We start from the raw sequence: 72089 nt of genomic DNA, 5'->3' as shown, positions 1-72089 counted from the left end.
CTAGTCCTCTCTTCTGAGACTCCCAGCCCCAGCCCCAGGCAGCCCTATGAACCACATAACTGACGCTCTCCATTCCTACCCTCTGATCCTGTAAGTCACTGCAGGCCCAGGGGGTCAGGGGAAAGAGACGGAGGCATTGTTTTTAGGAGGGAAGCCCTATTGTGAGCGCTCTCCTCATTGGACCGCCTCTTCTTCACACCCATCCTTTCTCCAGTTATCCCACTCCAAAAAACAGACTCCAACGCCCACAAGAGCTCTGGCTGACCATTCTCCGAGCCTACTACTGTCCATTACCACTTGAAAAATCCCTTCATTTCACAGTCTGGGCTTGGCCTGCTGGCTGTTGAGTTCTAACATGGTGATTCTAAAATGCAACCTTAACTTGCCAACCACTACGGGTGCCAAAGCCATGTGTAAAAACAAAGTCAGCCCTGGCCAGTATGGCTCAGTTGTATGGGCGTCATTCCATGCACTGAAAGGTTGCCAGTTCAACACCCAGGGCACATTCTCAGTTTGTGGGCTCAATCCCTGATTTGGGGCATTCAAGAGGCAGCCGATAAATATTTAATTCTAACATCAACGTTTCTCTCTCTCTCTCTCTCTCTCTCTCTCTCTCTCTCTCTCTCCCTCCCCCCCCTCCTCTCTCTCAAAAAATCAGTTTAAAAAAAATTTTAAAAAGAACAAAAGCAAGAAAAAACATTGCCGGGGTAATGGTTTGAAAGAAAGGCCTGGAAGCCAGGACATCCTCAGCATTCACAGAAGAAGTGGGAGCCATTCCACAACAGTCTAATATGCAACCTCCTGCAACACACAGGGGAAACCAGCCAGCAGCAACAAACTCCAGCATTCAGACAGCAACATTTCACCCTTGATCTTCACCCCAGCCTCTTGGTGACGCTGAGTGGTTTAATAATAAATCCCCTAGTGTGCAAAAGAAACAGAAATAGCTTCGCCAGGCGCCGCAGACCAGCGCAGCAGTTTATGAAATCGTGGGACTCTAATGCTCCCAGTCTCCCAAGTTTCCATTAAACAGATGCCAAATGGCCCTACGGTGGCAGGAAAGGCACCCTTGCCTTGCCTCTCCCCGTCTCTCCCCGGATAGGCTGGCGGGGAAAGGAGGGTGTGTCACTCAGTGACCATGTAATGGAAAAGAGGTTGCCCTGGGGTCCCAGCCCCGTGACCTCTGCTTGTCAACGCCAACCTCTGAGCCCCTTTATAATCTTTTTCGAGACTTAAATGTGTGGGTACACAAAGCTCCCTTAATGGAAGGAAGGTCGCTCTGGCTTGTGTAAAAAGCTGTGTAAACTTCATCTCTGCATTTACTTAGCTCTAAGCCTTGTTTAATTTCCTGCCCGGGGATATTCGGAGAATATGACTACCCTCTAGGGCCTCTGAAATCTTTCAGAAAAAAAAGAACAGTGCCCTCCCCGCTTTGGAACCAAAAGACCCCCCACAGAAAGGCAAGATACCTCCTCCAACTTGACCAAAAGGGGAGGCAGTTTAACCAAGTGCCCTCTGCTGAGTTTCCCATTATTAAGAGGAGGGACAAGCGCGGCTACAGAACCCGAGGCTCTCTTGCACCATGGCCTGGCTGTGTGACCTTGGCAAGTGCCACCACTTCTCAAGGTTCCAGCTTCCTCGTGGGGAAAATGAGGCAGATAACAGTGCCCATCTCACAGGTTGCTGTGAGGAAAAGATCGCGCAGAGGCCCAAGCTAACGCTCAGCCTGTGGGAAGAGGTCCACGAATGGCAGCTGCTGGAACAGCTCTGCCATTGGAGGCAGCCATGGCAGCGGCTGAGTGCATGGGCTCTGGAGCCTGGCTGTCTAGGTTCAAGTCCCAGCTCCACCCATGCACAGGCTGCAAGACCTCGCATGTGTTACTTCTGCAAAATTCAATATGATGATGAAAAGCAGCAGCTTTGGGGGAAATGAGCAGTGCAGGTGACTCCAGGTTCACAGATTTCCCCTCCTAAACCCCAACACGAGCAATGGAGTTGCAGGAACCCCTCTCACCATCCACACCAAATCCTTCACAGGCTCCCCCTGCTCCATACCCATTTCCTGAATGCTCACAGCAAGTTTCCAGAACAAGACCAGAAATCACCTACCACAAACCCCCATTTTATAGCCCGAGATTCCACTGAGGACCTCCCTACTGAGCTGCCCAGGCTTCCTGCCACCACCTAGTGTCATACGTGACCTCATAGGTGGCCTGCAGAGGAAGTGGAGACAGAGGAAGTGTTACTCCCCATGCAGATACAAGGAGGAAATTCGAGGCCAGACTCCAACCAAGCCCTGCCGTTAAGCCTTACCAGGATCCAGGGAGTTACTGACAGCCCAGCTTCCACCTGGATAAACTCCCCTCCATCCAACCCCCAGGCTGACCCTCCCAGTGGCTGACAGTGTTGGTCAGGAGGCCTGTTTTGGTTTCACATCATATTGCCTGGGGTCCTCCTGGCTAAGCAAAATGCTGTCCAAAATAGGTCAGGCCTTCAGAGAAAGGCACACGTCCGAGTGGCCCACTTCCATGACTGCTGCGTCGCCGCTCCGTGGCGGCTGTCCTGTCCTCTTGGAGTCAGCGCTCCCATCTGGAAAAGGGAGGGTTGACCTAAGCAGCAGCCAGGCACAGGGACTCAGGGTCTGATGCCCCTGGAACATACTGGCTCCCCACAACCAAGGAGTGCAGAGGGGCAGTGCTGAGTCCTGCCAGGTCCTGCAGCCCACGCCATCCACACACACAGCCCCCTCCCAGTCTAGGGAGGCCCTCAGACGCCCGTCCATGGGATTAAGAGGAAAACACTGCAGAGAGCCTCTGGAGCACATCTGCACCTCACTCAGCCAGCAGTCAGACACTCTGCAGGGGTAGGACTTGGAACACAATTTCAATGTCAGACAAAGAGCTCACAGAGGTGTTTGTCCTGGGCTGAGCTGAGATTTGTGGGAATGAGCTGTGGTCAAAACTGGCCTTGCACAGCTTAGTTGTTCACGTCACCCAGGTGGCTAAGTGTAAGGTGCAGAGAGGGAGAGGGGGATAGCTAACTCTTCTTCAGCCAGTGCTCACCAAGCACTCCCCATGCACTGCACCTCCTGACAGGGGAAGGAAGATAGCTGTGAATTTGGCTGACCTTGTAGGGCTCTGACAAGTGACCAGGCAACAAACTGGGACTAGGCTGGGGTGAGGTGCCTAGGGTGCCACGTGGAAGGAGGCACACTCACTCTTGACTGCACCTGCAGGACCTTTTCCAGTTTAATGCCCTGGGCTTCTCACCTGCCTCTCCTTAATTCTGCCCCTGTGAGACAGTGACAGTCCAGGGTGGTCTTTCTTTCTTTCTTCCTTTCTTTCTTGAATTAGAGAGAAAGAGGAAAGGAGGGAGGAACCATGAGAGGGAAGGAAGAAAAGGAGGAATGAAGGGAGGGAGGGAAGGAAAGAGGGAGGAAGGAAAAAACACTGATCTGTTTTTCCGTTTATTTATGCTTTCACTGGTTGATTCTTTTAAAAATATATATATTTTATTTATTTTTTACAGAGCGGAAGGGAGAAGGATAGAGAGTTAGAAACATCAATGAGAGAGAAATATTGATCAGCTGCCTCCTGCACACCCCAACCAAGGTACATGCCCTTCACTGGAATCGAACCTGGGACCCTTCAGTCTGCAGGCTGACGTTCTATCCACTGAGCCAAACAAGGTAGGGCTCACTGATTGATTCTTGTATGTGCCCTGACCAGGAATCAAACCCACAAAACTTGGCGAGAAGCTATGCTATAACCAACTGAGCTACCCAGCCAGGGCCTGTTGGTGTTTCTTGAGAAGTGCAGGGGTGGTGGTGGCCAGGGCACTGGTTCCCATTCTAGTCTGGGAGGATTGGAAGGTTTCTCAGAGGAAGTGAGGAATTTAGCTTCCTGGAAAAAGAGACTGCCCTCCTTGCTTCCTCCCTCAGTCCTGCTGACTGCTCACCTCTGTCCTGGCCACCAAGCCTAAGCCAGGGCTGCTGAGAGCAGGTGGGCCATTGCCAGCATCACGCCTTCTCTTGTCCCTTTTTCGGAACTGGCCAGCCCAGGGAGCTGAGTGAATGAAATCCTGGTGTGAGGAGCACATGTACCCTCAAGACACAGCAGAGAGTTGCCTGGGCCCACCAAAGCTGTCCCATCTTGCCTGGGAGTGTCCCTGGCTTCCGCTGGAGGCTGTGTGCCCTGCCCGAGAGAACCAGCAGCCAGAGGGGCTCTGCAAACCAGGCTTGGCTGGCAGGGAGAATGGCAAGGAGGATAAGGAAAGCAGGTGCCCATGCCTGGCTGAACCTTGTCTCCCATTCAGCTTGCTGTCCACAACTGTCTGCTTTGTGTGCCTCTGTTGATAGATCTGTACCCGTTTCTTTGTCTGTCAGTCTTTCAGTGACCCGGTGTGTCCCTCAGTGAGTGATGTGAGGTTGGGCAGGAGCAGTCACAGCCCTGTCCCATCTCACCCTCATTGGTTCTCAGCGTCTCCCAGGGGACAGCCTCTGTCAGCCCCGCCTCCACCCAACCTGAGCTTGCTCAGAGCCGCCTCAGCGCTCAGTCCGCTCAAGACCAGAGCGCAGCAGCACACGCAAGTGGGACAGGTTCACCGCACACCCGGCGTCCGGACAGGGACCGGAGGCTGCAAGGGCGGGAGGCGGCAGCGCCGGACAGCTCCCAGCTTCGCCCTCGGTGCATCCCGACGGCACCCAGCAGGGACCCGCGCTGCAGCCGCTGCAGCCCACAGGTGCCCCGGAGTGCGAGCGCGGAGCTCACCGGAGCTGGGGGTTCGAGCCCTGAGGGTGATTTGGCACCGCGAGTGGTGACGGCGAGACACAGGGAAAGCCCAAGGGGCGCGGGCACGGAGCCGTCCAGCTGACACCCCGGGGGTCCTCCACCTCACCGGGAGGAAAGCTGAGCTCGGAGGCACCGGAGTGGCCGCGGCCCGGGCGCCCCGACTCCCGGTCAGTCGCGCGCAGCGGGGCGGGGCGGGGGGCAGGACGCGCCATGGAGGCGCGGGGCAGCGCCAGTCCTCGCGAGGCGCAGTGAGCGAGCTGGCCAGGGACCCGCGGGCCATGTACGGGGACGTGTTTAACGCCACCGGCGGCCTCGAGGCGGAGGTGGGTGGCGCGCTGGCTTTGGCGGCCACGGTCAAGGCGGAGGGCGCTCTGCCGCTGGAGCTGGCCACCGCGCGCGGCGTGCGGGACGGCGCGGCCGCGAAGCCCGACCTGCCCACCTACCTGCTCCTCTTCTTCCTGCTGCTGCTCTCCGTGGCGCTTGTCGTCCTCTTCATCGGCTGCCAGCTGCGCCACTCGGCCTTCCCCGCGCTGCCCCACGACCGCTCGCTGCGCGACGCCCGCGCGCCCTGGAAGACTCGGCCGGTGTAAGGGCTCAGCAAGCCGGGCCGGCGGCCTCCAGGTTCGCGTCTCGCTACCAGCAGTCGGTGTGAGCCGAGCAGGGCGGGCCTGACCTCAGGGGTTCGATGGACCTGACCTTTGCGGGTCGCCAGACCCAAGACCCTTCCCGACCTCGAGCGGCAACCCGGGCGTAAAGGAAGTCGGGCTGCCTAGGTTGCCGCCCTAGTAGCCCTGGGGTACCGAGGTTCTGACCCCCTGGCAGAGCCTTTCTTCCCAGGGACAGCGGGTCCAGCTGGGACATTCCTGAGAGAAGGCTTACCGCCGGCTGACTTCCTCACTTTGCGCACGGAAGGGGCAGGCACAGAGCGCAGGCCACTAGGACCTGAGCGTGAACTCAGCCTGACTTTGTGAAATGATGGCTCTCGGGGACCGCGTGCCCCAGGATCCGCGGAGTTTCCCTGGGTCCCGCCTAGGGGTCGGAGGACCCAGCTTTTCCTGCGGGCACGGATGGAGGGGAAGCCGGTGTAGAGACACAGGGTCCCGCCGGCAGCAATCTGTAGTGGGAATCCACGTCCCACATCTCCAGGGGCCGCATTTCTACAATAAAACCTCACCGAATTAGACCCAGTGCTGAGAACGCTCTGGTCTGTCTTTGCGCCACTTTGGAAAGCGGGATGGGGGCTGGGCACTCTTATGAGAATCCTGAGAGCCAAGCGCTGCCGCCTCCTGCCTTGCTGTGGTGTGGCCCAGGTCAGTTTCAATGCAGCTTTCCCTCTGGGTCGGTCAGTTACTTGCTCTGGGAAGTGTTTTTAGAACAGGACTCAAAGAGGAATTGCTGCCTCTTCTGCTGGGGAAAAAAACAATTGCCCTGAAAGGGGGCTCCTTGGCAACTTTTCCTTCCCTGTCCTCTCCTTTCCTCCCTGGGCCTGAACCCTTCTAAGAGCTATTTCTGGATCAGAATCAGGTGGTGAAGTAAGGGCCTAAGGGTCAGGTGATGGGGACAGCGAGGCAGGATTTCTTCCCAAATGAGGCAGGAGGCCAGCTCTAGGGAGCACAGCAGAAAGCAACGGATGAGTAAACCCCGCCAGGAGACAATCTCAAAGAGCCTGAGAGGGAAAAGTTGTGATAACCTTGACTTTTCAAAGTGAGCCTAATTCTAGGGAGTTTATGGGCATTTGAAATCGTTTCAGGAGTCTCCTGGCTCTGGGGCACTAGAGCTGAATGTTTGACTGAAAAATGATTTGGTAGATTATCTAATCCAGTGTCCTAAACCATCTGGGGTCACTTGTGTGTTGAGAACCTGAAGAATGCTGAGGACACTTGACTCTGGCAGAATGCACACAGGCACACAATTCTACACACCTTTGTACAACCCTTTGGAAAGGGTTGCCAGAAACCTATCTAAGGACCCAGGCTAAGTCTGGGAAATGTGTGCTAGGGCTGGAGTCTCAGGCCAGAGCTCCTTCCCACTTCCCACTTGTGTCTAAGAGTCCTTCCTGTCAACAGATATGAGCAGAAGACGTTTCACCTTGGGCTTAATTATTTGTTTTGGAGAGCTAACACCAGCCAAGTCCTAATGGTGCTAATTCTGTGATAACTCACAGAACATTTTAGTTTGGTCTTTGGAAATGACACCAGATCTCTCCAGGCTATACAGCAAGGTTAACTCAGCGAATCTGTGTGAACCTTGGTTGCAGAAACAACTAAATGGAATAAATGTAAGGAGTTATGAGGAACCCTGGCTGGCATAATGAAGTCACACAATGCTGCTATGGGGGATTGATCTGGGGGCTGGGTGGGGGGTTAGATTAATGTAGAGGCAGAGTGTTTCTCTTCCACATCTACCCATGGACAGACCTGAAGGCAGTGTACGGAGTGGCCAGAAGCACACGTTCTGGAGTCCCACTGTCCGGCTTTAAACTCCAGCTCCATTGCTCACTGGCAGTGTGACCCTGCACAACTTAATCTATTTCGCCAGTGTGGCTCAGTTGGTTGGGCATCTTCCCATGCAAGGAGAGGTTGGTGATTGATTCCCGGTCAGGGCACATGCCTGGGCTGTGGGCTCGATCCCCACTAGGGGGGGTGCAGGAGGCAGTTAATCAATGTTTCTGTCTTTTCCCTTCCTTGCTCTCTAAAAATTAATAAATCAATAAACGATTCTTTAAGAGAGAGAGAGAGAGAGAGAGAGAGAGAGAATCTGGCCCACAAACAAAATGTGGTCTTTCTGGGGATTACAAACAAAAGTGCCCACAAGCAAATGCAAGGGTTGATTCTTGCAGGGGAGAATATGAGTGAATGATTAGCTTAGAAGTCACCTGGAGTCCCTGGGCCAGAATCAGCTAAAGTCAGAGTGATCCAGGAGGCTGTTGGGATCCCTTCATAAAATACAAGGCACACAGAGGTTAAAGCTAAAAAGTGCCAACATGGAGACAACTTAGAAAGCATCCCTCTGAGGTCTCTAAAGGGTTAAAATGGCCTCAGCCACTGAAACCAAAGGCTTCAGTACTTCAAATGAACAGACCTTTCTGGAAGAAACTCCTAGGTAACTGGGCCTGCAGAGATGGAATATAGAAACCAAGGGGGGTCAGTGAGAGGAACTAGTCTAAGGTTCTACTTTTTGTCAGCACTGTGACCCTGGACAATTTCACTCGCTTTTCTAGGCAAGTATTAGACCAGTTGAGCAGTAATGGTTCCTTTCTCACGTTGGACCTAGTCCCAGATTTTCCCTGGAAAGCCGGGATGTGGCTGCATTCATCTGCCCTCTACTGATATGCAGGTAAGTGGACTACAATATGGTAATTGGACATTTAGATGGACATCAGGTTTATACACACTTCCTCCTGCTCTCTGCTCTTCTGCAGTCCCATGATGCCTTGGAACCACCTTTGGAGAACTGGGCATGGCAGGCTAAAAATAGGACCCATGACATAGGTGTTTGGACTGGGAGCAGACAAGAAGGATGAGAATATATTTTTGATGGGAGGTGAGGGGGTGGGGATGGAAATTAGGAAAGTGGTTGCAGATGCTAGGTAACAAGGAGAAGTAGCATATTGTAGTGACCGAGAGTCTCCGTCCTAGAGCGAGGTAACCTGACCTTGGTCATCCACTCTATGCCTTGATGATGTTTCTGGATGTCTGAGAGCCTCAGTTTGCTCATCTTCAAAATGGAGATAATAGCATCTGCCTCATAGGATTTCCAACATTGCATGAGACATTTTAGGTAGTGTTTAGCTCATGTTTGATATGTACTAAATCAGCAGTTCTCAACCTGTGGGTTGCGACCCCTTTGGGGGTCGAACGACCCTTTCACAGGGGTCGCCTAAGACCATCAGAAAACACATATATAATTACATATTGTTTTTGTGATTAATCACTATGCTTTAATTATGTTCAATTTGTAATAATGAAAATACATCCTGCATATCAGATATTTACATTATGATTCATAACAGTAGCAAAATTACAGTTATGAAGTAGCAACGAAAATAATTTTATGGTTGGGGGTCACCACAACATGAGGAACTGTATTAAAGGGTCGCGGCATTAGGAAGGTTGAGAACCACTCTACTAAATACTCTGAATGTGAGCTCTCATTCTTACTAAACAGGGTAATCATTCCAGAAATGTTTGCAGTAACACAAACGCTAAATGCTTTCCCTCAGTGACTTGCAGTTCTTTCTAAAAGGCATGTACTATCTCAGAACAGTAAAGAGGTCTGCCATTTCCCAGTGTGTATGCCGAGCTGGAAGGCAGCTGTCCTAGGTCCTTTCTCACTGTGCTTTCCACTGAACTAACTCATCCACTCACATGGCTTCAGGTGCTTTTCAAATAACTCTCTCCAGACCTTACCCCTGAGCCCATTCAACACCTCCATTTGGATATCTCATAAGGAACCTAAAACTCAACACGTCTAAAACTCACCTTTCCATATAAATTGGGTTTTCCGCCAGTCTTCTCCATCTCAACAAATGGCATCCCATTGCCCAAAGTAAAAAATACATGATGGTCATTCTTGACCCCAAACTGTTCTTCCCACATGCAATACATCACCTCCTAGACACCATTCTACTCCATCTACTCCCCTCCATCTCCAGCAGCACCAACCGAATTCAAAGCCCAGCATCCACTTTTGCCTCTCGCCAATCAACATACACATCTGATCCAGTTATTTGCTCCAGCCCCTGTTTACATTCCAATGGCTTCTCCTGGATCTGAGGAATTAAAACAAAACTCTAATCTTGACCTACAAGACCCAGATCATCTGACACCCAACAACCTCTCCAGCCTCATCTCCTCACACTCTTGTAGTCCAGGCTCTAGTGACTATGGCCTTTCAATCCCTCAGGACTTTCTGCCTAAGCTGTTTGGTCCTACATTTGGCCAATGCCTTCTTATCCTTCCGGTCTCAACTTAAATATCTCTTCCTCATAAAGAACTTGCCTGCCTGGCCAGCGTGGCTCAGTGGTTGATTGTCGACCAAGAGGTCATGGGTTTGATTCCCGGTCAGGGCACATGCCCGGGTTGTGGGCTCAATCCCCAGTGGGGCTTGCAGGAGGCAGCCTATCAGTGATTCTCTCTCACCATTGATGTTTCTCTCTATCCCTTTCCTTTCTCCCCTGAAATTAAAATATATTTTTTTTAAAAAAGGACTTGCCTGAGTGCAGATCAGTTTTATTCATTTATAGCCCCCAATCAGCTCCCTTATCACAACTATTAAATAGCTATACACGTCATAGCCTAATTAATGTCTCTCTTTCCCTACTCACACGGAAGCTGAGGTCTGGGACAGCATCCATCGTGTTTACTACTGCTTTCCCAATGCCTGTCGTGATAAACACAAAAGAGGCAATGAAGTATTTGTTGAATGAAACATAGTAGAAAAACAGAGCTAGAGGTTAAGATAAATTTGTCCATGGGTTCTTCCTCTGAACTCTTTCCCTTTATTTTCTGCCTTAAACTTATATAAGATGAAATATTGAGTTGAACTTTTCTTATTGATTCATAGTCCCCAGTGGCCAGTTTCCTGGAGGTGGTAATCCGAAAAGTTGTTAGCAGCTGATATTTCTTGTCTCCGTCTATGTAACACTCCATTATTATTGTATCTCCCACAGAGACTAAAAGAACATACAATTTAAATGTTTGTTCCTTTAGCTGTTTCCGCTTGAATTACCCCTTTTCCTGCAGGGATCCCGAGATCTTTACTGTACCATTCATACGCCTTCTGAATTGCCTTGACAAAGAATCAGCTAAATCACTACTTCACATACCGACTTCCTCTTCTTGGATTTAGATCAAAGATTTCCTTCTCAGCAAGCTTCCCTGGCTTTTTGATCTAAAACTTCATCTTCCTCCCACCCCAACCCCCTGAATATTTCAAATCTCCCTTTCCTGCTTTTCCACCTTAGAACTTACCACTACCTATGCTATATTTCACTTAGCTTGTTTTATGTCTCTGTAACCAGAATGAAGCTCCTTGAGGGAAAGAATTTTTGTTTTATTCCTTTTATCCTCAGCCTGACATCTTATACGCCCTCAAATATTAGTTGAATGAATGAGCAACCAACCAAATACTGCTCAGGACCAGAAAAGATACAGACAGAAAAACAGAAGCAGAGTCTATTTTCAGTTTCCTCCTCCATTCTGCTTTTTCTCCACCCTCCAAAACTGGAGAGCCCTAACTAGATGGGGATTGAACACACTAAACTGTTAGTTTCACTTTCCATGAGGACAGGAGGTGACTCCCTGCTGCCCAGCGTAAAGCCTGACTTGTAGAGAACACTGTAAGTGTTTGGAGAGAGGAAGTGAATGAGCCAGTATTACTTAGGTTACATTCTAAACTGTTGTAACAAAGAACACTCCCCATCTCCAAGTTTCTTGTGCACATATAACCTTCCAGGAGTAGCACAGCTATCACCCTATCCCCTGGCTTCTACGCCCACTTCAAGGTGGTTATTCTAGTTCCTGCCATCATACCTGCATTCTGGCCATTGGGAAGGGAAAAGGAACAAGAACATTACTCTTTGGTGCCTTATGCCAAAACAGTGCTACACTTCTGCTCAAATCCTATTGGTCAGAAATTAGTTACAAGGCCACATCCAGCTAAAAGAGAGGCTGGGAAATGTGGAAATGTGGTAGGCAGCTGGACAGAGGTGTTCTGTAATTAACAAAGGGGAGAATGGGTGTTGGTACACTTCCAGTAACTCATTAAACAGACAATAAAAAGAAAGCACCATTCTTTTCAGATGCTTATCTTTGCAGTCTTACTGCTAATACTAACTACTTTGTGCTTACAACCATCATCACCTTCACTGCTGTATAAACACATTCTGTAAAATTCACAGAATTTTATGTCAAGAAAGGCAACCAAGGAATGTTTATTATTAATTAATCTTAACTAATGGTGGTATAGCCCAAATCCTCCTGTGCTTCCCTCCCCGCCACAATCACACGTAGTCTTCAGCAAAATTAATCTTTTACCCTGTAGTACAAATATAGGTCATTATGTTGTCTCTATGGGATCTAAACCAGGGCGCTAAAATCAAACTACTGGGCTCTTAACACTGCCATCCCTTAAGTTATAAAATAAAAACTACACTTTTTTGGTTATTTTCTCATCAAATACATCAAAGAAAGTATATCCTTTCTCTAGGAAAATATTGTTACTTTGTTAGGTTCTCTAACCAATAATTCCAGGAACCTGATAACTTTGGAACAAAGATCCAAAAGTTCAGAGAATATGAGTGTTCTAGTTTCTCCTTTCTTCTCTTATGAGGCATGAAATAGAGATCTAATAAAGTGCTGAGCTAGAATCCATTCAACTAAAAATTCTCATTAGACAATTTAAAAGGTGAATTCTAGTACTCTCATTCATCCAACAAATATTGGAGTGCTTACAAAATATGAAGAACTGTTCTGGCAGTGGGAACATAGGTCTGGTCTCATAGAGCTGAAATTCCCATGAGATATGACAATCTATAAAAAGAGTAAAGAAATATTATATATGTAACATGTTAGATGGTGGTACATGTTATGAGGAATGAAAAACTTTCCTTTTCTTCTCAATGCCCAGGGTCTTTTATTCCCTTTCTGAATGCCTTCCTAGATTAATCCCAATTGGCTTTTATTTTTTTTTTTTGTCACTTCAGTCATCTCAGTAAAAGATCTGGATAGATAGGTTTGATGTTATACATTTTGGAAAGGTCTGCAATTGAACAAAATAAGAAATAGCGAAGATAGCAAATGCTCTCTGATATGGAATTCAAGAAACACTTTAGACCCAAACAAATTTCTCTGAGAACCCTTTCAAAACAGGAGCTATATCTCCAGCCATAATTGGTTAAGCTTTTGTCAAAGAAAGGAAAGGGCCGATGTAGAGTGATTACCAGAACAGGTTAGAAGGGTACACACATAAAAGTGTAGTCGTTAGCTAGTTTGTGGTTTTCCGTACTGTTAAAATTCTCCACATTTATCTCATGTAAAAGTATTTTAAATGAAATAACAGGTGAGGTTTTTATTGGGTGGGGGATAGGTAGGAGAGTAAGGCAAGTTAGAAGGAAGCTTTCAAATTCATCCCCAACTTCAAGACTGCCTCAGGAAATGCCTCTCAGGAAGTACGCATATATCCACTTGATAGAATATGGGTAATGAAAGAATGTTTACCACCAATCCAAATGCCCCTTCCATCTCCCACCCAACATACTCTAAGATGGAAATGGTTAAGCAAGCTGCCAACAATTGCTTTTTATATTTTCCCTATAGCTTCATTCCCCTTGCCTCTAAAATACAACCACAAAAAGTGATTTAGATAAAAATACAGATTCTCCCTCACACAAGTCAGTTTATTAAAAATAGGCTTACAAACTCAGCAACAACCAAAACCACAGTAATATTTAAATATTCTTTGAATCATGTATGCTACAGAACTCTTAAAAAGTACTTTCTTATAAGTTTGCTAGCCTGCTGATACTTGTAAATACTTATACAATATAAACTGCATCAAAACTGCTGTAATATGGAAAAGCTTTGGCCATCAAGTCTCAGGTCTAAAACTGGAGCAATTGATCCCCTCATCACCGAACTGTTTGGATAAAGCAATTTGAAAACTAATTACCTTAAATCTGAGAGAAGCCCAACACCTCTCATTGTTCACTAAAACCTTTTGCGAGAACAAGTGTTTTGGGTTTTTTTTAAATATCCTTCTAAAACAGCAAGTGAAGTCACTACTAAATACTTTACTAAATAAATGCCTTATACTTGAAATAAAAAGGCATAAGAAGGAACTTATTTGAATAATTGGATTACTTTGATAAAATTTTTTTTCTCTAAAGAGAATAATAAGAGCTGTTATGTTTACTATTTGGTGTTAAAATATTTAGTTTGGGTTTTTCTACTTTTCTATGGGCACACATGAACTTTCACCATCCCTTCCTAAGCAGGATGTTTACATTTCTAGTATATGCAACAGACGTGGAAAGGCGTGCACTTGATGGGGATAAAACTAATCTGTGATTTAAAATTTTTTAAGATGGAAAAAATAAAGAAAAACAAAGCTAATTCACAAAGCGGATAATCAAGGGTTGATCTACCAAAGTCAAGCAACATCAGAAACAATTCCTCTAAATCAAAGAAGAGATGTAAGAGATAATAAAAATATGAGTTCTTATATGCCAGGCACTGTTCTTAGTACTTTATTTGTATCATTCTATTTAATCTTCCCCAAATCCTATGAAGTAGGTAGACTTTTACTTTGTAGATCAGGAAACTGAGGCACAGAAAGGTTAAGCACAAGCTAAGGGCACAGAGCTAAGAAAGCTCTGAGGGCCAGGATTCTTATGTAGGCAGGCAGCCTCCAGAGCCAGCTCTGCTACGAGCTATTCTATCTCTGGATCATGGGTCAAGACCTTCCATTTATAGATGGATCTAAAGAAGGGAAATTAGTGGTTAAACTAAAAAAACCCAGACTTTAGATCCAAATCCTTTTTCAAAACAGAACAAAACTAGCAAAGAATAACACATCAACACTCTTAGAAACAGAATGGGAAAATATTAATCATTCTGAGCAAAACCTCATGCTGAGTGGCAAGGCATGATATTTCCATTTTCTATCATTAGTGTACAAAACACCTCGTCACAGCAACTAATACTCTCTCTTTTTTATAACTCCAAAGAAGCAAGTTAAGTCAAAACAGAGCACACACACAAAAACAGAGAAACACACACACACACATTAAGCAGGTTTTGAGGTTTATTAAAATAATGTATTAGCAAACAATATGCAAAAATGAAGTTCTTACGAGTTATGGCTTTGAAAAGCATAATATAGTAAAACCTAATACATTTTTATAAGTATAAAAAAGATAACAGAATGGAAGCATGTTGCTAGAATTTCACTTTCTACAACATAAACAGAAGCAGAACAAGTACAAATAAGAAGCAGACCTATAGTGCAGCCATTGGTTTGGTCTTTATTATCTGCATATAGAAATATCTATTTGAGAGAACATGGACAGGTACATATAAACATCCAGTTTTCATTATAATCTTATCCAATTTTAAAATAAGTAATTTTCAAAATGTCACTTAACCAATCAGGTTAAAAAAAAAACCCACTTCTATTACCTTCAAGAGTCCCTACAGTTAAAAGACTTTATGAATGAATCAGAGCAACATCATCTGCGATGGGAAATCCGATTCTAAAAGATTTTTCTTTTACAAAGAACCTAGGCTTGTCTGACCCCACTGGAACTTGGTTATAGCTAACACCGACTGGTACCTAATAATGGGGATAAAACTCTATCTTACACAAAATTCTCAACTTTTTAAAAACAGCATCTTCAAGTAAAACCTTACAGGACAATAGAATGGTGATTTTAAGAATGTTAAGAACAGATTTAGATAAGAACCATGCAAGCCTTTTTCACTCTGCCATGAATGACAGGAAAATCCTGCTCTGACTAGACCTTTTCAACAAAACAACTCATCACTGGTTTTACAGCAGTTGCTACCAGCAAATATCATAGCATAAGCTCTTAGTTTAAAAATATATGTTTATGTAAAATCTGTCATTGGTTTTTGTTAACCATCCAATTTTTGGGTAATACTTCAATTATAAGATAGTTGTATGTTAGAAGTTAAGTTTCTATTATTAATAATCCAGTATAACAACGGCTTGATAAACACTGTTACCTCTTGTAGTCAGGGCACACTGAACCTGAACTGCAATCCAGTGGATTCCAGAGAACTGTCCAAGTTTCTGTGCAGCAGGTAAAATTGTTGCTGCAGAAGTGATGCCTTCAATTCTCACCTTCCATACACGGATGATCTCTGAGAAGAAAACCTCCCCAGAATCCCACCTGCTTCCATGAGGAAAATGCTGTTCAGGGGAAAACAGGTATCAAACCTGAGATTACCCCCCGCGAAAAGCTACCCTAGTTAATAGCTGAGGAAACCATCCATAAACCAATACTTACGAAAACTCGCTCCCATAAAAATCACCACTTCTAAAACCACCAGGCTATCTGCTACCTTAAAAGGTCCGTGTTTATCTAGCTGATGAGTATGAGGAGGAAACGTTTATATTCCTACGAGAGACTAAGTGAGGCTTTAAATAAGAAGACAAAGAAGGGCTCTCACGCTATTAAAAGTCAACAGGTCCAAAATTTAAGTCATCATTGGAAGCTGAATTCAATAATTACCTAAAGGTTCTTCCTTCTTCAGAAAGTATAAAAGGTACTAATATATTTTAAGTGGGAAAGCGATAATAATCCAAGGTAATATTAAGCAAGTAACTAGAAAAAGTATGAAGAAATGGATCTGAACTGGTATATTAGATGCTCTCTGTAACAGAAGCACAGAGCTGAAACTGGTACTATAAAACTTTAGAGTCCCTCTGCTATTGGTAGGATTTGATTTTTTGTAAAAACTTTCTCCCTCAGCAGAACACTATTACAGGAGGATCATTTCCAGCAGGTCCCTTCAAATACAGTACGTTTTTTAATGTGAGCCCCAATTCTTGTCTTGATAATACATGTCAGATCTGAATACTTGACCATTTTACATCCTAAAAGGATGTCTTACTCTCAAATGTATGAAAGGTACATGGCTACATCCTCTTTCTGTACTATTAGATGTAGCTTTTGAACTATCTAGTAATTTTACACTGGATTTGATCTCAGAAACCCAGCCAATTCTATTATCACAGTTTCTTACATAACAATAAAATGTGAAAAATTATTTATATTCTGATGTATTTGACATTTTGGTTGATGTCTCCTTTGAATTTTCTCTAAAGAAAATATGTTAGCTTTAATAGGCTAATAATATGCTTACTAAGTTTTCATTTCATAACTTAAGTCAGGCAATACCCACCAGACCATAATATCCATTATGTAGCGATGTTAGTCAAATGCATCTCTTAAATTCTGTTTTCTCCTCTGCCAATCAGCATCTTTCTGTTGCTTTAATTCATTACCGAAATCAATTTTGATTCTAGTCTTCTTTTTGCATTTACCAAATTGGTTGTAATTTTATTATTCCCAGACTGTCTTTTCAGCTGGCATATATTAACATGTTGTATATGCTATAAAATGTGATTATTGTAATGGTGGCAATGTTTTATAAACCATTCTGGAAATTAAATAAAAATGTAAAACTATAATTTTCTGAAATAGTGTCTTTCAGAGGTACTTTCTTTTCATTAGTCAGAATTTCATTTCGTTTTTAAAAATCTTATTGGCAACTTTTATTTCCCATCCATGGATATTGGGCATCTTTGGGAATCATAGAAGCAGCCAGATTAAGTTTTCATTTAAAATCCATGGGTGTGGAATTGACAACTTTTAGTAAATACAACAGACTTCTACTTCTCCATGAAACTCTTAACAGTTAATAGTTTCAGGACTGTCATTCATGAGACACAGTTCCTTAGAAAAACCACAGAAAAGGCCAATCACATAAAATCCTGCTAACTCTAAAAGCTGTGACATGAATAAAAACTATTTTTAGTTAACTCAATGGAAAGTCTCAATAAAACAATTCCATAGTTTCCTTCAGTTCAAGCCCACTGAGGTTGATTACATGTTTCTATCATTCAACCTGGTGTTTTTTACTACAAATTTGTTCCACAAATTGTATCATGAGCCTGGTAAGCAAAAAAAAAAAAAAAAAAAGTAAAATAAAAATTGTTCTATCACTAAGCAAATAGTATCCTCTTTCAGATGGCTGACACAATTACAGAAGACTGATAATGTATGTCATGGAAAACGTATGTTTAAGGCTCAGGGGACTGTCAGAAAGTATCCTCTCACCCAGCAAAGGGCTGTGAGCTGAAGCACATGGAAGGCACGTCATCTGAAAGAACTAAAACCATCCATTGGTTGCACTTTGTAAAAGCAATAAATAATGTCACAGAGAACAAAAAGAATCACATTCTCCTTTTCTCAAAAAACGTATTTACTTCCTCACAAAAGCAGAAAGGGTCAAGTAGAAAGTCAAACCAAATGAACATTTTAAACACAAAACTGACATAGCTCCATATAGTACTACAAGACACCAGAAAATAAGCTTTTTCTGATAGGTAAATTAGGTCACATTTTTCAAAATAATGTCTTTGTTCTCATGCCATAACTAAGTGTCCATCTGACTGCTCCATAGAAAAATGGGTAGAGTCTTTTATCCAAACCCTTTGAGCATGACTGATTAAATGGCTATTTTAGGGTTTCATGTCTTCCCTTTCTGAGAATTTTGTTCTTGGTGATTAGCATTCACATAGGTACTAAAAAAAAAATGTAAAAAGAGCATGCATGGTAACTGACAGAACAGTCTGTGTTCTTTGACACATGAAGTTTTTAAATCAGCTATCTCAACCACCACTGCTGATTCATTTAGTTATCACCAGTGCCCCCAACCTCGGGGCTAGACTGAAGAGACTTCTATGGCTATAGCAGTCTCCCCGCATGGGGAGACTGATATAATAAGAGCAATGGGATTAATAAGTACATGACTTTTCAACACTAAAAACATCCATAAAACTGGAATTAAAAAGGCACCTTAAGCTGGGGCTACAGAACAACAGTATTATAATCTAGGCTGAAAATACAACAAAAGCTAAAAAAAAAAAAGTATAACTTCCTACAACTGTAATCTATAAATTGCAGTGTTTGTTAATACAAAAGGGGTACCAAGGAAGTAAGGATGAGCATGTAAGTCCAAGTCACTTGAGTGTGTTTCACAAAAGATTACACTAAAAACTGTCACCCATCAAAGTGCAAAATAAAAGATTAATGCATGTCAAAATTAGAGTCCTTGCAACACTGGCCGAAAGCAGCAACATAGCTGACCAAGGCCGTGCATGCGCTGTCGCTAGCTATAAAGTAGTACTTATGGCATGTTCCGAGTAAATGACACATACTGGAGACCTGTTGTTGGCAATAATTTTTTTAAAAAGGAAATGTTTTACAAAAGATATACTGAGTGAAGTCACAATACATGACAAACAGTTGGCTGTATTAAGTGTAAGTGTTATGATGTCATCTAGAAAACTATCACTTTGCTCTTACTGGACACTGCTTGTTACAGCAGTGCATAGTGTTCCTTCAAATACAAGATTCTTTTTTATAGTTTCTCTTAAGTCCCTACCATATGCTTTTATAGAACAATGAATTAGACTTTTTAAAAGTTGGTGGGACACAGAAACTGGTAAAAGTACAGCTTCTTAAGGATCAAGAATCAAAGGAAAGACTTTTCACTGTATACCCTCTTATTATACAATTATAATTTTTCATTATGTGTTGTTTTTTACTTTTTCAAAAACATTTTAACAAAAAAATTTGTTGAGACAATAAGGCAAAAGTATGTTCCAGTTTAAGATTAATGCCAAACTTTTGAACTGGGGCATAATTTTTCTGCATCTTTCACAACAGTTTTGAAAGTTAATCACGTGAACATTAATACAAACAAATGTAGATTCATCACAAAATACAAATGTATTGGTCACAATTACGTAAAAAAAAAAAAAAAAAAAAAAAAAAAGCTGTTTTCCATGTAAGCTCACAGTATCTGTACTGAAAGTTTCCCTAAAATTAAAACAAGTCCACTAATAACATAATTGAAGAGAATACTCTGCACTATGAAACAGAAGATATGGGGTTCAGAGGGGAGCCCATCTGAGTGAGGACTTTATCCAGCCACTGAAGAGGCCCATGAAGATGAATCTCAATCCAACATGGGGTGCTGGTAACATCCTGCCGGTGATATTCTGCTCCCCAGCCCTGTGGAAATGAACCAGTTGAAACTAATTTTAGGGCACTAACAAAAAGATACTTTAACAGTAGACATATGCAGAATGTACTTTAAAAAAATTACAAAGCCAATCAGCATTCACCATGGAGTTAAAATCAACACAATAGCTGCATTATTGAAAGATATATGCATTTCTAATAACATAATTCCATTAATAGAAACCCTGGAACAAATTATTTCAGATTTCTTTATTTAATTTTATAAAGTTAATACTTTCTAAAGTGCAATATCTCATAATTTAAAAATTAATATTTCTTCAGTGAGATACATTTTAATTTAAAGGGATAAATAAAACATATAAATAGCCTCATATAAGTTCACATCAGATTTTGTCACCAAAATTTTTTGCTTCCAGGTTTTAATTTTTTAATCAAATAAGGCATTGTAGATCTGATCAAGGCATGCAAGTATAATTTAAGTGGCAATCACATATCAATTATCCTTTAAAATGGGAAATTGCTGGGATGAACTGAGCTAGAACACTTTATTCTAAAACTCCAGACAATGATTAAAATTTTCTCACTTTTACTTGCCCTGATTTATCAAACTCTCTGCTTTACCACTTACAGTAGTCCTGGCCCAGGAAAAGTAGGGTGGGGATCCAGTGGTGGTGGTGGGGGGGAGGCACATGGGGGAGAGGGCACGGGATAGGGGGCGCAGAGTGGTGGTGCAGAGGAACAGAACAGGAATGGGAAGACAAAAGTAAATATGCAAAAGTCAGGTTTCTACAGTAGGGAGGGAATGCGGACCTTCAAGGCTACTGATAAACTGATGCTTATGACAGACCTATAACGAAGCAGCAAGGAAGCACTGGACTGTGGGACTGAATGCCAAAAAGAAAACACCCACACACAGCATTTGACAGTTGCTCTTGGGCTAAATCCATAAGGACCAAATACAGGTTGCTTAAATATATCACTAAAATTCTTTCCAAATTTTGTTCATGAACCATCATCATCTTTGGATTGCCAATAAAATCTGGTCAAGAGTAAATGATAAATTTGAAAACTTCTTTAAACTTTACAAATTCTCAATAACAGAACTTAGGTACAAGGAAAATAATTTTAATATCCCAAAGAATCCTTTAAGTTACTCTAATGGGAGCTAATAATAATTTAAATTGTTAAAACTAGGGAACTTTAAAAGAAATGCTAATAAAAAATGTTCTCACCTGGCCAAGATGGCTCAGTGGTTGAGCGTTGACCTACAAAAAAGTCATGGTCAATCCCAGTCAGAGCCCAACTTGTGGGTTGGATCTCCAATGTGGAGCATGAAGGAGGCAGCTGATCAATGATTCTCTCTCATCATTGATGTTTCTATCTCTCTCTCCCTCTCCCTCTCTCTAAAATCAATAAAAATACATATGTATTTTAAAATGCTCTCTAGCAATTTAGCCTTTAACTTAAATTCTTTATAAACTCAGCCCCTATTCATCATCAAAATTAGTATCATGCATTTTATAATGTTTGGTTTATAAAATAAAATCACAGACCTATCATGTGGTCAGTTATAGATTTAAGAATTTCATTTAAAACCCTATTAAATCAGGTCAAAATTACCACCTTTCATTTAATAATGACTTTTTAAAAATTATATTCTACAGACATATAATATACATATTCGCAATGACTCAAATTAAGTTACAGGTCACAACCCACTTACCTTGACAAAACTCATTCGAATTGTACACATTTTGGTGAGCTCATATACTGCCTCAAACCCATGATTGACAGACTGAGCCAGAAGCTGTGCAAATTCTTGATTGTTAAAAATTTTGAGGCTGCAGCTGCTGGGAATCTTACAGACAGTGGTAGGATGAAAGCCGTGATGAAAATTGCAGTTCCTACTCTGTACAAATATGCTGCTATCGCTGAGACACTCTGCATACACCTCTCCACCAACATAGTACAGATGAACACCTTAAAAAGACAGGCATTACAAGAGTCAACAAAGCAGTATAATGGAACCAAAGAGGCTGTATGAGATGCAACCAAGAACTCCCACTAATCTATAGCAAACTCCCCAGTCTTTAGATAGAAGGTACCACTAGATGGCCTTACACTGCCACAAATAATCAAGAGGTTAATGTCTACATAAATCTAAAATTGTCCTCAAGTAACTAACACTTACGACTCAAGTTGGCAGCATAAGAGGTTATCAATTCCTATGGCTTTTTCCCCTTTTCCAACAATCAGTTATCTCTATGAGAGAAAGCAACAGAAGAAAAAGACAAAAGGTACCTTATGATGAGTCCTTTCAAAGGCACGCTTGGTGCTATCAACTATCAACAGAGCCATTTGGCAAAGAGTTTTGCACTCCTTTTGCTAATGGAGGGAAGAGTAACATTAAAAAGCCACACACTCACCAAAAACCCTAAGGCATATGTGTACATTCAGGCCACAAAAGGGCCTGTAAATGGCAGATTTACCTTTTCTTTAAAATAATATTTTTGGACCTGGCAAGGTAGCTCAGTTGGTTAGAGCATTGATCCCATACACCAAGGTTGTGGGTTTGATCCCCAGTCAGGCCACATATAAGAATCAACCAATAAATGCATAAATAAATGGAATGACAAATCGATGTCTCTCTCTTTCTCTCAATTCAATAAATTTTTAAGAGATTAAAATAAATAAAAAAATTAAAAATATTTTTGGTATCAACACTAATAAAAGAGAAAAATGGTAATTGGTGTACGAGCTACCCTTTTCATTGGCTAATCAGGGCTATATGCAAATTAACTGCCAACTAAGATTGGCAGTTAACTGCCAACAAGATGGTGGTTAATGTGCATATGTAGGCACAATGCAGGGAGGTGAAAGGGAAAGCAGGAAGAAGCCCCCTGCCACTGACAGTGATCGGAAACCCAGGGGGGAGCTAAGAGCTGGGGGGCAGGGCAAAGGCGGCCCTGGGGCCGCCTTTGCCCTGCCCCCCAGCCATGATCGGAGAATCAGGTGCCTTTTCCGCCTGGCCAGTGACAGCAGGAAGTAGGGGTGGAGCCAGTGATGGGAGCTGGGCACGGTCGAAGCTGGCAGTCCCAGGAGCTAGGGGTCCCTTGCCTGGGCCTAAAGCGAAGCCCACGATTGCGGGGCCGCTGCAGCTGCGGGTCCCCGCTGCCCGGGCCGGACGCCTAGGCCAGAGGCGTTAGGCCTGGGCAAGGGGCCGATCCTGCGATTGGAGGGCGATGGGGGTCAACGCCTGAGGGCTCCCAGTATGTGAGAGGGGGCAGGCTGGGCTGAGGGACACTCCCCCCACACACACACCCAGTGCACGAATTTCGTGCACCGGGCCCCTAGTTTAATATAAATAAGTATGAACATAGTTACAATATTAAAAATTCAAATTATACAGCTAAAGCTGGAGTTGTTCTCAACTTTTTACTACTGCAAACAGTGCTAAAAAGATCATCCTGTACATGCATACCTCTGCACACCCATGAGTCAGAGACTTGTATTAAACTCAGACATTAAAAACTTTTCTTTTCTGAGCAAATAAAGATGACCCTTAGAAGAAAGGGTCCTAGAACTATATATGCTGGGGGAAAAGGGAAAACCAATTCAAGAATTCACAAAGTAGATTTCTCTTGAATTATTCTACTATAGTGAGAAAATTAATGCATAGAAAAGAGGCATTTCACTGAAAAAATCAAGTTGGCTAAAGTCAAAAGAGAATGGAAACTTTCTTTTCAATTTATTTTTGGCCATAGTATTTTTCTGAATCTTTTCTGTAAGAAATTGCATTACAATTTATTTACCCTTATTCAGTATTTGGACTAAGATTTTCTCAAGTCAAAAAAGCATTAAGTGATAAAAACAGAAGTTCTTAAGAAAGAGGCAATACACACTCTACCTGGGACAGACTTCTTTTCTGACCACTTGATAAAAGAGACTCTGACATTTCACTGCAGTGTGAGAAGTTCTTTGCTTGTTATGGCAACTGTCTTGTAGGACAAATAATAAATAAATCTTATTACTTGAATTTAAAAGTGGAAGGGGTGATGGTGAAGCTATGGAAGATTTATATCACTCAAACTGTATTTCCTACCTGTAACCCTTTTCCTCCAACATTATGGAAATTCCTATATGTCATCTCAACCCCAAATACTCCATAAATATCAAAATAATAAAATAATAAAATATTTGTTGTATATTTACTATGAGTCAGGCACTGTTCTAGCTGCTGGAGATGTTGTAAATAATGCAAATTTCTGTAAAGCTTATAGTCTAGTCAGAAAAATATTTAAAAATATAAACATTGAAGTAATATTCTTTCAAATCCTAAGTACTAGGAAGAACAACCAAGCAGGATAAAGAGGACCGATTATGTCTTTACTTCAACACCTGCAACTTGAGGGCAGAGACTATGCCTTAAGCTTTGTATGCTCCAGCAACTTACACAATACATGGGACACAGAAAGCACAACAAAAACACAATTCAAGTGAATGTAGGGAAATAACAAAATTACCTTTTCCAATATGTCTCCTAGTGTTTTCAATTGTCGAATTACGATTAACGTTTGACAACAACCCCAAACAGAATCTACTTTTGTTATTTGAAGGGTCTGTGAATCCATCTACTAACACACTAGTAGAAGACGCATGAAAAGCTTCCCCAACACGATTGTTTAATTCATAGTAAACAATTGAACACCAATGTTTGGGCTCTTCATAGGCAACAGGCTGAACATCTGTGAACAAACCAAACAGAAAAAATATTTAATGAATCCAAAACTCCAGATTCTTTAGATGCTTCCCTCTAACCCAAACCAAGAACTATATGAAAAAGAAAATTTTTGGATATTTCACTTAGTCTCACTGTCCTTCCTAGCTTTGAGTCTGTATCCAAAAAACAAACTCCAAAATGCCTTGAATATGACAATTTTAAAAATTATACAAGAATAGCCAATATCACATTTTAAGTTGTTTACCTAGCAGGATCTAATCCAGGTTTAAATTTGCAATGACAAACCTGTTTCAGCATCCTAAAAGATTTAACTATACCAGAATCTATAAAATTATATTAAACAAAAACCTGAACTAAAAAATCTAAGTGAGACACTCAATAAACCAGAAGAGAGGGGAACTTCCTCAACTTAATAAAAAACATTTACAAAAAACCCTACAGCTAACATCATACATACTTAATGGTGAAAAACTAGAAGCTTTTGCTAAGATTAGCAGTAATAAGGTAAGGATGTTCTCACCACTCCTTTTCAACATCATATTGGAAGTCCTAGCTAATGCACCAAGACAAGAAAAGGAAATAAAAGGTATACAGATTGGAAGAAAAAATAAATTTTTTTTTTTGCACAAATGAAATGACTACCTACATGATAGGCTAGACGTATTAAATGCTTTCTTAAAATATTTTCAATTTTCAATGGGTTTATTATAAGTTAGGAAGTATCCATCTATACTGACCAAATTCTCACTCATGTAAAAGTCAATAATTCATAATGGACACAATGGGTGGGAGGGGCATGGAAGCTCTTCCTACAGTGCTAGTAGGGTGTCTGTCTTGGAGCTGTAATCAGGCAGGAGTCATGGACCCTCAATTTTCTTTTAAAACAGCAGGGATAGCCCTAGCCGGTTTGGCTCAGTGAAGAGCATTGGCCTGTGGACGGAAGAGTCCCAGGTGTGGTTCCAGATCAGGGAACATGACCAGAGTGTGGGCTTGATCCCCAGTAGGGGGCGTGCAGGAGGCAGCTGATGAATGATTCTCTCTCATTGATGTTTCAATCTCTCCCTCTCCCTTCCTCTCTGAAATCAATTAAAAAATATATATATATTTTTAAAAGCAGGGATAAACATATGAGAAAAACTTAAGAATGGTCACATGGCCTATGTAGGCAGTGCAAAAGAACTGGTTAACTTTTAAAATTTAATTCTGATTATTCAATTGCAAAGAATTCAGATGAGGAGAAACAGAAAACAATGTATCAATGTGGACTCATAAAATGAAATCCTAACAGCTCAGATTTTAAAGAAGTTTATACAAAAATGGAACAAGAAGGGGCCCATAATCAAAGACACATACAAATGAGTAACAGGAAGTTATAAGAATAGTATCAGGAAAGCTAGAGCCAAGAATGAGCAGAAGATTGTAGGGAAAAACTGCTAAGCAAAACTGAAAAGACAATTTTAGTTAGGATGAGAAGAAAAAGAAAAGCTTTGCCTCTGCTCAAGGCAAAGGATATATTGTTAACTGATGACTCAAAGCATTGCAGTTTAACTCTGATTTTCTTTTTGTTACCTCTCTGTCAAAGAAAAAACACAAAATATGACTGAAAGGGGAAGGAAGTTGATGAAAAAAGACATCTGTAAGAGTGAGAAGACTTCCGTGCCAATTCCTCTAAAGCAGTGGTTCTCAACCTTCCTAATGCCGTGACCCTTTAATACAGTTCCCCATGTTGTGGTGACCCCCAACCATAAAATTATTTTCATTGCTACTTCATAACTTTAATTTTGCTACTGTTATGAATCATAATGTAAAGATCTGATATGCAGGATGTATTTTCATTGTTACAAATTGAACATAATTAAAGCATAGTTAATAATCACAAAAGCAATATGTAATTATATATGTGTTTTCCGGTGGTCTTAGGCGACCCCTGTGAAAGGGTCGTTCGACCCCCAAAGGGGTCGCAACCCACAGGTTGAGAACTGCTGCTCTAAAGTGATTCAGTTGTTTGGCTTAGACAAACTGTACTCCAAGGAACACCTAACATACAATACTATCAAATGGCATTGTCTGGTTTCTGGGGAACCAGGAGAAAGAACAAAAGGAAAATGATTGTTGGGATAAATATTGTCCATATTCTCAGAAGGAAGGTAATACCATTTATTACCTATGCTAGATGCTAAGTTCATTACAAATATTGTCTAATTCAATCAATATGCTAATAATCCCTTTGTAAATATTCTATTTACAAATGGAGAAACGTAGGTTTAGAAATTTTAAAAAGCTACCTTAAGTTGCAAAGCAAATAAGTAGAGATGTAGGAATTCAAATCCAAAAATTCATGATCTAAGACATTTTGCTCTAACTGAAAGCAGATTCTATAAATTACAAGCATGTTAGTATGACCAAATTCCTTGGTAAATTCTAAACCTTGAAAAAGCAGACATTATTCAGATATTAATAATACTATGTGGAGCCTGAAATTCAACTCTTTTTAGAAACATGGAGCGCCTAGAAAAACATAATGTGACATACAGTCTTTTTATATGATCACAAACACATATAACACACATAAAAACACGACTCTTAAGAAATGGCATAGATATGGAGCATCTTTTTATATATTTATTTACCATGTGTTTATCTTCGGTGAGGTGTCTGTTATGTCCTTGACCCATTTTGTTTAATTGGGTTGTTCATTTTCTTGTTGAGTTTTAGAGTTCTTTGTATATTTTGGATAACAGTTCTTTATCAGATATGTCTTTTGCAAATATATTCTCCCAGTCTGTGGCTTGTCTTCTCATTGCCTTTACAGTGTCTTTTGTATATAGGAAGTTTTTAATTTTTATTGAAGTCCAGCTTATTTATTATTTCTTTTTTTTTTTATCCTCACCCAAGGAGTGAGGATATTTTTTCCATTGATTTTCAGAGGCAGTGGGAGGAAGTGGGAGGGAGGGAGGGGGCGGGGGGAGAGAGGGGTGGGGAGAGAGAGAAAGAAACACCAACTGTTTGCCTTCCGTGCTCACCCTAACCCGAGGCCTGGGATTGAACCTGCAACTGAGGTACATGTCCTTGACCAGGAATTAAAGCCAAGACCCTTTGGTCTGAGGGCCAATGCTCTAACCACTGAACGAACCAGCCAGGGTCTTATTTTTTTCATGGATCATGCCTTGATATTGTATTTAAAAATGCATTACCTTATTCAGACCTACATTTTCTCCTATGTTCTTTTATAGAATTTTTATAGTTTTATATTTTACATTGAGGTCTGTGATTCCTTTTGAGATGATTTTGGTGAAGGGTGTAAAGTCTGTCTCTAGATTAATTTTTTTACATATGAATGTTACGTTGTTCTTATATCATTTGTTGAAAAGATGCGCTTTTCTCCATTATTGCCCTTGCTCCTTTGTCAAAGATCAGTTAATTATATTTATGTGGGTCCATTTCTGGGTTCTCTCTTCTGTTCTTTTGATCTATTTATATATATATATTTTTTAATCTTCACCAGTCAGGGCAATGCTAACTCTTACGATCAACTGATTACTGAAAAAATACGAAAGCAATTCAATGGAGAAATGATACACTTTTCAATAAACACTGAGTGCTAGAACCAACTGGATATCTACATGCACAAAGAAGAGTAGACCTTTACCATACAAAAAGCTTAACTCAATAGGAATCAGACACTTAAATGTAAGAGCTAAGCTATAGAACTTCTAGCTTAGAAAAAATTTCTCAGGTGCAACACCAGAAAAGAAAAAAAAAACTGTTAAATTGGACTCATCAAAACTAAAAACATTGTGCTTCAAAAGATAACCATAAGAAAATAAAAAGACAATCCACAGACTGAGAAAATATTTGCAAATTATTTATCTGATAAAGGACTTCTGTCCAGAAGGTATAAAGAACAATTACAATTCAATAAGTCAAACAATGCAATTTTTAAATGGGCAAAAGATTTGAATAAACATTTCACCAAAGAAGATACATGAATGGTTAGTAAGTACATAAAAATGTTCAACAACATTATTCATTAGGGAAATGCAAATTAAACCACAGTTAGATAACACTTTACACCCACTAGAATGGCTATAATAAAAAAAATAACTAGTGTTAAGAGTATGTGGAGAAACTGGAACTTTCATGGTCCTGCCTGTTTAGAGAAACTTGGTAGTTTTTCTTAAATAGTTAATTTACCATATGACTCAGAAATTCCATTTTGGCATCTACCCAAGAAAAAGAAAAAGAGTGTCCACACAAAGACTTATATGCTAATGTTCATAACAGCATTGTTTATACTAACCAAAAACTGTAAACAATTTATATGTCCATCACCTAGTCAATAGATAAAAAAAATGTGGTACATCCGCATAATGGAATACTTGTTCAATAAAAAAGAACTACTGATACATGCAACAACATAGATGAACCTTAAAAACATGATACTAAGTGAAAGAAGTCAGGTACAACAGAATATACAATATGTTATTCTATTTATATGAAATGCTTAGAAAAGGCAAATCTATAGACATAGAAAACAGATTAAAAGGTCTCTGAAGAGACAAATGGCAGGGGAGGGGGATTAGAGAACAACCAAAGGACTTGTACGCATGCATATTAGCATAACCAATGGACACAGACACTGGGGCCATGGGGACTTGCCGGGGTGGAAATGGCTGGGGGGGAGGGAGGGGGGCAAGGTTCAAACGGGGGGAGGGGGGGGAGAAGAGACATATGTAAAACTTTAGACAATAAAAAAATAAATGATTTTTAAGTTATTATTGAAAAAAATTTTTAAAAAAAAAGGTCTGTGAAGATGGATCTGGGAGTGGGAATAGACTACAAAACAGGTCCATGGATATTTTTAAAGCGATAAGGCAATGCTCTAAAACTACATTGTGGTAATGTTGTAAAACTTTATACACTTATAAAAATTGTTGACTCGTACTTAAAATGGGTCAATTTTATGGTATATAAATTATACTTCAAGAAAGGTGTTTCAAATCACCCCCGGTATTGCCGACAACAATCAAGGCTTAACTACAACAAGACTGCGCACAAAGACCACTAGGGGGTGCACCAAGAAAAGATAAAAAAATGCGGAGACAAAGAAACAGGACGCAAATGTCAGAAATGAAAGATATAGAGCTCAAAACCACACTTTTAAGGTCTCTCAAGAACTGTCTAGAAGCTGCCGATAAACTTAGTAAGGCCCTCGAAAAGACTGGTGAGACTGCCGATAAATGTAGTGAGATCCTCAAGAAATCTAATGAGACCCTCGATGTTGTGATGAAGAACCAACTAGAAATTAAGCATACACTCACTGAAATAAAGAATATTATACAGACACCCAACAGCAGACCAGAGGAGCGCAAGAATCAAGTCAAAGATTCGAAATGCGAAGAAGCAAAAAACACTCAACTGGAAAAGCAAAATGAAAAAAGAATCCGAAAATACGAAGATAGTGTAAGGAGCCTCTGGGACAGCTTCAAGCGTACCAACATCAGAATTATAGGGGTGCCAGAAGATGAGAGAGAGCAAGATATTGAAAACCTATTTGAAGAAATAATGACAGAAAACTTCCCCCACCTGGTGAAAGAAATAGACTTACAGGTCCAGGAAGCGCAGAGAACCCCAAACAAAAGGAATCCAAAGAGGACCACACCAAGACACATCATAATTAAAATGCCAAGAGCAAAAGACAAAGAGAGAATCTTAAAAGCAGCAAGAGAAAGAAACTCAGTTACCTACAAGGGAATACTACCCATACGACTGTCAGCTGATTTCTCAACGGAAACTTTGCAGGCCAGAAGGGAATGGCAAGAAATATTCAAAGTGATGAATACCAAGAACCTACCACCAAGATTACTTTATCCAGCAAAGCTATCATTCAGAACTGAAGGTCAGATAAAGAGCTTCACAGATAAGGAAAAGCTAAAGGAGTTCATCACCACCAAACCAGTATTATATGAAATGCTGAAAGGTATCCTTTAAGAAGAGGAAGAAGAAGAAAAAGGTAAAGATACAAATTATGAACAACAAACATGCATCTATCAACAAGTGAATCTAAGAATCAAGTGAATAATCTGGTGATCATTAGAATCAGGGACATAGAAAGGGAATGGACTGACTATTCTTGGGGGGGGGGGGGGAAGGGGTGTGGGAGATGCGGGAAGAGACTGGACAAAAATTGTGCACCTATGGATGAGGACAGTGGGTGGGGAGTGAGGGCGGAGGGTGGGGCGGGAACTGGGAGGAGGGGAGTTATGGAGGGAAAAAAGAGGAACAAATGTAATAATCTGAACAATAAAGATTTAATTAATAAAAAAAAAAGGTGTTTCTAAAAAGTGGCCAAGAAGTTAAAAAGAAGCAAACAAACAAACAAAAGAGTAAGAACAGCAAAATAAATATACCTCTGCTGGATATACTGGGCATAATCTGAGGAATCATATTATTGCTTGTATCCATAGGCTGGGAATTATCTTGACCCATCTGATCATCTGGTGGCATATAGGCAGGAGGAGGGGTATCAGCTGAGAGGAAAAAAATGAGACAAGTTAAAGTCCCCAAAGAATAAAGTCTTCATCCTGCTCAAAGTTATTCTAAAAGCATTTAAAAATTCATAAATTTACCAGCAGGGTTCATTAATGAGTATCACAGACACACAAAAATGCAGATGCTATCTTAGGGCAAGGGAAAAGGCAAAAAGACACAACCATTAGCTACCAAAAACCTACCTACTGTAAGTCCACATATATTTGGGACAATCCAGGATAGTAAGATCAGTGCTAAAATTCACTAACATAGAATTCAAGGTCAAGAACTTTGCCTTTATTTGGTTCGAATAATATGCTCCAAGAAACTGCAACCACTGGAAATCAATCTGAAGGAGATGATTTTCCTAGTAAGGGTATGTATCTACGGCCACTTTTAAATTATTAAACTCATCACATACTGTAAACTGTTTTCAAAACTGGGGAAAAAGCTATGCTGCTTCAAAATTTGCCATCAATACTAAGAGCAATTGTCTAATTTTTTGCAATGTCCTAAAATGGCTGTTGTACCCTATTTAATGGCTAGGTAATTCTCTCAGGAAACTGAATGTTACTAGAAAGTCTTTTGAGTTCCAACACTCATGTCTGAAATTCTTTGCAAAGCTACAGCTATAATTCTTTGTCTCAGAAACTATAAATACTGAATGTAATTTTTCTTTCACCCCAAGGTTTGTACAAGAAATATTTTGAGATAAAGATACAATCAAAACTGAATCTAGAGAAATACCAATCAGAAAGGATATATGCACCCCTATGTTCATAGCAGCACAATTTACCATAGCTAAGACTTGGAAACAGCCTAAGTGCCCATCAGCAGATGAGTGGATGAAAAAACTGTGGTACATCTACACAATGGAATACTATGCTGTGGTAAAAAAGAAGGAACTCTTGCCATTTGCAACAGCATGAATGGAACTGGAGAGTATTATGCTAAGTGAAATTAGCCAGTCAGAGAAAGATAAATACCACATGATCTCACTCACTTGTGGAATATAGAGAACTACATAGACTGATGAACAGGGACAGATCCAAAGACAGAGAAACAGCGATCAGACTATCAATCCCTAGAGGGAAAGTAGGGGAGGGTGGGGGTAAGGGGAAGAGAGCAACCAAAGGACTTGTATGCATGCATATAAGCCAAACCAATGGACATGGACAACAGGGGGATGAGAACATGAGTGGCGAGGGGGGAAGGTTGGGGGTTAATGGGGGGGATGAGGACACATTTGTAATACCTTAACCAATAAAGAAATTTAAAAAAAAAAAAAACTGAATCTAGGACAAAGTATGAAAATTAGCTTTTGCAAATAGTACATAACAGCAAGTTAAAGGGTTGATACTTAATTCTTCTTTTAAAAAAGAATATGCTTACATATGACTCCACATGCACTAGGCATTCAAATATTTCACAGTGACATAAGATGTGTTTGTACATGACATTACCAAAAGTTAGAAACTAGATAAATTATAATCTACTTACCTTTCTCCAAGTAAATCAGTTAACCAGTCATCTAATTAAAGATAACTGGAATTCAATTTAACCTTCCAAAGTATAAAATGATTTGACAAACAAAGTAGTAAAGTTTAAAAAGCACAAACATTCCAAGTCAAAGAAACTTGGGTCTGAACCCCTAACATTTATTAGCTGTGGGACCTGAGGCAAGGTACTTAAACTCTTGGAGTTAGTACCAATTTATTTTTCCATCTGTTAAACAGAAATAATATCATCTCACACGCTGTTCTGAAGATTAAATTTAATGTAATTTATTTTATCACAACATCAGTTATATAAAAGGCACTCAATAAACGGGACTTAGTATTATAAATTATATGAAAATATGTAAACATGATATTTGGCAAAATAAAATCTAAAACTCTTCTGTAAGTCAAACAATTACCAAAGAATATAGTCAAAAGTAGCTAGATCTTGACAAAGAACAGTTCATCCAGAGAGTCAGCAGTATAATTGTTGATCCTCAGGGATTATTTTTTTTGTATCGCTAAAATAAATTCTTACCTGGGAGCTGAAATGGACTTCCTGGTCCAGAACTTGCTGGGGAGTTGGGATACGTGCTGCTAGCAGGGGAAGGGGGATAGGGGCTATTTGGAGATAAGGGGAAAGGAGTGTTGTTGGGCTGATGGAAGGAATCTGGAAAAGTTGCATTTTGTGGCATGTGCGGTTCATTGTGGCTCAGGTTTCTAAATTGAACCAAAAGGCTGTGTTGTGGATTGAATTCATTATGACGAGGCACTAATACTGGAGGTAAGACTGAAAGACAAAATCAAAAGTTATCTATCAGCAATGACTAAAGCAAATATCCCATGCACATTAAGGGTTACATAGAAAGGATTCAGGGAAAACTGTAAACCTATTAAACAATTCACTTGTAGGAAGTACTGCTTTGTAGAACCTTGAATCTATTTACATAATAATTAAACCCAAAACCCTGTGAGCATTTAGCATGTATAAAGTACTCTGGGAGACAGAAAACCCAGAAAAGATACCATTCCTGTTCTATAGGAGATAAGGGATATTTTAAAACAACCATATTACAAAAAGTTTAATGCAATGAGAGTTCAACCTAGGTGAGTACTTCTAGCTGGCAATGAATCAAACAAAATATTGTAGAAAATGCAGTATCTGATTGGACCTTAAAGAACTAGGAAGATTTCACATGGGAGTGCTAAGGGTGGGGAGAATCAAGGAGGAGATGGGGAGAGTCCAGGAGGGAAATAAGAAAGGATAAAATAGTTGGCCTAGCCACTGAACCAGGAAGCAAGACAAGACTGAGAGATTGAAGTTGATTGAGGTTAGCTATAGAGATGTGCTGAAAGCCTCCATGTTTCCAATTTTTAACATTTCATGTTTCTTGTTTCTTTTTTATTGATTTCAGAGAGGAAGGGAGAGGGAGAGAGATAGAAACATCAATGATGACAGAGAATCATTGACTGGTTGCCTCCTGCATGCCCTCTACTGGGGATTGAACCCGCAGCCAGGGCATGTGCCCTTGACCGGAATCAAACCTGGGACCCTTCAGTCCACAGGCCCACTCTCTATCCACTGAGCCAAACTGGCTAGGGCCATTTCATGTTTCTTAGTTTGAGAGATCTCACATTTTATGTTCTTCGGTAAAGTTTTCCCTACTCAAATAACTTTTCTTACGTAGAAAGTCTTCATTCAAAGTCAGATTTCTAAATATGACCATAATGAAAATATATACAACAAAGCCTAAACATTTTAAGAGATACATTTTTTTAAAACATAAACTTTAGCCTTAGCTGGTTTGGCTCAGTGGACAGTGTCGTATTGGCCTGCAGATCAAAGGGTCCTGGGTTCAATTCCAGTCAAGGGCACGTACCTCAGTAGCAGACTCCTCTCCAACCTGGAGGCAACCAGTCGATGTGTTTCTCTCACATTAATGTTTCTCTCTGTCTTTCCCTCTCTCTTCCACTCTCCCCAAAAATCAATGTTAAAATACCCTCGGGTGAGGATTAACAAACAAAAAAATTCTTTTCAGAAAGATAAATTTTATTCAAACATTCACTTTCTCTAAAGATACAAGTGATCAAGCACTTTCAAATATCTTACTACCTTTCACTACCAGTGGTTCTCAATCTTCCTAATGCCACAACCCTTTAATACGGTTCTTCATGTTGTGGTAACCCCCCACCATAAAATTATTTCGGTTGCTACTTCATAACTTAATTTTGCTACTGTTATGAATCGTAATATAAATATCTGATATGCAGGATTGTTCACAACCCACAGGTTGAGAACTGCTGCACTATAGGAAACAGAAACAAACCTAATTTCTTTAAACTTATTGTACCAATTCATGTCTTTTACAACTTTCCTATATTTGTCAATGTAATTTTACTTCTGAAAATCTCTTTGACTCTGACATCATTCTGCAGCAATAAAATCAATCTGTTTTTAAGTTTACTAGATCATACTTCCCGCCCTAGAAGCAGGGATGTAACTGAGGAATCAGAGGCTCGTATTTGTACAGCTGGGTTTTAGGGGGCGGGAGGTGTCTCTTTTTATTTTACTGAACTAGTGTTGTACTTATGTGGTTAACATCTGTTTAAAATTGTTTTATTCTACTGTATATTACCAACTTGTGTCCCACTACAGAATGATGGGACAGCTAGCTGCCATGGAGAGTAGGGAGGGCATTAGATAGCAAAAATGTCTATGTTTAGCTAGCTAGCAATCTGAAAGATTTAATAAAATAACTACTTAAGTATTCAATCCAGTAAGGATTTCTTCACTTTTATTTTTAAGGCAGAGCTCACTAACTTCTCTCTTACTTGTATATCTATACATTTTTTAGTAATTATTTTATTTTCATACAAAATAGTACATGAATAGTTTAAAAAGATACAAAAGATTATAATAAAAACAGCAACTTCTAAACCTCCTCCCATACTGCTTCCAAAGACAAAAAACAAAACAAACTCTTAGCCATTTTATTCTCAAACTTTATGTCCTGCTGACTAATATGTTTATATTATTATTATTTATCTCAATACATTATTTGTATGCTTGCTGTTATGACAAATGAAGCAGCTTTCTTATATCATTCTATCCCATTCACATTCCCCTTCCCCACAATAAAGTTATATTAAAAGTTTTTGGTTAAATTAATATCCATTGTTTACATTATATATAAACGTCATTCATTGTTGAGCTAAGTATGTCCTATGATCATATTTTTTCATGAAAAGTGCTTTATCTACAGCTTTGTTCCTTCATTTGCTTAATCATATTTACCACTAATATTTCCAGAAGTCCAACAGATCAAATTCCTATCAACATGTTTTCCAGCTATCACAAAATAAACAAAAAAACCCACTGATTCAATTTTTCCCCCTGAATCCTCCATCCTTTTGCTAAAATCTAGACTAGTTGCTACTTAAGTTTCTTACAAATCTGAAATCCTTGGACTTCCATTCTCTTCTCTCCTGTTGGATGTCATTTCCTGGACCTCATGTTCCTCAATTAACTTCCTAAGAAAGAGTGTGTAAATTTTGAGTCCTTGCATATACAATAAATCTTGCCTTTTGTTTGTCTGCAGATTTCAGAATAGAAAACTTTTTCTCTCTGAATTTTGGGGACAATGCTTCATTTTCTTCTAGAATCCAGAATTGCAGTGAGAAATACAAGAATCTCATTTCCAGCCCTTTGTATGTATCCTGTATTTTCTCTCTGGGAGCTTTTAGAATGTTCTTTTTATCCATGATATACTAAAATGTCATGTGTGGGTCTGTTTTTATTCCCTCTTCTGGTTGTTCAGTCACTGGGCCCTTCCAATTTTCAGTTCTGAAAACTGTTCTAATAGTATTGTTTTGATAACTTTCTCTCTGTTATATTCCCCTATACTCTATTTCCAGGGTTATTATTTTATTATGATATTTAACTTGAACACATTCTGAACCAGTTAGTGTTTTAATCTAAGCACTTTCCATGCATTAACTTATCTAATCCTCCTAACAAAGCTATAGGGTAGGAATTATTATTCCCATTTTACAGATGAGGAAACTAAGTTACAGAATGGTTAAGTAACTTGCCTGTGGACACACTAGTATATTGATAAAACCAGGATTCAAACCCAGAAAATCTGGTTCTAGGACCCAGTCTTACCACTAGATAACACTGCCTATTAGATTAAACTCTGATCCACTTGAGGTGGCCCTCTATTCTTTTCCAACTATCTTCCATCTTTTTAATTTTTGTAATACTTTCTGGCTCCACTATACAGTAGCAATGTGACCTTATATAAGTTACTTTCCTTAGTTTCCCTACCTGTAAATTTATTAAGTTTTTAAATGTTAGTACCATTTTCTAACCCTATGAAGAAATAACCTCATAGTATCAGAAAATTACTCAGTTCATAAGTGCTCAATAAATGTTCATAACTATTAGTTACTACTTCTACCGCTTTATTAATACTAGTACCATAAAGTGATCCATCCTGTACCATAGATTCTTGATTAACTTGCTTAAGCATACCAGAGCTATGCCTCAGTCTTTTCTATAAAATGAATCATGTCTGAGAAAAATTGATTATAAAAAATAAAACATTTCTATAGGGGGGTTACAAATCACACCCTAGCTATGGGGGAATACACTAAATTCCTATACTTTATTCCATCAACTCCTAGAAAATATCAAGCTAGGAAGTTTTTCAAACTACACTTCTCCATTAAATCCTCACATCATCCTTTCTTTGTCAATTCCTTCAGGCTACAGATTTCTTAGGTTCAATGAGAAATTGAGAATCACCTCAAATATCAATTGGTAGATCTAAAGCTCTTAAACTAAACTTTCCCTGACAGCACCATCATTGCTATTCTTTTTGCTAGTCTACACATCCAATGTTATTTTCATAGCCTTTTTGCCATACTGGGCTTATATTATATCCATGTGAAACCCAGTGTGGCACAGAGACTCCAGGGTGACCACCATGATTCCCATTTCTGTGCACCATTCTTGCATAATCCCCTCCCTTTGAGTTCATTGCCTGTGATTTGCTTCTAACCAACAGAATATGGCAAAAGTGATAGGATGTATATAATAAAATTCCATAAGAATATAATACCCTTCCAGCAAAAAGATCCTCTCTTTCCTACTGGCTTTGAAGAAATAAGCTGTCATGAATGTGAGCTACATATGAAGAGGTCATGTGGCAAACAAAGGAAGGTGACCTCCAGCTGACAACTACCAAGAGTCCAACAGCCTGCAAGGAACTGAATCCTGTCAGCAATCACATGAGCTGGCAAGCAGATCCTTCCCCAACTGAGCCTCAGATGAGATCTAAGCCCTGACCAACACTTTTGATTACAGCACTACAAAGGACCCAGTTAAGCTGTGCTTGGAATCCTGACCCACAGAAACTGTGAGATAATAAATGTGTGTTAAGCCACTTAGCTTTTGGTAATTTATTATGTAGCAGTAGATAACTAATGCACCCAGCTAGTATCTCAGCTTATGTAATTCATTCATTACAAAAAAATACTTACTAAGCACAATCTATAAAGTGCCAGGTTAATAACACTATTCTAGGCACTGGGATGCAATGCAGAACGAGGCAGAGGAAGGTCCTGCTCATGTCAGTCAATAAACAAAATAAATGTCTAACATAGTGTCAAGTAATGATGGGGTTATTTGAGTAAGGACAGAATGGAGTGAGAAAATGTGCCATGAAAAGATCCCGGGAGAAGAATACTGTAGGAACAAAGCCTAGATGCAGGAATATGGCAAGTCCAAAGAATAAAGGAAGTTTGACAGGTCAATGTAGGGTCTTATAGAAATCTGTTTTAAGTGTGATAGAGAGCCTTTAAAGTATTTTGAGCACAGACTGGCATGATTTGATATATTTTTTTTAACTATTACGCTGGCTGCTATGTAGAAAACAGAATGGGTTGGAGTGGGACAAAAAGAGGCAGAGAGATCAATTACAAGACTACTGAAGGTAAAAGATGATATTCTATATTGGAACAGCAGTATTAGAGATGGTGAGAGATGATACTATCAAAATACATTCTAAAGATATAGCAAACAGCATTTGCTCATAGCTCAAATACAGGACTTAAGAGAGAAAAATAAAAGATGACTTCTAGGTAGCAATTACATGAATACTGGTGCCATTTACTTCAATAAGGAAAGCTGGAGAAATAAATGATTTGGTGGAGGGAAAATCAAAAGTCCTATTTAGACATTAAATATGATATATTTATTAGACATTCAAGTGGAGATATCAAGTAGGCAGCTAGATATAAGAATCTAAATCTCAAAAGAAAAGCTGACTTTGGAGTTCTAAATGTTAGCATGAGCTTATAGATGGTTTTAAGACATGTGACAGCATGAGAGCTCTAAGAAGAAAGATATAGATGGACAAACTGTCCAGAGACTGAGTCCTATAAAAACAGGAAAATAAACCAACAAAGAGACTAAGCACAAATAGGAAACTAGTGTTTAAGAAGCCAATAAAGAAAAAGTTTTGAGTGAGAGGGAAGGAGAGCAACTGTATCAAATGATGTTGGGAGGGCAAATAAGATGAGGACTGAGAATGACCCATTTACCTGTAAGAAGGCAGTCACTGGTGATCTTGACAAGTCAAATGGTAGAGAAGAAAGACTAACTGGAGAGGTGTCAAGAAAGAATGGAAGGAAAGTAATGTGAAGATAATAAAAATGGAGACTCCTCTAACAGAACTAGAGGACATAGTGCATAAAATTGTGTGTGAATAGGTGTAACTGAGGTCAAAACAGGAATTCTTTTTTAACTTTCATTTTAGGATGGGCAGTATTATGACATGCTTATATGCTCTCACAAATAGTCTAGTAGAGAGGAAAAATATAAAGCTGGGGGAAGGTGTGACAACTATAAGAACAAAGTTCTTAAACAGATAAAAAGGAGTGGGTGTAGTACGTACATGGAGCTTAGGCCCTAAATAAAATAGAGACAGGTCATTCACTGGAATGGTAGAGTTACATATAACTGACTCCTTAACAATGAATTAGAATAAGCCACTTGGGAGCTATATTATCTATATACAAAAAGCTGAATTCAAAATCCAGTATTCCTTCCAAGATTAAAATCTGTAAGAAGGAAAATACAAGGCTAATATCACCTTTTAAGTACTAAATCCAGTTAAATGCAAATCAGGAAGAGAGAGGTCTTTTTCATTCTTCTCAAGGGGTAAAACCTACCTGGACTCTCCACTCTCTTATAGTGGTATGGGTTGATACAAACTTCTTTTTGCTTAGATCCAAAAGGAAATTCACAAATATCCAATGGTTTTAGCTCATGATGACTCTGCAAATCAGGCCAGCGCCAAACACGACAATATATAACGTGGGGTAAGCCTTTTCTGTGAGAAACCTGAAGGCGTCCGTCTAAAGATCTGGGAATAGTGACACATTTGCTCGGCTGTCCTGGACTGCTCAAGGCTTTCTCCAGTTCCTCCATGGCACCCTTTTTCTTTTTTAGCTTTTTCACCAAAGCATCGACTGCCTTTTCTGCCCATTTCTCCTCTTCATCACCTTGCTTCCAGCCCAACAATCGCTTTACTGCTGGACTAGTAAAAGAAAACAAGCTGGCCATTGACGTCATTTGATATAAATCTTCAGAGACCTTCTTGCAACTCAAAGTCAATGGCTACTGAGTGAACAGATCACAGATGACAAGTTATACACAGGTCCTAAGCAGAAGCTCCAATTTAAAAGGGAAGAGTGACATTTATCTTCATAAGTGCCATAAGCTTTTTTCACTGGTTCAAGTCCTGAAACAGAAAGGGGGAAAAGGATAAGATCCCTAATTTAAATGAATGCAATTAATATACATTAAAAATCAATATAACTAAAAAGTATGTTATTTTTAAGTAAGAGCAGAAAAGTAAAAAAAAAAAAATCTAAGTCTAGAAAGAAAAATTTTCTCTAAAGTCCTGTGACCACTCAATTCCTTCTTCTTTACATGAACAAATAATTCACAGGCAATGCCAAATGATAACCAATAGCAAAACCAGGTTGCTCTATTTTCTATGTATCATTAAAAAGAAATAGCCTCTAGATTTTGATTCTTTTAGTTTCAGGCTAATAAGCCCCCAAATGGCCTGCTAAGGTTTGATTCTGAAGTACTTTTCGTCTTTGCAATGCATGTTACAAGCTATGTCAATTCTGAACATGATATGTCCAAACAAAAGTCTTAAGAAAATCTAGCTCTTCCCTAAGGTCATTATTCTCTTTAAAATGTTTCACAGACTTACAAGGTTTGAGCAAAAGCCATGGTCTTATTCAAGTCACATTATTAAATGCAAATTATAGTAACAGTTGTCATAAGATAAAATTTACTAAGCCCTCAAATAAATCCTAACACACATAATTGCCAAAAAAATGGAAAGTATCTATCTTTAGAACTAAGAATTCTATATAATAAAAGCCTAATATGCTAAGTGTCCAGTCAACCAGTTGGCCGTTCAACTAATCAAAGCATAATATGCTAATAATATGCTAAGGCCGCTCAACTGGTCACTATGACATGCACTGACCACCAGGGCGCAGATGCTCCGACCAGAAGGTTAGCTTGCTGCTGGGGTGCAGACAATCGGGATTGAGCGAGATGGGCTGGACATGCTCTGGAGCCCTCCTGCAGTCCCTCCCCGGCTGGCAACCTCCCGCGTCCCTTTCCGGCCCTGATTGTGCATCGGTGGGGTCCCTTGGCCTGGCCTGCACCCTCTCGCAATCCATGACCCCTCAGGGGATGTCGGAGAGCCAGTTTCAGCCCAATCCCGCTGGAACGACCGGTTGCTATGATGTGCACTGACCACCAGGGGGCAGACGTTCAACGCAGGAGCTGCCCTCAGCCCACAGGCCCCAGGCTAGCCAAGGCAGGTGTCAGCAGGGGCCCCCATTAGCCCTACTGGTCGCCCCACAGAGGGAGGCAACCGGCAGTGACTGTGGCGGCAGGGGGTGGGGCCATCGAGCAGGCAGCACCAGGCCAGCCAAGGCAGGTGCCAGCAGGGGTCCCTGATTGCCCCACCAGTCACCCTACAGATTGGCCCTGATCGCTAGCCAGGGCACAAATTTTGTGCATCAGGCCTCTAGTACTGAATAAATTTAAAGATAATTCAAAGTTTAACCGAGAAAAGGACAGTTTATAATTTTATAATTCCTACTGTCTTCTGTGATATTTTAAGCACATTAACTTAATGAACCTGCTCCAGGCAGACCACTACTCTGCACCATTAAGAAGCTCTTGGAGTTAATGACAAGAAGAAATGATGTGCAGTGGCACTCCACTGATAAGAGTGGGTACAATCCCCTGTGGTGACTACACAGCCAACTACAGACAATGAGCAACCAGTGAAGTAGCAGAAGTAATGCTGGAAAAAAGGTATCAGTAATAGATACTTTATAAACTGCAAAGTGCTATTCAAATGTGAATTATGATCATTAGTATTCAAAGGAGGAAGAGTGAAGATTTCAAAGATTGGTTAGATCTTATCTCAGGCTAACATACCTACCACTATACTATACACACTTTCTGATCCAACCCCAATCCCTGCACCTCTGCTCATCTGTGTCTTTCAAGAGAAATCTTAGTCATCCTTAATGATAAGCTCAAATCCATCCCCTTTTGTAAAGAATTCCTTTACTACTCCACCCTAAAGAGGCCATTTATTATACTTATTATAATTAATAAATAATATCTGAAATGATAAAAACATATCTTAACTTCCCAAATGGAATACAAAATCTTCCCAGGAAGAAGTCTTCAGCACCTGGCACTATGCCATGTGCCATACCACATACTAAGAGAGTATATAATGAATGGCCATTGATTTTTCTATCAACTGTACCTTGCAATTAAAAAGATAACTTCAAATTTTAAGTCCAGGTGACTAAGATAATGACAATTCCATTAGAATTAAGGATACTAAGAAAGTGGCTTAGTCAGCAGAGAAGATGGTTAACTCTATTGGAAAAAGGGACATGACTGGAGATACAGGTTTAGCAAAGAAAAGATGAGAAACAGATTTAAGATTTTGTACAAAGAGCTGAAACAGTAAAGAAAATGTAGGTTTTCAACAGAATGAAAAGAGCAGCAGGTAAATACCCAAATATTAGGGAATATTCACTGGTAGAAATCACTATGAAGAAGATTTTAGAACTACATACAAAGATACTGTGGAAGATTAAACACAAGAGAGAGTTTTAAAAGAATGGGAACAAAGAAAAGGCCAATGACTTCGTGAATGGTGAATGGTGATGTCATTAGTTAGACTTCAAGAGATTGGCTTCAGAAAGAATAAGGAGTGTCAGATTTTAAAACCTAAGACTCTAAGATTTGTGCTTTCTTAAAAGTAGTCCTAGGGTCCTGGCCAGTGTGCCTCAGTTGGCTGGAGCTTCATCCCATGCACCAAAAGGCCTCCTGTTCAATTCCCAGTCAGGGTACACAACCAGGTTGTGGGTTCGATCAACAGATGGATGTTTTTCTCTCCCTCTCCCTTCCTTTTTCTCTAAAATTAATTTTTTAAAAATAAAAAACTATGCTGAAACCGGTTTGGCTCAGTGGATAGAGCGTCGGCCTGCGGACTGAAGGGTCCCAGGTTCGATTCCAGTCAAGGGCATGTACCTGGGTTGCGGGCACATTCCCAGTAGAGGGGGCGTGCAGGAGGCAGCTGATCGATGTTTCTCTCTCATCGATGTTTCTGGCTCTCTATCTCTCTCCCTTCCTCACTGTAAAAAATCAATAAAATATATATTTAAAAAAAAACACAAAAAACTAGCACTACGAAAATGGTAGGGACAAATCTTACACTCAACTCTTTAAATACGGAAGGATATAAATTTACCCAACTACTTTGGAAAATTGTTTGACAATATTTATTGATACTAAACATAAATTCCTAGGACCAAACTATTCCATTCCTAAAAGACATGATGGATCTCATAGATATAATACTGAAGAATTCAGATACAAAATATTAAACATTATATCATTCCATCTATATAACATACAAAAAGAGGAAAAACTAACCAATGTTTAATATGAAGGACAAGAGAGACTCTTCTGGGGAGCTATACATTTTCTGTATCTTGATTTGGGTGACAACATAAATGTACGCATATGTAAAAGTTCACTGAGTTATACACGTAAGATTTATATACTTTATTATAAGATATACTTCAATATAAAAAAAACTTTTAAAAATTTACTAGTGAGCAGATCACCTATAAAATTAGTTTGTATTCACTAGCATCTCCCCCACCATAAACCATGAGTAAAACTGCAAATTTGCAAAAACTATAAAATTTCACAAAGTTTATTAAAATGACAGCAAAAATGTAGGGCGTGGGATTTAATTTTACCCTACTACTCTACATGCAAATAAGTTAGTTTCACAGATACTGACAAAGTACATGAGACTCCTGGGTCAGAGACAAAGGACTTTATTACTCATGGCACAGCAAGCAGCATTACATCAGATTTGCATTCTCTTTGCCTGGAAAACCCATGGGAGTGATGTACTATGGCCCAAATGGATGGTACTCCTGTAGTGGGTTTGCAGTGATGAAGAACAGACCTTTAGAAATTTATCACTTTTGTAGTGATTGGTAAACAAGCCTATTGTTTGTAGAGAAAGAACTTGACTATCAAAGGATTAACAGATGTTCTTGGGAAAAACAATTTATATTTTTATGGATATTTTTGCAAAAAAACAAAAATCCTCTTAATGTCAGCACCACTGCTATATTATGCTACTAAATTATTTTGTGAGAAGCCTATCCATTCACACTTGATTCATTCGTTCGTTATAAAATTAATGCATGTTTATAACTATAAACTAACGTTTATCCAAAATTTTGACTTTTCAAGATAAAGTCCCAATCAGATCTTTTAGTCACAATTCAGTATGAAATACTGATCTGCATTTTAAGTGGTTTCATTTTAAATGAGCATTTTCCTACACCACTTATCATTAGTTCACAAAGACCTAAATGTAACATGAGCTTTTCTTAAAGACTTAACTATCATTATGAACCTGTTACTGTGCTGTGTTGGAAATCCACTATAGAAAGCATGGAGAATAGGATGCATTGTTACTGACTGACATGGGATGACACTCCAACCAAATGAATAGATGAAAGTGCACGAATGATTTTGAAAAGGTAGACTTTTAGAAACAACTTTCTTCAAAAAAACAGTTATTTCAAGGATTTCAACAGCATCTTTTCCTTGGTTATGAAAGAATTTCTCATTAAGTATAAAAAATTAATTGCTAAAGCAAAGAAAATAATATTCCTTAGAGGAGGAGGAGACAACTAAACATTTATTGAATACTCACTATGCCAAGCACTGTTAAGGGTTCAAATTCTGGATCTAACACACCTGTATCCTCATTCTTTCCTATTTTATATAGTGAATGTAAGTTCTAAAAATTAAATGAGATAAACATTTAACTCAGAGATGTTAGGAGGTGACAAAAATTGCAGCTTTTCTTTTCTCCTCTCCCAAAGTCCTTTCTGATGATCCCCATCACCTCCCGCCATTATCTATTGCTCCCTCCTTCTCTTTTGTTCTCATTTCTTTGACTCTTCATTTTTTGCCTCCTTTCTCCATTCCTCATAGCTTCTTCCACATTCCTCAGTGCTGGTTTTGGAGAAGCTTAGCTACTACCTAATGATGTATAAACTAACTAATGAAAATGCACTTTTCTTCTACCTCCAACAGGACCCAATTAGCACACAGTGTGCAATTTGTATCTTTAGTGTTTTCATGTGCTCCAGTGCTTTCTTACCTCTGAGTTCTCTCCAAGTAGAAGGGAAGATATATTTTGACAGCCCAGATATTTGAGACAATGCTCTACATGAAAACCTGACTTCTGAGAGAATTCCTACCTGTGCCTCTGCCATCCTCATCCTGGGTCACTAACATATTAAAGCTATCCTGAAGTACACCATTGGGAATAAAATATGTTATTATTTTTTAAAGGTGATGTATTTAGTTCCTAAGAAAACAAACAAACAAACAAAAGATTTCAAGAAACTTAAATCATAGATTTTCTTTTGCAATAACCTTCATAAGAAGCAACTGTAAAAATTACTACTTGCAAATATTAAAGCCTTATTTCAATAGCACAATTAGGGATAGAAGACAAATTCTATTTTCTCTTTTTTTGCTCTTACAGAGGCTATACTAAACCAACTTTTTAGAATATAAAAAAAGTCTGAATATCATTGAATCTTTCCTTAAAAGCCAAGTCTTGTTACAATGACAGTGGACTAACCAATAAATTAATAAAACAAAAGCAAATGAAACTGAACAGTGCCCAAGACATCTTTCAGGGAATTTCTATTTCTAGCTTAAAAACCAGAAAACGCACCCCCCCCCCGCCCCAGTCTAAAATCCCATTGAGAAATAAATACACAGGACAATCTGTGTACAGTGAGCCAGTCAATTATCAATATTGCAGTTTGAGTGAATATAATAAAATCTAGTGATCAAACACTATCACACTTAGACCTATAAACAGAAAATAATGCAAGAGGAATTATCCCAAAATAACTGAAAAACAGAGGAGAAAAAAGGTAAAAAGATTATATACTTGTGAATAAAACTGCTTAAGAAGAATTAACTGTGTTGTAAATGACTAAAGACAGACAAAAAGTGGAGGACTTAGCAAGTATGCAAAAAGCCAAGCTCTGACAGGCTCCCGTCTCCCCCAAACACACACACACTACATGGAGGTGAATAAAAGCCTTAAGGATGAGACATGGATAACTGTTCATCATATTAGCACAAATTTTGGAAGCAACAATCACAAGGAATTTAACAATCTACAATTCACAGTCCAGTTGGTAATAAAGGTCAAGAACAAGGAAAACCAAGTATCACTTAAGCCAAATGAGACAGGAGAGACCATGAGGATACAATTAACCATTTGTGAAGCATAAGGTTAAAGCACCACCACAGAATAAATGCCAAACAGGGAAAGACTGAATTCAAGGCTAAGGAGTCAGGCTGCTGGAAGTAATCCTATGTGCAATGTAGAGTTCCACCTAAGCAGAAAGATATGTTCAAAGAGGCATTTGAAGGAGACAAAAATGGAAGAAAAGGAAGATGGAAAACATAGTAGTAACCCCAACTATGAAAGCAAGATATACAAGGGTGGTGGTACACAGAACAAGGTAAGTGATGAAAGTAGAGATATAGATAAGGAATATGTGAGAGACATTACAAATAAACAATCAATAAGACTTGGTGACTACCTAGAATAGAAACAGGGGCAAACCAAAAAGGTAAAGTTTAAAAGCTGAAAGAATAAAGATACATTTACCTAAACAGAGGAATTCTAGTTAAAGCCAAGATGAGGTAAGAAGCTGATGGTGGAGGGATATAAGGAAGCAAGCACCAATGCAACTTCAAGAAGATATGACATTAAAGCTCATGAGAAAAGGAATGAATATGTATATTTGGGGGATCATATGAACAGAAGTGAGAGTTGAATCTATGAGAATAGATATTTAATTTATTCAAATTTTATTGGGTACCTAATAAGCCCGGAATACTCTGTGCTAGGAACTCAGGCTTAAAGAACACTATCTGTAACTTCAAAGAGCTTAAAGAGTAATGGGGGAAAAGAGAAGGTACAATGAAGAGCTTAATATACTGTTTAGCACATCACTTAGTTTCACTCTTACTTCCATATGATAGCTAACTGGGACAGAACGTTAAAATCGAGAGTAAAAAATATGTATACAAGCCCAGAAGGCCAGTAACTGATGTGCTTCTTACATCAGAACTTGGAGAGACTTAAACAACTATGCTTGGCCTTTTATAGTTGACCTCTGGTTTATGAAAACCTGATGAGATGACTCTCACATTGATATGTTTTGTTATTTCGTAGAGAAATGACCTCAGCTAGAAAGAAAACTGTGATAATAGTAAGATTTAGAACTTGCTGCATGTGTTAGGTTCCGAGTTCTGAAAAACTGCAACTATTGATAGAACAGTAACACAGAACAGTATCTTGGAAATCCAAAGAAATGCAGTGGTACCTCCGCCATATATGAAGACCTTATAAAATTAATAGATTACATGCATTACAAAAGAATCTATCACATTACAAACATACACACTCACACATACATCTCTGATTTCAGCTTAAGCATTTCTTCTTCAGGGAAGCTTTCCCCGAGCACCCTGCCTAGGTGACATTCCTCTATTATATCACATACCTCTATTTCGTAGCACTTATACCTTTATTTTTTCATCTATCTGTCCAGCTCTGCAAGAAAGTAAGTTCTGGCCCTAATCAGTTTGGCTCGGTGGATAGAGCATCAGCCTGTAGACTGAAAGGTCCCAGGTTCAGTTCCGGTCAGGGGCATGTACCTTGGTTGCGGGCACATCCCCCGTGGGAGGTGTGCAGGAGGCAGCTGATCGATGTTTCTAACTCTCTATCCCTCTCCCTTCCTCTCTGTAAAAAAATCAATTTAAAAAAAAAAAGTAAGTTCTGGAAGAATGTAAATGAGAGCAGCCATATCTGTTTTCACTCGTCGTTATAAACCGAGTGACACATGTGCTAGTAATTATTTGTTTAATAAATGAAAGAGAATCTGCATAAAGAGTTTTGAAAGGATATTAGTGGGGGGGGGGCAGGGCATGGATACAAAACACTTTCTGCTTCACACAATTCTGTACTTCTTAAAATAAACATGTACTTTTGCGTAGTCAAGGGGAAAACCAGATTTTAAAACCAAAGTATAGCTGTACCTCAGCCATATTAAAATACTTACTAAAGAGGGTTTACATTACAAGAGTCATTCATATTTCAAAAGAATTCCCTTCATTATATTTAGGGTTATACAAGTTTAGAAGCTGAAATTTAAAAGAAATTGATTGGAAACGAGGGTAAAATACTTTCTGCTCTGAATAAATATTAGTAAGAATTCATTTTTTCAAAAGCATTTCTCTTCCTGCCTGGAAATGTCTTTTGTACCTCAGATATGTTACAAATGCCATTCTCTGCCTGGACCACTCTCCTCAAGCTCCAACCACTAATTTCTAGGCCTCTCATCATTTAGGCCTCAACTTTAGCTATGTTTCCAGAGACCTTCCCTGACCACCCTGTAACCCCATATAAATACTATGTTCATCTCCTTCACTATATTAACCTATTTGTAATTATCTGTTGGTTTACTTAATTTTTGTCTCTTACTAGAATGTAATATTTAAGAAGCAGTATAAAGCATATTCAGAGAACTTATTAAATTCAAGTTATTCATTCAAAAGTACACTTATTGAGGTAGCGTTCTAGGAGCTGAGAATATAGAAGTGAATAAAGAAGACCAAATCCTTGTCTTCATGTAGCTTACATTCCAATGGAGGGCGACAGACAACATACAATAAATAAGCAATACAATAGGGTTTGTTAGGTGAAAAGCGTGATGGAGAAACATAAAGCAGGGGGGGGGTGGGTAGAAAAGGCATGCTGTGGGGGAGGTATAATTTTCAATAGGTTGGACAGACCTCACTGAGGTGTTAACTGAGTCAAAACTTTAAGGAAATAAGAGCCAGGCAGATATCTGAAGGAAAAGCATTACAGGCAAAGACAACACAAAGATCCCAAGGCGGGAGCATACCTGGCACACTCACATTACTACAGGACCAGGGTAGCCTGAGAATAAAGTGAACAAGGAGGGGGAAATAGGAGTGGGGTCAAACAGGTAGTAGACACAGACTGGTCATACTGGATACAGTAAGGGCTTTGGCTTTCACTATAAGTGAAATTCAGACCCCATTTGAGAGTTCTGAGTGGAAACATGACATTATTAAACAACTAGAGGCCTGGTGCATGGATGTGTGCAACAGTGGGGTCCCTCAGCCTGGCCTGCAGGCTGACACCGGCTCTCTGACATCCCCCGAGGGGTCCTGGATTGAGAGAGGGTGCAGGCCAGGCTGAGGGACTCCACCAGTGCACAACTGGGGCTGGGGAGGGACTGCAGGAGGGCTCCAGGGCATGTCCAGCCATCTTGAGCAGTCCTGATCAGCCAGACCCCAGCATCAAGCCAACCTACCAGTCAGAGCGTCTGGCCCCTGGTGGTCAGTGTGCGTCACAGCTATTGGTTGAATGGTTGAACAGTCGGACACTTAGTATATCAGGCTTTTATTATATACGATTACTCTGGCTAATGTGTTGAGAATAAACTGGGGGAATGGGGTCAGCAAGGGTAAAAAGCAGAGGGACCAGTTCAGAATTACAGGAATCTAGGTGAGATGATGATGGCTTAGATCAGGGTGATAGTAGTGGGGAGGTGAGAAGTAGACAATTTCACATATGTTTTGGAAGATAATAGATTTCCTGATAGAATAGATAAAGGGAATGTAAGAACAGAGGAGTCACCAGTGATTCCAAGGCTCCTGAAAGGATGGGATTTGTCATCAACCGATTCAGGAATGCTAATAACGAAACTGAAGAAAGATCAGGAGTTACATTTTATGTACATTAAATGTATGAATAAAATATTAAGCTTCACCAGACTTCCAATTCAAATAAAGTCATATTAATATCAAGAACCCAAAGGTCCTGTTCTTACCTGGAGGTACCTGAGTAGGACCTCCTGAACAACTCCCATAAACACATACAAACCACCCTCAACACTCTTCTATAGACAGACAGACACAGAGACACATATTGCTACTGCTCATGCCCAAATTTCAGAGGTAAATTCATAGCAACAACTACTACACTTTCTGCTCCAACATCTAATTGTTTCAGTCCAAAATAGAAGGCAAACAAACCAATTCAAAAACCTCGCCCAACACTTTAGCCAAAACAAAATCTCCTGAGCATATCAACCCATGAAAATAAAGGCCCATATGGGTCACAACCCACCATCTTCTCAGCCAAACCTATACAAAGAATTGCAGGATGGGGTTTAAAAAACAAACTACTCATTACCAAAAAATTCAGATTCATTAGGTGAAAGTAGGGTCCTATCTTCCACATTTTAACAAGAGTCCCAAGTTACATAGCAGGTTTGAGAACCAAGGACTTTAAGATCACCTGCAATAGAAGAAAGTCACTTGTCTATATACTAAGTTCAAGGGTAACTTTTCTGTGGTTGTTGGTGGTAAAATTTAAAAAATATCTTACCCTTGTAATTCTAATATCAATAGTAGTCACCAAGTATTAGCAAGAGAAGACACCCCCTACCACCACCACCACTGTCAAACCAATCTTAGACCCAGGTCTATAATTATGACAAAATATGTAAGCCACAATCATGCTGTAGGCAGAGAAGATAAAGAAACCAAGAGCAAGTTTACCCACAAGGTCTCCTAGATTTAGAAATCTTATTCTTTAAGGAAACATTTATAAGGAAGAGGAGATAAAATCACATGAGCATCAAAACCATTTTCCTAGAGAAACACTTAAATCACCACTTTTACCCAATTTCCCAATTTCCAAAGGCATCAAAAAAGTGTTCATAGTGAATGAGAATTATTCAATGCTGAACTCATGGTCCCTCACACTTTTCACAGCATAATTTTCTTGCCTAGCCTCTCTTTGTGCCCACACAAGTCTATACTTTTTTATCTCCCACATCCAGACTTTTGCTTCCCAGTTTTTAATCACTCTTTAAAATTCATCTGCTCCTCTAAGTCCTCTAATTAAGCAGAGCCTGATCTAGATATATCACTCACCCCCACAGAGCCTGCAAGATTCCCTACATTACTACCAGATGGATTCAAGTATACTTGTATAGGCCTGTAGGCACAGGAATAGACACAGAGCTGGTCAATCTTTATACTGCTTTCCTTTAAATTATAAAATCATCAAGGATGGATACCAAATCATTACATTACGTGTCTCTAGCGCAGAAGGTGCTAACTTGTGTACACAAGATATATTCCAGTGTTTTATGAAAATGTCCCACAGATACCTCATGTGCACCCCAGAGTTCAAGTTACCTAAAAGAAAAGATAGCAAATATGACTCTGGATACCTTTTCAGCTCTAGGCAGTATTCATGTAATTTATACTTTCAACCCCCAAGAGTGGAAATAGTCAGTGAATTAAGCAGGCACTCACTTAAGTGAGCAGTAAGATGTGAATAGGGGAAAGAAAATGAAAGGCTAGCTTTGAAATATCTCTGCAGTGTCTCCATTTCCTGGGAAGATACAAACCAGAATAACTAGATCTCAAGTTATACAACCTACCAGATAGATGCTAGGCAGATCCTAACACATCATGAAAACAAAATTGAACAAAACAAAACTTGCCTTGAAAGCACCAACCATATTCTGAGGTCATAGTTAAATCTGAAAAGTGTGAGACTTCCCAGGACTCCAGTTGCTATGCTCAGAGAAAGGTGGGAAGGTGACACCAGTTTTATTTTTCTCACTATTATTTCCAGTAATAACAAAATAACATATATGGAAATCAAAAGAAAAAATTTAATTGAAACCTAACAACAGATCAACCTATTTCCAAATTTCTACAGACTATACCAGTCTGTAAATTATATATACATTATAGGCAGAGACTGGTGTACCAAAGAACTCAAGAAAAAAAAACACTTGTTTATAAAATGTACTTTAATAACTAGTTTCCAAAAGTGAATTACAATTACAGTAGTGCACACACAGAACTAATAAAAAATTCCTTAAGATAGAGCAGAAAGAAACAAAATAGTCTAAAAAAAACAATTCCAAAGATTAATGAAACCAAGAGCTGATTCTTTGAAAAGATAAACAAGATTGGCAAACCTTTAACCAGACTCATCAAGGAAAAAAGAGAGGAGACCCAGATAAGTAAAATCAAAAATTAAAGAGAAGTAACCACTGACACCAAAGAAATACAAAGGATTGCTAGAAAATATTAAGAACAACTATATGCCAACAAATTGGACAATCTGGAAGAAATGGAACAATTCCTAGAAACATACAATCTTCCAAAACTGAGTCAGGGATAATCAGAAAATCTGAATAGACCGATTACAACTAATGAAATTGAAGCAGTAAAAAACAAACAAACAAATAAAACGCTCCCAACAAACATAAGTCCTGGACCAGATGGCTTTACAGGATAATCTTACCAAACATTCAAAAACTACCACCTATCCTTCTCAAACTATTCCAAAAAATTCAAGAGAAGGAAAGACTCCCACACTCATTTTACAAGGCCAGTATTATCCTATTTCCAAAACCAGATAAAGATACTACAAAGAAAGAAAAGTATAGGCCAATATCCCTGGTGAACATAAATGCTAAAATCCTTAACAAAATGTTAGCAAACTAGATCCAGTAGCATATTAAAAAGATCACACTCCATGATAAAGTGTGATTTATTCCTGGGATTCAAGGTTGGTACAATATCTGCAAATCAATTAAATGTGATACATCACATAAACAAAAAGAAGGATAAAATTCATATGATCATATCAATAGACGCTGGAAAAGCATTTGATAAAATCCAGCACCCATTTATGATAAAAACTCTCAGCAAAGTGGGAACAGAGGGGACACACCTCAACACAATAAAGACCATATACGATAAACCCAAAGACAACATCAAACTCAATAGTCAACAAGACATGGACATTTGCTTTCACCACTCTTACTCAATATAGTACTGGAAGTCCTAGCCACAATAATCAGGTAAGAATATAAAGCATCCAAATTGGAAAGGAAGAAGTAAATCTGTCATTTGTATATGACATGATACTATATAGAGAGAACTATCTAAAAATTCCACCAAAAAACTACTAGAAGTGATAAATTAATTCAGCAAAGAAGCAGGACACAAAATAAATATCCAGAAATCATTACTGGTGCATTTCTATATACCAATAATGAACTATCAGAAAAGGAAATGAAGAAAACAATCCTATTTATAATTGCATCAAAAAACAACCACCACCACCTAGGAATCAATTTAACCAACAATGTATAAGACCCGTACTCAGAAAATCATAAGACACTGAAGAAAGAAACTGAAGATACAAATAAGTAGAAGCATATACCGTGTTCATGGATAGGAAGAATTCATTGATAAAATGTCCATATTACCCAAAGCAATCTATACATGCAACACAATTCCTATTGAGATACCAATGGCATATTTCACAGAACTAGAACAAATATTCCAAAAATATATAGGCCACCACAAAAGACCCTGGATGGAGCAGCAATCTGAGAAAGAAGAATGAAGTTAGACAAATTACTCTACCTGATATCAAACTATACTACAAGGTCACAGTAATCCAAACAGCATAGTACTGGCATAAAAACAGATATAAATCAATGAACAAAATAGGGCACCCAGAAATAAACCCACACCTTTATGGTCAATTAATATTTGACAAAGGAGGCAAGAGCATACAATGGGATAAAGACAGTCTATTCAATAAACGGTGTTGGGAAAATTGGACAGATACATGTAAAAAAAAAAAAAGAAAGAAAGAAAGAAAAGAAACCAGACCACCTTCTTATACTATACACAAGAATAAACTCGAAATAAAGACTTAAATGTTAGACTTGAAACCATAAAAATCCTAGAAGAAAACATAGGCAGTAATATCTTGGACATTTCTCAAGCAATATTTTTTCTAATGTATCTCCTCAGGCAAAGAAAACAAACAAAAATAAATAAACAAATGGGACTATATCAAACTAAAAAGTTTTTGCACAGCAAAGGAAACCATCAACAAAATGAAAAGACAACCCACAAAATGGGAGAACATATTCGCCAATGATACATCTGATAAGAGGTTAATATCCAAAATTTATAAAGAATTTATATAATTCAACAACAAAAGAACAATCTGATTAAAAAATGGACAAAGGGCCCTGACTGGTTTGGCTCAGTGGATAGAGCGTCGGCTTACGGACTGAAAGGTCCCAGGTTTGATTCCAGTCAAGAGCATGTACCTTGGTTGCGGGCACATCCCCACTATGGGGTGTGCAGGAGGCAGCTGATCGATGTTTCTAACTCTCTATCCCTCTCCCTTCCTCTCTGTAAAAAATCAATAAAATATATTTTAAAATAAAATAAAATAAAAATAAATAAAAATTAAAAATGGACAAAGGGCCCTGGCCCACACGCTCAATGGTTAGAGAGTGGGCCCCGCCTACCTAAGGGTCTTAGTTTGGTTCCCAGTCAAGAGCACTTACCTGGGTTACAGGTTCAATTTCCAGCCTGGTCTGAATGCTTGTAGGAGACAACCAATCTCTATCTCTCTCTCTCCTTCCTTCCCTCCCTCCCGCCCTCCCTCTTCCCCCCACCCCCCACACACACTCTCTTTGAAAATCAATGGGAAAAAATATCCTCTGTTGAGAATTAACCAAAAAAAACTCTAAAAAATTGAAAAGGTGCTGAATAGACACATCTCCAAAGAGGACACACAAATGGCCAACAGACATATGAAAAGATGCTCAAAGTCACTAATCATGAGAGAAATGCATAATAAAACCACAATGAGATATCACCTCACACCTGTCAGAATGGCTATCAATAAATAAACAAACAACAAGTGTTGTTGAGGATGTGGAGAAAAGGGTACCCTAGTATACTGTTGGTGGGAATGCAGATTGGTGCAGCCACCATGGTGGAGAGCAGTATAGAGTTACCTTGAAAAATTAAAAATGGAACTGCTTTATGACCCAGCAATTTCACTTCTGGGAATATATCTGAAGAAATCCAAACCATTAATTCAAAAAAATATGTGCACCCCTATGTTCACTGCAGTGTTATTTACAATAGCCAAGATTTGGAAGCAGCCCAAGTGCCCATCAGTAGATGAGTTGATTAAAAAAAAAAAAAAGCTGTGGAACATTTACACAGTGGAATAGTCGGACTGAAAAAAAGAAATCTTACCTTTCTGTGACAGTATAGAATAGATAGATCTGGAGCGCATTATGCTATAAGCCAAGAAATAAGCCAGTTAGAGAAAGACAAATAGCACATGATTTCATTTATATGTGGAATCTAATGAACAAAATAAACTAACAAACAAAACAGAAACAGACTCATAGATACAGAGAACAGAGTGACAGCTGTCAGAGGAGAGGGAATTCGGGGGCTAGATGGAAAAGGTGAATGAATTAAGCAAAAACAAAACACAAAAACACCTCATAGACAATTGTATGAAGATTACGGGGGGGGGGGGGGGTAGGAAAGAGTAAAGAGGGGATAAATGGTGATGGAAGGAGACCAGACCAAACTTGGGGTGATGAACACACAATATAATACATAGATGATATATTATAGAATTGTACACTTAAAACCTATATAATTTTATTAACCAATGTCACCCCAATAAATCCAATAAAAAATAAATTCCTTCTGAAGCCACCTCCTACCAGAATGGGGCCGAAAATCTTCCCACCTAGCTGATGAAGGCAAAAATATATCAAAACTAAACAGCCTAGAACTATATCTGATTACTTATGGGAAAAAAATTCTGTAATTATCTCATTTATTCAAAGGAGTAAAATGATAAAAGCTGTTAGAATATGAAAGTGACCTACAAGGTTGGGAATTTAGTTGATTCTAATAAAAGTTTTAGCAGATCTTCAAAAAGAATTTTCTATCTTAAGCCTCCAACTAGTAAACATACCTCTCAGATTCACAGTTCTAGACAATGGCAATGAACTGGATAATTTAGCACTAAAATTTTTAATAACTACTATCCTATTAACTTTTAAAGTGGAAAGCATGAATAGGCTTCCTGGGGGCATGCACCATCTTCCTTGGTGGGAAAGCACCCCATTTCTGTGCAGCCTTCTTGACTCCTAACCTCCCAGATACTTTTCCCCCCATGATATTCAGGCTGGTGAAGAAAAGAATCATCCCTCATGCTGCTACTGTCCTTTATAAAAGGAAATCTCCCATGTTTCTGACCTTATGAGTAGACTAGCAAACACACAGGATATAAGATGCCTGTAACATTTGAGGAAATAAAACTATTTGGCTTCTTCTTTGTGCTTAGTATGGAGAGAGAAGAGAGAGAACACACACACACACACACACACACACATCTTCTGTAAGTAAAGAGAACAGGGAAGACTGACAAACCAGGGGAATAAAGGCAGCAATATCTTATAGTGTACTCAAGTCAATTCTGAAATTCAACCAAATGTGTGGCTCACTGCCTAATCCAACATATACATCTGGTAATAATAAACACTGATAAGTCATAAACAAAAAGGGCTTTCTTAATTCAAAGACTCCACAAAGTATTGGTAACATTAACATTTACATAAAACACAAGCAAGCAATTTGTGTAAAATAGATTTTTTAAAATAGTATTTAAGTTACTAAGAAATAAAAAACTGTTTGATATTTTATTGCGTAGTCTTCAAAAGACAAAAAGCCACTATCTTTGATTTGACCAAGTTACAAATCTGGTTTCAGTAGAGAGAGAAAACATATTGCCTCTATTTAATGCAAAGGACAAAAAAGATCATCACTGCAAATCATAATGTTTTGGTTCATGATGAAAACAGGAAACAGACAGGCTGCCCAGGTATAATTATGGTTATAGTCTAATGTGCCTTCAGGTTCAGCCAAGAATTAAAACCCAGTGAAGAGGGTAAGGAGAATTTACTTGCCTCTACCTTGCAACAGAAGGCAACTTTTAATAATACTCCCAGCAACATGTTACATAACCAACAGTAAACAACAATCTGATTCAAACCTCATTAGTAACAACATTCTGCCACTGTCTCCCACTGAAATTAACAGCTGACTTTGCCAGAGGGAAAAGAAATGCAGCACATATCAATCTACCCATTTCTGTGGCGCCTACCACAGTGAACCAGACAAGTAGATAATACTACCAAATCTACACAGATCCTACGAAAATTATTTTATTCTTTTCTTTTCCAGTTCCCTGCTCTCTTCCTCTTTTAAACCAGATGATGTCATATGGATTTAAAATCTAAGAGGAAAGTCAGTTGAGAAGATGCATCTAACTTTTACACTTAAGGGACGAATGGGTTTTTGTAACAAAAATAAACGAGACTAGTTTATGCCATAACAGCAGCTCTGTGAAAAGGTAAGGCACACGGAGGGAGTAGCAATTAGAGAGGAAGGAAAGGAGGATGCTGACAATCATGCAAACAATCATAAACAAAAATTAAATTAAAAGTTGAAACTAAAGACGTAGGACTTTTATGAAGGTTACATGTTAATTTGTCTCTTATGAGTTGTTTTGTATTCTTGTAATCTCTTCGAGGAATAAGAGTTAGCAAAGGAGTAAAAAAAGAATATAAAATAATTTGTCCAAATCCAAAAATAATCCCTAGCTTAACTTGGAACCCACTAATTTCCTAACACTATTCGGACCAATAAAATGTGAAACTATATTACAGTGTGTCTAGCTATTGTTTTCTGGTATCAAGCAGAAATTTTAAACTACTTGGATGTTACTATACCTACCGGGACTAAAGGTTTTCAACCTTTCAACTTTCAAATTAACGTTAAAAACTAATCCACTCTGGGTAATTTGGGCACTCTAAGGAAATTTAAGTCCTGTACTCTAGTTTTTAAAACAATTTTTTTTAAGAATTTAAAAAACAACAACACAGCAACTCAAGTACCCTTTCCTCTCAACTTCTGTGAGGCCAAGGCACAACCTCCACCTATCCCGCCTTTGGTGCTAGATAAGAACACTTTTGGTAGTAGTGCTAGGCAACAGGCATGATGTGGCCAACCCAGCCAGACTTGGAAACTTTTTCCATAGAAAGATAAGGTAAACAAGATATACTTAGCGCCACACCCATTTCAAGGCACAGGCGGCCAGGAACGCTCTGCCGCCCCCCCCCCCGCCCCTGCCCCCCCAAAATCTCCAGCTGGTCAGGAAACAATGTCTCTACAATCAAGATAGAGATCTGGCCCAGGGTGTTCAGGCATTCCTCACCTCCAGGCTGGCCTACAGCTTCACTCTCCAATGCCATCAAAACCAGAATGGGAACATTTTGTTGGGAAGCGGGCAAACGTCCAAATCCCCGACTATCCTCGTCCCAGCTCTTTTTGCAAACCAAACTCTGTTTTGGCTACTGAGCATGCTCCAACTTAAGACGGGCGCCACATGGGAGTTTTCAAAGCTTAGGCTCCAAACTCCACGTAATAACAGCAGCTGAAAGGGGAAGAAAGGAAAAGGGGGGGGGGGGGGCCGGAATATGAATCTTAAGTATTGATACCGAAGCGAAGGGCCCGGGCAGGGGCTGAATACGACGAAGGCAAACTCGTTGCTTGGCAGTGTCCGTGCAGCTATGCCTAAGTTTCACGCGAAGGGGAAGAGACCTCTGCAGCGGTGAACACCGGCATGGCAAGTGGCAGCAACGGGTCCAACACCCAGCTGAGTGCAGGAGCCGGTCACAACGGCCCCGAGTGTAACGCCCACCGAGAAGCGTGGATCCTTATCTCGGAAACACAAAGCGACGGCGGCACGGGTGCAGCCAGCCACCGGGCAGCTCTGCAGCGCCGCTGACCGGGATGCTCCGCCGAGCACGGCAACCGCGCGGGGCGGTGCTCGGAGGAGGAAGAACCACCCGATCCTCTGGACAGAAGCGGGGCCGCGGAGCCCCTCGGGGGCGCCCCCCACGCCTCCCTCCCCAGACCCGCGGTCACGCCGGCGCAGGACCAGGGCCCGCCTCCGCCCCGCCTCAAGCCGCCCCCGGCCGCGGGCGAGGCCTCCGTAGCCGGACGGGCCGCCCCGTCCCCGCCCGCCCGGACCCCAGCAGGCCGGGACTCGGCCTACCTCCCGCCCCGCAGGCCGGGCGGTTTCTGCTGCGTCCGCGCCGAACGCCCCGCCTCGGCCCGAGGCCGCCTGGAGCGCCCAGCTCGGCCCGCGCCCCGCTCCCGCTCCCGCTCGCGCCCGGGCCCCTCACTCACTCTCCGGCCGCCGGGCGCACTCTCCCCGCCGTCGCTGCGCTTCCCCTCGGTGCAACTTTATTAGCAGCTCGGCCGCGGGACACGCGCACGGCGCCCGCTCGCCCAGGACCCGGATGAGGGAGGGAAAGAGCCGAGGGCACCCCTTTCCCCCAACCCCCCCGCGCGGAGGCCGGCGCATGCGCGTGAGCACCGAGTGACCGCTGCGGCGCGCAGGGCGGGCCGCCTCCCCGCCGCTGGTGGGGGCGCCGCGCCCGCTGGGCTTGCAGGCACCCCGGCTTCTCGCCACGGGGCCGGCCCAGAAGTGAGAGTCGGACCCGGCCGGGGCCCAGTTCATTGGAGCGCTGACCCCGTATTCCTGAAAGGTGTCGCGTGTGATTCCCAGCCCGGGCACATGTCTAGGTTGTGGGTACAATCCCTGGTCGGGCGTTTATGTGAGGCAACCCAAGAGTGTTTCTCTCTCTCTCTCTCTCTCTCTCTCCCTCCCTCCCTCCCTCCCTCCCTCCCTCCCTCCCATCAATAAACATATAAACATATCTTCGGGTGAGGATTTTAAAAAAGTGAGAGTGGGCTAGCTCCCACCCCCACCATAGCCCCTATTCCTCTCCACTAACCCAATCAACCCACTTTATCATAAAGCAATTGGCCTCGACATGGACACTTGGAGGTGTACCCAGTGATAGATAAAGAGCAAATAAAGACATCACCAGATGCAACTTTGCTATTTTTATTGACTTGTATAGGAATCTGAGTGAAGACCATCCTCTGAAAAAGTAGCTTTTCAGAGGTTCCCAGCCTGCAGGTCGCGACCCCTTTGGCGGTCCAACGACCTTTCACAGGGGTCGCCTAAGACCATCCTGCATATCAGAGATTTACATGACGATTCATAACAGTAGCAACATTACAGTTATGAAGTAGCAACGAAAATAATTTTATGGTTGGGTCACAACATGAGGAACTGTATTTAAAGGGCCAGAAGGTTGAGAACCACTGCTAGAACAAGCTCCTGAGTATCTTCTTACAGCTTCGTTCTAGATGTGGGGGTGGGGAAACCCCTCCCATATGGAAATCTTGGAGCCTCTCCTATCCCCACCCTTGCAGGCACATCCCTCAGGGAGTTCAACCCCAGTAGCTCAAGATCCCCAACCCCTCCACCTCCTGGGGGCAGGGGATATCCTATGGGGAACCGAGCCCCTGGACAGGTGGGGACACAGAGCAGAGGCCATCCATAGGCTGATACCACTCTGTTCCATCTCCTGGGGCAAGAGCCTAACTCTTTCCTTAGCACCTGGGGCTACTCCCAATGCTTTCCCAATCCAATTTCCCAAAACAATCAGTGTCTCCAATAACCTGATAGTGTACCACCTAGGGCAGAAGTGGGGAATGTCCTGCCTACTGGCCTATAAAGCCTGAGAAATCATTTGGTCTGGCCCTGTCAAGGTATTAGGGGTGAGTTAATTAAATCTTTGACCAAATATAGCAGGCTAGTTTTTAAGTTGATAATTTTGCATGGCCCATTAAAAATATCCAAATGGCCCTGGCTGGTTTGGCTCAGTGGATAGAGCGTCCGCCTGGGGGCTGAAGGGTCCCGGATTCGATTCCAGTCACGGGCACATGCCTGGGTTGCTGGCTCCATCCCCAGTAGGGGATGTGCAGGAGGCAGCCAATCAATGATTCTCATCATTGATGTTTCAATCTCACTCTCCCTTTCCCTTCCTCTCTGAAATCAATAAAAATATATTTTAAAAAATATATATCCAAATGGCCATTGGCAGAAAAAGAGTTCCCCACCCCTTACCTAGGGAATCCAATTTGGAGAGTATTAGTGAAGAAAAATTTTTAAACAATTGTTTTTATCTTAATAGTTCAATACCCATTTTCTAATATTCCACTATAAATAAATACATCCTTTTTAAATAAATTAATCTGTTTTTTAAAAAATGGAGCCCTTTTTAATACTTTCATACCTTAATTTGATCCATCACAAAATCCTATTAACTCTATCTTCAAAATTATTCCCAATCTGACCTTTTGTCACCAGTCTCCTGCCACACTGCCTGAGCTAGGATCATCTCACCTGACACACAAAGTGGTCAGTTGCTATTCTGCTTCAGGCTCCTTCAGCCATTTGTTTCCACTGTAAAGAGACAAAGCAAATGTTGCAGAAATCTGCCTTAGGGTGGCCATCTCAAATGTGGCCAGAGGCCTAGTAAGGCAGTGCAGTGGGCCAGGCTGGGAAAACGGAGGGCCCCTGCTCTGATCACAGGGAACAGTTGCTTTTCCATGCCAGTCAACTGTCACCACAGGGAATTGAAGGAATCAGGACCCAGTGTTGGCAGATCTTCTGATTTTTCAAAAACAGCTGGAAATCTGGATTCTAATGCAAAAATTTCAGTTTTACATGTTAGCAACTCCTTTCATTTTTTCTCTCTTTGTCACTCTCTTTCTTAGACATTCAGGAGACCAACTCTGTACATGCCAAGCAAAACAAATCCATGGTCCCGATTTAGCCTGCTGGACATCAGTTTGCAATCTCAGGTCTGCATCTTAAACCTCTTTACTACATCATAAACTTTGTGAAAGTAAAGTCTGTGTACTTTAACTCTTTGTCACACTCACTGATTATTTGTTGTTAATTCAGAATTTTCCAGTCCTTGGAAGGCACATATTTCTGGAGCCTGCATGGGTTTACAACTCCCAGAAGTGCCTATAACCCTGCCTTGAAGGATGCTTTTTTTTTTTTTTCCAGGACTGATGTTTGCATAGTGCTTTGTTGAACAGTATAAGACATAACAATTTGGTTTAAATGTTTTGTACACTAGAGCCACTTCTTACTTCAAACAGATAGTAAAGTCCTTCTCAAAACAAACTGTTTGCTGTCTGACAGTCACTGCACATATGTAAGGAACAATTTGTGATTACAGGATTTCTTTTGACAATCACATTTAAAATCTCAACGCCAACACTTCTGTTTCCTGAACTGTGTGTCCACATATTGATCGAATCATCCAGAGACTCGACCTCTCCAAGTTGCTATGTGGGCTCAGCTTAGGTCTTAAATTGCAAAAGATGATAACCTAGAAGAGAGGAATGGAAACTTTAGCAGCACAACAGCTGCCCCCAAAAGGACTGAGAAATTATCCAGACCTCACAGGGTATAGAACATCAGGCAGATCACTAAATATCTATATCGTCAGAAAGATATCAAGCAGCAAATGAACAGGCCTGCCAGAACCAGAGGAATGGAGTAAGGAAGTCACTGTTCTGGCCAAGCAAATGGGATTTAAAAACAACTGTAGAATAGGATGATCTGAGCAGATAATCAGTAGGGCACCAAAACAGATGATCTGCTTTTCAGTTTCGCATTCGTCTGATCAACAACATCAAATAAAAGATAAATACTCAATTTTACTTTGAGAAATCTATTTCTGGATAATGTAAGCTTGTGCTTTCAACCAAGGGTGCCTGTGCACATACTTGATAATGTTTGAAGACAATGTTGGTTGTTACACCTAAGAGGGAGGTGCCAGTGGCATCTACTGAGTAGGCCATGGATGCTGCTAGCATTTTACAGCATACAGGACAGTCTCCTTCTACCAAGAGTTATTCAGCCCCAAATGTCAATAGTGCTGAGGTTGAGAAAACCAAATAGTTGTGTGTGTGTGTGTGTGTGTGTGTGTGTGTTTAATTGGGTTGATGTTGGGGGGGGGGGGGCGCGCGGGCGGAAATGGGCCTTTTCTTTGAATTTTTCCAGTAATTGTTTTAATCATTTGGTGGACAGAGCCAGCCTAAATGTTGACTTGGAGAATTTTTTTTTAAGAGAGAAAAGGAGGGAGAAAGAGAAAAAACACATCAATATGCTGTTCCATTTACTTAAGCATTCATTGATTGATTCTTATGTGTACCATGACTGGGATCAAACCCACAACCTTGGTGATAAGGATGCCGTTCTAACCAACTGCACTACCTGGCCAGGGCCAGAATCAGCCTAAATGTTTAGTCCATGACCTACTCCCACTTGAATTTTCCAGACCCAGAAAGGAGGTAATTTTCAGGAAATATAAGATATGAAAACTGGAGTACTTAACTCAGCCTTTCAATATTTAAAAATTTTATTTTTAAATATGGGTAGTTGAAGCAAATTGGTTTTGGTTTCATATCCTTAATAAATATGTCAATTCCACCCTTCGCTGAAGCTTAGAAGATCCTCCCTAAATGACCAGTACACAGCCAGTAAAACTGGAAGGATGTGATCATGTTTGGAGCGTTACCCAGCATAGAAGGATCAGTGAATGAATGGCATCAGGGAGACTCATAAAGGGTCTGGTAGCCACCTCAAAGACTTCTCACTTCCCCAGACAGTTATGGCAAGTGGACATCAGAGTAAAAAATATCTGTTTGTATGACTCTTCCAGACAGTGTCCTGGAAACAAAGCTGCCTTTTCAAGTTCTGGAAATTCTATATTTCAACTGCCAAACTACTTTACCCCAATCCCTACTATCAGAAACAGTGCAGGAGCAAGAGCTAATCTAGGAAATGTTATGAGAAGAGTGAGCTTCCCAAGAAATGATGTGTGCAAAGACATAACTCATGATCCCATCGTAGAGAGAGAAAAAAAACTCATTTTACAATTTTCAAGAGAAACTCGTGTTAGTTTTTAACAGAAGGAGCCAAGTTCCCGCCGCCAGCCAGAGAATACACGGAAAGGATTTCATCCAATATTTGAAAGGATTTTTCCAGTAAAATTTGAGTGTTCTGATGTGAAATGTTTCCTTAATAATCTACGGACCCTTATTTTCACAACTCAGAAGCTGAGAATCTTACTGGATTGAAAAAAGGAAAAAGAAAGTAAAAGAATGACAGCTCCCTCCACCAGAAGCACAGCAATCTCACGGCCACAGACACTTGAAGCTTCAGGGGTGGATATCAGAGGCTCCATGAGCCCCTGGAATGAATACGCACATTTGTGTGTATATACCTATGGACAAATTTTCTGCAAAAACAGTCCATAGCTTTCATCAGATTCTCAAAGGGTTTCCTGACCTCCAAATGTTTGCTGATGCTTAGAGCCATGGTTACTTTATGTGTGGTGTAAATTTAATGTGTCCATTTTAAGTTATCTTCTCTTTTTCAGAGCAACATAATTGGGAGAGGCCTCTCTAGGGAAGGCTGTTTGATGGAGAAGGTAGGAACCCGGCTTGCCTGTCTCCAACCATCTGCTACATTAAAGAGGGCCTCCTATGGCTGGAATCCAAAACACAAAATTAAAAGGGTTGCTTGCACCCAGAGTCATAAAACAAAGAGGCTTTCTATAGCAGGGCTTGGAGTGAACACTCATTTCTTCCTGACTGAAGCAGCATCTGTTCTTCCTGATGGTGAACACTCTCCAAGTTAACTCAACTGACCTCCATGGCTCTACATTCTCAGTTTTCATCCTCAGAGACGTAGTCTCCAAAGAGCCAAACCACATGTGCACTCCGCCACAAATCCAGAGCAGCAGGTGAAAATCAGGGAGTGCTATGGAACTGGGGAGAGGCAAAGGAGATGGAAACTTCACGTTCTCTAGGGTGCCTTTTAACTGCATTAATCTTAGTTATGAGAACTCTGAAGCCAGACATCCTGGTTTGAACACAGGCTGTCTCACTACCTGTGTCAACTTGCACAAGCTTCTAACCAATCTGTGTTTCAGTCTCCTCATCTATGAAATAGGGGTTAACAATAGTAGCAATTAAATAGAATTATTATGAGGATTAAATGAATACAGACTTGTTAGGTGCCCAGATAAATGCCTGGCACATAGTATGTGCCATACAAATGTTTGTTTTAAAAACACATATTTTTCAGCCCTACCTAGTTTGGCTCAGTGGATAGAGCCAAGCTCTATCCACTGAGCTCCCCAACCCGGCCCGCCTCCTGTCTTCACCATGTCAATAAATGGCAGCTCCATCATATAGTAGCTTATACCTGGCAGTCATCTGTGGTATATCGGATTATTGTCCTAAATCGTCACTCCTTTCCTGTTGGATAATTATACAGTCCACCCTATGCCACATGACTTTGCAGTATCTTTTCCTAGGGAAGGTGACATGTACTTCCTTGCCCCTTGGATGTTGACTTTGGCCATGTTGACATTTATGCATATAATAACTAATATTGATTAAACTGGTACTTTATGTTAAGTACAAAGTCATGTGCTTTATATATTTTATTAAACACCACAGTAAACTTACAATGTAGTTGTTATTGCAAACATCATTATCTCCTTTTTCTAAATAAAGCCATTAAGAAACTAGCTGTTAAACAACAAAAAAAGCCCACTGCATGGGAGAACATATTTGCAAATATTATCACCGATAAGGGTTTAATCTCCAACATTTACAGGGAACTCATACAGCTTAACAAAAGGAAGATAAACAACCCAATCAAAAAATGGGCAACAGACCTAAATAGATACTTTTGAAAGAAGACAGAAGAAAGGCCAGGAGACATATGAAAACATGCTCAAAGTCACTAATCATCCGAGAGATGCAAACCAAAACCACAATGAGGTATCATCTCACACCTGTCAGAATGGCTATCATCAACAAATCAACAAACGACAAGTGCTGGTGAGGATGTGGAGAAAAAGGAACCCTCCTTCACTGCTGGTGGGAATGCAGACTGGCGCAGCCACTTTGGAGAACAGTATGGAGTTTCCTCAAAAAACTAACAATGGAACTCCCATTTGACCCAGTGATCCCACTTCTAGGAATATATCCCAAGAAACTAGAAACACCAATCAGAAAGGATATATGCACCCCTATGTTCATAGCAGCATAATTCACCATAGCTAAGATTTGGAAACAGCTTAAGTGCCCATCAGTAGATTAGTGAATTAAAAACTGTGGCACATCTACACAATGAATACTATGCTTCAGTAAAAAAGGGGTTCTTACCATTTGCAACAGCATGGATGGAACTGGAAAGCATTATGCTAAGTGAAATAAGCCAGTGAGAGAAAGATAAATATCACATGCTCTCACTCATTTATGGAATATAATGAACAACATAAACTGATAAACAGAAACAGATCCAGAGACAGAGTAGCATCGATCAGACCGTCAACCCTCAGAGGGAAGGTAGGGGAGGGTGGGGTTAAGGGGGAAAGATCAACTAAAGGATTTGCATGCATGCATATAGGCCTAACCAATGGACACAGACAATAGGGGGGTGAGGGCATGAGTGGGGAGGTAATGAGGGGATAAGGACACATATGTAATAACTTAATCAATAAAGAAATTTTTTTTAAACAAAGAAGAAGAAAAAAGAAACTAGCTGTTGTGAATGTGCATACTACCATTCATGTTTCTAACTCTGCCTTGGGGGGTTGTGTGTGGCGGGGGGGTGGTGTTGTAAGAATTGGTGTTTTCAAAATGCTTTGCTGATCCTTGAAAGATACAATGAAATTTGGTTGAAATATTTTGTACACTAGGCCCCATTCCTCACTCCGTGCATTCTGGAAGATCTCACATTCTGTGCTTCCCACAAGCCAGTCGCTTCCAACTTCTCCCACCATCTACCTCTACTACCCTCTTGTCCCCTGTCATTACATGGTCTCTCTGCTGTCCCCACTACTTCCAATTTGTCATCACATTTCCATCAACACACCTTTACTTTCTCAGTAACCTCTGAGGAAATGTCCCCTCCTGCAGCTTGTCCTATCTTTCCTTCCCAGACCAACTTAAATTCTCCTTCACAAGGCCTGCCTAATCCTCACGGAGTGTTTTTTGATGCTTGAAATTAAGGAAGCAGCATAAGAAGGAGAAGATATGCAATGTAGAGATGCTGAGATGTGAGGGATGGCACATCCATTTTACAGATAAGGAGATGAAGACTCCGAGAAGCAAAGTTAATTCCTGAGTTTATGTAGATCATCAGCAATGGAATTAGAATTCAAATCCAGATGAGTCTGACACCCAAACTCGTGGTTTACACATAATGGGTGCTCTCCTGTCTCACTCTCACCGACACATTTTAATCTTCGTGTACCCCAACAAAATGGCTCTGGCGAATCCTTTGGTGATAGTTAGGGAACCACAATACTCTGAACTGAACTGGAAAATAAAACCCACAATAGGTTACTAAGTAAGAGAATGAATGAATGCATGGATAAATAAATGAATGTGTCAATGGACACAATTGCAATTTTAAAACTGAATATGTGGTGTTTGGTGATGGTGAAGTCACACAGAGCAAGTAGGTCATAAAACTTTGTATTTACTCTAACAGTCAGGTAAGGGCCCTGAGCAAGCTCAAAAGGCCCTGAGTGAATGGAGTTACTGTTCCAACATGTTTATCTTGAAGTGTAGTGAAACCTATTAATTCTATTTGTATAATGACTAATGCCTCTGCGGATGTATCATTTACAATATGGTGGCATTACTAATGTGCCACATTAAAGGTGATTTGAACCGATGAATCAAATCAGTTAAGCTCCTCTAAGTCAACGCTGGCTGCCCAAGTCATGCGGTGTACTGTTTCCACCGCACAGAGGAGCCGTGCTAAGCAGCGCAGGGGTGTTGATCTCATCTGTGTTGCTTCCACAGGCCTGTTTTTGTAAGAGCGCTATCGCACTTGGTACTGAAAACCAGAGTTCAACTGTTTTAAATACAAGGCAAGAAGTCAGCAAAGTCTCCTGGCCTGGATGTGCCACAGATGGAGCAGTTGAAGCCCCCTGCCAAGTCATTCTGTCAAAAAATGAGATGTCTGGGCTCCATAGTCCTAGCTATGATGTCTCTGAGCTCTGAGCAAAAACCGTCTGGGGATTGCTCTGGTTTTCAGGACCATAGGAACGAAAGCTATTTATCATATAGGTTAAATATTTGTCTTATTTGTTTATGATCTCTGGATAAGTTTCTATTATGTGCACTATATAATGATAAGAAAATTGCTCCATACATCCCTCTTTTTATTCATGAAAAATGAGGATATTCAGAGATAAGCTATCAGTGGAAAAGCACACCTACTTCTCTCCTCGAACCTCCCGCCCCATCTCTTTCTTCAATCAGTTCCTTGTTCCTATGCCTGGCTTTATGATTTGAAACCTCCTTTCTGATTCATTTATTCACTGGAAAAGCATCTGTGGGGTGCTTGCTATGTGCCAGGCCTTGGGCTAAACCCTGAGAATGCTTAAAATGAGAAAACAGGCAAGGCCCCTGCTCACATAGAATGCAATCAAGTCAGGAAGGCAGCCATAAATGGCTCCATCTCTACTCTACCTAAATAAGATGGTCCCCAAATACCTCCTTGATTCTTTGGATCAGCATTGGCTGAGCTAAACTTTTTAAACTGCGAATGTTTCCCCCTCTCTCTCTTCATCTCATCATCATCTGCCTGGAATTCATTTTTGAGGTCTATAACCAATCTTGGGGAAATAGATATACCCATGCCCTGCTTGATTTTGTTGTTTTTGCAATACTGACAGAGCCACGAGCAAATTGGAGTGACTATAAGCATCCAGACACCCAAGCACCCACATTGCATTGACTCCTGAAGGATTAGCGCCTGGGGTGCTGGTGACTACCACCAAAGCACAAACAGGCCAGGTCTTCACCTCCCTATGAAATTTCACTTTAAGAACCCCCAGCATTTCTGGAACTACTAGGATACCATGAGCAATTTCATCAGCAGCCAATGCCCCACAGCTATGTGAGCAGATCAGGAAAACAGGCACTAGACACAGATTTGTTTTACTGAGCAGTTTCTAGCTGCCACTTTTAGAGACTCTTAGCAGCCCTAAGGAGAAACCCAACAGGTCCTTTTTGTGTGTGTTTCTATTTGTCTGTTTTATACAAGCACACAACAAGGACAAACGCTCAGAGAAAAACTCATTCTCATCCTCACACTTGGATTGTTTTTATTCCTTAAAATTGAAAGGAAGGGATGAACACGAGTGACCATTGGTCAAGGAGGCATTTTACAAGGCTCTCTGGAAGTGCAGGGTGGCAAGGACTGTGGTTTCCTCGGCCATGAAGTCACTCTGGTCCCAGGGCAACTAGCATGATAGCACAGGGCATGGTTGGGGATTGAGCCAGCCTTAAAGTGACTTTCCTTCTCTTTTTGCATTTTTCCAGAATTCCTGGTGGGGAGACTTCTCAAGAGAAACTCCCAAACTTGCCGCCACCCAAAATGAATTATATTGGGTAGAATTTCATGCCAAGCCTCCTCAGAAAGCATTGACTTCTCTCACGCCCAGCTCATTTGCAATTTGGCAAGGATACCACTCCTCATCTAGGCAATTGTATACAGAGTTGTAGGGCTACTTCTACTCAAATCACATGGCACAAGTCAAAACCACGTTTCCAGGAATTAAGTTGCTCAGGTGGCTTCCCTGACAAGGTTGCTGTGGGATAGCAGACATCTGACCTTGCTGGACTCCATTTTTTTAAAAATATACTTTATTGATCTATTACAGAGAGGAAGGGAGAGGGATAGAGAGTTAGAAACATCGATGAGCGAGAAACATCGATCAGCTGCCTCCTGCACACCCCCTACTGGGGATGTGCCCTCAACCAAGGTACATGCCCTTGACCAGAATCGAACCTGGGACCCTTTGGTCTGCAGGCCGACACTCTATCCACTGAGTCAAACCAGCCAGGGCATGGACTCCATTTTTGTCAGCCCAGCACACAAAGTGAGACCCAGGGAATCTGCTTGGTATGGACAGCTTCCCGCAAACAAGGCAGTCACTGCTTTATTTATTCATGCAAACATTCATCATACTTTTACTGATAGCCTACAATGTGACAGGCTTTGTAACAGATGCCAGACACAGTGGTGAACAAAAACAGACCCAGTTCCTGCCCACACAGATTGTATAACCTAGTATGAGAGACAGGTATTAATCAAATAACCACATGGTATAAAAAGGAACATGAGCCAATGAGCACATAGAACCAGGGGGCAGGGAGGACTGCTCTGACAAAGAGGTGCTTGAACTGAGATCTGAAGGATGAACAGGAGTTAATTGAGGGTGAAGTTTGCGTGGGGAAAGCCTTCCAGGCAGAGGAGGAAAGAGGGTGTGTGAAGACATCAGGTACAGGAGAGAGTGGTGGTGGTGGTAATGAAAAACTGAGGGAAGACCAATGTTGCACAGAGAACACAAGTAGGTGTGAGCCTGGAAATGGGGGCAGGACAGCCCAGGGCTGTGTAGGCCAGGGCTGGTGTTTGGGACTTACCCTAACTGTGCCTCACAGGTCAGAGCTGGGCCTCGGGCAGCTGTCTTCCCAATGAAGAGCGAGGCTGGTGGCATCAGAGAAGAAGTACAGAGGGGGCGGGGATAGGAAGATGGGGTTACTCAAAGGACAAGCTCTCAGGAGCACCATCACTGTCTCACCTGTGATTTCTATGCAAGGCCAGCCTCGGACCACTCAGCCACACCAGACCTACCCCATCTGGCACTCCCAAGACCTGGTATCACTTTCTTGTTTTGTTGTGACCCTGTCACTATAGAGACCAGGGTCCTAGACACATTCATATCAATGGATGGGAAGGGCAGGGGTAAGATAAGATGATGGAGGAGCTGGGAAGATATGTCTGGGGGCAAACAAGACCCAGGCAGGATTTTTTCCCTTCCAGGCATTAAATGTCATTTCCTTCTGGGGGGAGCAGGGGGGACTCTTCCAGGACTCCTAAGTGGCCAGACACCCTGGAGCTCCTGTGGGAAGAGCTATTGCACCTGGACTTATATCTGTGATGTAAAGAAGGGGGAGGGACATATTTGTCCAATTCTTTGCTGTGTTGCATGTAGGTACATAGTAGACCCAGAGTAAATGTTATTAATTAAATTCTAATGCAAAACATACAAAAGGCAATTTTAATGTTCTCTTATTACCTTGAGGGAAAATAGAAGCAATATCCCCAAATTTTGTCCTCTGAGTTGGGGTAGATATTATGTTTTAAATGGGTGGCTCATTGTCCCATGCACCAAAAAGGTTACAGGTTCAATTTCTGGTCAGGGCACATACTGAGATTACGTGTTCAATCCCCATTTGGGGTGCATACTGGAGGCAGCTGATCTATGTTCCTCTCTCACATGGATGTCTCTCTCTCCCACCTCCTCTCTCTCTCTCTCAAATCAATAAAAACATATCCTCACCCTGACCGGTTTGGCTCAGTGGATAGAGCGTCGGCCTTCAGACTCAAGGGTCCTGGTTCAATTCCCGTCGAGGGCATGTACCTTGGTTGCAGGCACATCCCCAGTAGGGAGTGTGCAGGAGGCAGCTGATCAATGTTTCTCTCTCATAGATGTTTCTAACTCTCTATCCATCTCCCTTCCTCTGTAAAAAATCAATAAAAATACATTTAAAAAAAAATAAAAACATATCCTCAGGTGAGGATAAAAAAACACACACCAAAACTTAGTGGGTAGTGAAGATGAAATAAACCGGGGCTCCTGCAGACTTTGCTCTCATTCTCTTAAAAAACGTTGACTTTGCTTGTTTGTTTGTTTGTTTGAATTGTGGAGACTTCATTTATTTTGCTCAGGTGAGTGTTCCAGCCAAAGTGGGCACCCAAACAAAATTTCACTGGAGAGATGAATCTGTAGGCCCTTCAGTGTGCGTGTGTGCATGTGTGTGTGTGTGTGTGTGTGTGTGTGTGTGTGTGTGTGTGTGTGTAAGACCCCTGGCTCTGGCTGGCCAGTCTAGGGTCAGCAGATTAGTTCAAGACCACATGTCTGTAGAAAATTTTCCTTATGAAAGCACTGGAAATAACACTTCACTCACTTCTGGACCTACAAGAAAATTCTTGCCTGGGAGTTCC

The 72089-nt window shown here is 40.6% G+C and overlaps 2 protein-coding genes across 7 annotated transcripts; one reads left to right on the top strand and one right to left on the bottom strand.

Annotated features, from left to right (window-relative positions):
• Nucleotides 1-4553: 4553 nt before the first annotated feature.
• Nucleotides 4554-5977, top strand: SMIM32 (small integral membrane protein 32). Its single transcript, XM_059695339.1, has one exon. The coding sequence runs from the start codon at nt 5069-5071 to the stop codon at nt 5378-5380; it is 312 nt and encodes a 103-aa protein (XP_059551322.1). The 5' UTR covers nt 4554-5068; the 3' UTR covers nt 5381-5977.
• Nucleotides 5978-14581: 8604 nt separating this feature from the next.
• On the bottom strand, nt 14582-59610 carry SMAD5 (SMAD family member 5). 6 transcript variants are annotated; one of them, XM_059698448.1, is made up of 8 exons: nt 59291-59416; nt 58314-58532; nt 39595-40166; nt 32897-33148; nt 30739-30858; nt 24111-24332; nt 21311-21567; nt 14582-19617 (listed from the first exon to the last, which is right to left on the bottom strand). In XM_059698448.1, exons 3-8 carry the CDS (start codon nt 39995-39997, stop codon nt 19474-19476), a joined length of 1398 nt encoding a protein of 465 aa, XP_059554431.1. In that variant the 5' UTR covers nt 39998-40166; nt 58314-58532; nt 59291-59416; the 3' UTR covers nt 14582-19473. The 6 variants fall into 6 exon arrangements, with proteins under 6 accessions (XP_059554431.1, XP_059554432.1, XP_059554433.1 ...); XM_059698449.1 differs by lacking the exon at nt 58314-58532 and having other exon boundaries at nt 59291-59428; XM_059698450.1 differs by lacking the exons at nt 58314-58532; nt 59291-59416 and adding an exon at nt 58597-59016.
• Nucleotides 59611-72089: the final 12479 nt, after the last annotated feature.

The sequence above is a fragment of the Myotis daubentonii genome, chromosome 5, assembly GCF_963259705.1.
Source record: "Myotis daubentonii chromosome 5, mMyoDau2.1, whole genome shotgun sequence".
NCBI lineage: Eukaryota > Metazoa > Chordata > Mammalia > Chiroptera > Vespertilionidae > Myotis > Myotis daubentonii.
Note: the sequence above shows the minus strand (reverse complement) of the source record. Positions and strands in the feature narration are given on the sequence as shown.

Coding starts and splice junctions, on each gene's coding strand:
- SMIM32 (XM_059695339.1), top strand. CDS start 5,069: ATGTACGGGGACGTGTTTAACGCCACCGGCGGCCTCGAGGCGGAGGTG.
- SMAD5 (XM_059698449.1), bottom strand. CDS start 39,997: ATGACGTCAATGGCCAGCTTGTTTTCTTTTACTAGTCCAGCAGTAAAG. Junction 30,859..32,896: donor AAGTCCATTTCAGCTCCCAG/GTAAGAATTTAT, acceptor TTTTCCTCTCAG/CTGATACCCCTCCTCCTGCC. Junction 24,333..30,738: donor GCCCAGTATATCCAGCAGAG/GTATATTTATTT, acceptor GTTTGTTCACAG/ATGTTCAGCCTGTTGCCTAT.